This window comes from Sardina pilchardus, chromosome 2 (genome assembly GCF_963854185.1).
Source record: "Sardina pilchardus chromosome 2, fSarPil1.1, whole genome shotgun sequence".
Lineage (NCBI taxonomy): Eukaryota > Metazoa > Chordata > Actinopteri > Clupeiformes > Clupeidae > Sardina > Sardina pilchardus.
Window position 1 is genome coordinate 35,284,174 of NC_084995.1, and position 71,853 is coordinate 35,356,026.

Here is a 71,853-nt window from a genome sequence, read left to right on the forward strand (position 1 = left end):
CTCCAAATGACTCTCTGGTTGTCAGTCATATTGTTTAATATATCAGTGTGGATTCACAAAAACTACTATAACCACATTATCTAATAGATGTCAAGAGTGGTGCTTCTAGTCGAGGAGCTGATACTCTTTCTTATCATGAGAGCAACATTTTAACCAATTCAATACCTCAACAAAACAATCAATTCTTCCAATGAAAAGTAATGATTAAGCTATGCGGAAATTGGTCAGTAACAAGGTAGACAAGGACACCAAAGAGTAGGCTATGCTTGTCACACTAGATTGTCTGTTGTGGGACATACATGACTGTGACTAAACATTGAGTAGATGCCAGTGCATAACTGCCAGAGATGACAAAGATATAAGTAGGCTAGAGTAAGAATTAATAAATGCTGAATGATGGTGTACTGGGAGAACTGTATTTGGCCACAGTTTCAGAAGTTTCAGTGGTACATCCAAAGCTGCCTGGCCACTAAAACGTCTCTTTCAGAACCAGGTCTGCTTGTTGGTTTTTGTGAAACACAAAGGTGTGTGTCTGTGCCCACACTAAAACCTGTATTATCCTTATGAGATCATGAATGTGGTTCATGTAGATTATTTGTTTTCAATGAACACAAGCAGCACCTTTACAAAATCGCTGGTAGGGAGTTCAGGATTAATACAGACAGGGGCGGTTCTAGGGGCGGGGCCACAGGGGCCCTGGCCCCTACTGAAATCTGATTGGCCCCCGAAGTGCCCCTGTTCCATTAATCGCCGATGAAAGAGCAACCGGAGTCTTTTAAACGCACACATTAAAAACGCACACATTTTCTTTGTTACATTGCTCCGCTATTATTAGTCACAGCGAGATGAGACTTATATTGCAGGAAAGAGCAGAACCGGGGCTTTCCAACGATACTAGACACTTGTCTGTACGATCAAGTATGAAAATAAAATAAAATCATGAAGTTAAATCAAAGTATATCATATTTACAGTCTGCTCTGCGTTCACCGGCGCATCCAGAACTCTCGCTTGAATTACTCGCGGACCACGCATCGCACAGACATGACACGCATATCAAATGAAAGAGGAGAAGCAGAGCTTTGCATTGATACCAAATACATCGATAATTTCGTATTATAAAATCAGACGAAGTTACAAACAAATAATAATGTCATATAGCTAAATGGCTACCTTTACTCTCGTTTGATTTCCTCGTGAAACCGCTATCAAAAAGATATGGCACGCATGTCAGATGAAAGAGGAGAGCTAGAGCTATCCACAGATACCAAATACAACCTTCTAGGCCATAAAACAGACGAAGTGACAGCAAAATAATAACTTCATTTAGCTCCACTTACCTCGTGTTTTTGTGTGGCATAATAGCCTATGTTCATAATCCAATGTTATCATGTGTTTCTCTTTGACAAGTCACGTTCATAACACGGTTTTGAGATCCTAGCAAACTCCTGTATGGTATCCAATTCAAGACTCATATTGCATCCAAATTTGTTTGTCAAATAAACACTTTTTGCCTTTACTGTGTTCATTGCAATGCAGTAAAACAAATATTATAGAGAATCATCATCTGTGCACGTCATGTGTGCTATCGCAAACAAGTCATGTCAGATCAGCTAGTGTCACAAATATGGAGAGATCAGCTAGTGTCACAAATATGGAGAGAAAGTCATTTTTTTCATCACTAAATAAAAATTGCCATTTATTTCTGGAAGGCACACACCACATATTTCTGTAAATTGCTCAGCCCCAAAGTATACCTCCATCATGGTTCTTATATTGCCATTTTCAGGACAGTCAGGCCTACACAACCATGCAAGTCATGTTGAGCTGTCAGCTTGCTGTGGTGAGATAGCCTACACGTCAAAATGTAAGAATTTGTATAGTACGCTTTTCAAATTTGTATTATTTAAAAATCTAAATCAAATCAATGCAAGTATTTATACATGATATTGTGGCAGATCTGGACTGTGCTGAAAAAAGCAATATGTAGCATGTGTGAATGGCACTTACAATGACCAGAATAAATGCTTCTAACTAGAGGTAGTGAAAATGCCCTTAAAACAGCTTAGGGCTCATATTAAACGAGTGGCTGCTCTGCTCAGTTGCAGCAAATAAATAAGTAGCCTATAAGGGTAAGAGTAGCCTATGTGTATCAGATCAAGAGAGTGCTGGATAGGATAGAAAAAAGTGACCACACTCCTTGAGTTTGTTGCTTTTCTGGAGTCTTTCAAAGAGATGTTCCATGAGCTTTTCAGGCTTGCTGTAATGTGTGTGTGTGTGTGTGTGGGGGGGGTGTCTATTGTTGTATGCAGTGTACCCTTTATGCATAGTAGCCTATAGATTAGAGTATAAGGGTAAGAGTATGTGTATCAGATCAAGAGAGTGCTGGATAGGATAGAAAAAAGTGACCACGCTCCTTGAGTTTGTTGCTTTTCTGGAGTCTTTCAAAGAGATGTTCCATGAGCTTTTCAGGCTTGGCAGTATTGCTGTAGTAATGTGTGTGTGTGTGTGTGTGTGTGTGTGTGTGTGTGTGTGTGTGTGTGTGTGTGTGTGTGTGTGTGTGTGTGTGTGTGTGTGTGTGTGTGTGTGTGTGTGTGTGTGTGTGGTCTATGCATTGTTGTATGCAGTGTACCCTTTATGCATAGTATAAATAAGAGGGTAAGAGTATGTGCGTGTGGTGTGTTGCATTCAATGAGTTCTATGCATTGTGTCCTTTACGCACAGTATAAATAAATGAGAAAACTTGAACTGAATAAATTATTTTCTGTGCTTGGATGTACCCTGTACTCGGCCCCTGAATGTAACATCTGGCCCCTTAATGGCCCCTGTTACAGAAAAATCCTAGAACCGCCACTGAATACAGATAAGTGTTTTCTCCTTTTAAACTTGGGGCAGAAAGGTTCTCTGCTTCTTAGGCCTATCCTTCAAACATTATCATAATCCTGAGGGACATGCAATACTGTCTTTCACCACAGGAGGGCATCAACAGGTTGTTCATTACAGAGGGTGGCTTTCAAACACTCTCCTCGATCCTTAGTACTCGATCCTCGAGGGGCCTTCCCACTGATCTATCACTAACACTGGATAGACTATCCCATTGTTGCCGCCCCATCATTCATTTATGTAGATCAGTGAGGATCGAGGCCCGAGGAGGAAGGGAGGATGTATAAAAGATCAAATGAGAGGCACCCAGTGCCGAATAGAGAGAGTTTGGCCAACTGGCGCCATATTGGATACCAATATCAGCTGACTACAGTATAATCCTATAGAGCGAATATGCATTGTTGAAATAAATCACTTACTTTTACTGTTATAACAGGCTTCTAAATATTATCATCAACGTTTGTCAATATGTAAAAGGCCTTTAAAGAAATATTGGTCTCCAACATGGCACTCATTTGATTCCTTAGTAGGTCAAACTCTCTCTATGCATGGCTCTAGTTCATTACTCTGGGTTCTATTCAGACTGATAAATGGATCCTCAATCAATTCCTACAGCCTCCGATGTTTTATTTCCATGAGTTAACATTAAAACAAACAAAAATACTTGAAATATTTCACTTCATGTGTAATGAATCTAGAATATATTAAATTCACATTTAAAAAAAAAAAAAAATTATGGCATAATTGTTCAATGGTTTTTAGATGTGCCTGTTGCTCTTTTTCATATAATACATTGACATATCAATGAATTATTTGTAACAGATAAAATACAATAACATTAATGTCACCACCACCCCTGAAATCGTAAAGAAAGGTAAATATATATAATAATAATAATAATAATAATAATAATAATAATAATAATAATAAATGATTGTGGTTCATTTTACTGATGTATGATTATCTATAATTTGTATACATAAATAGATAATCCGTTTTTTATTATTATTATTTCCCAGTATAAGTGATAACTTTCTTTCAACTCTCATCATGTTTCCAGAAAAGTGCAATGTGATTTAAAAAGTATACAGGTGGCGCATATATACAGTACACAAGATATACTGTATAATAGGCTAAGTGGAAACAATAGTGCAAAACTCCAAAATAGTTAACTGACTGACGCTTACAAATATGAAATCATTATGATGAAGACAGCACTGAATCGATGATTTATTGATATTTCAAAACACACACCAAACATATGTTATTAAAATCATTATCATGTTACAACTCTCTGTACTGTACTGTACTGTATATCACACATGTTTCACAGGTGTGTTCTATCTTCTGGAAGACATTCTGAGAAAAAGAAAACAATTCATAGTTAAACGTAACTTTGAGGAATTGAAAATATCAGTTTCTTATGTTACTGCAATTACTAGATCAAAAAAAGAATGCAACCTATGGTCAGTAATTTGTTGTTTTGCACTTTGCCTTTTAAATATTCTATGTTGTGTCTTTTAATAATCTTATTTTGTGTAATGTTTATTTCTAAAGATTTATTTTAAACTATTGCCTTTTGACAAAGAAATTTATATATTTATCATTATTAACTTCACTTGTGTGCGTCAAAGTTATAATCCACACTTTCATATGTGTTCAGAGTTGTTATTCACAGAGTTGTTATTCATAACTTGTTATTCACAGTTTCACTTGGGAGACTCACAGGAAAGTTATGCACCTGGTAAAGATAAGACATTTAGGGAGTTAGGATGGAGCTCTCACTGAAGGTCATTCTCATGTGTTTGAACTGCTTGTTGAATAAAAGCACTGTCTTGTGTCCAAGAGCTCAGAGACTGTTTCGGAGAGGTAAAGCACCTCCTCTCTATGTCTCTCCTCTTGGCGCCAGAGTATACTGAAAATTATACTACTTGTCTGTGGTTCTTGTGTCATAATATTGGGAAGATTTTCCTAACATTCTTTGGTCCTTCGAAGCCGGTTGTCAATATATCCTTTCTGGAACTGATCGTCGGAAGTTGAAGACTGCAGCAGCCCGCGGACTACAACCGTGGAAAAGCCCCGTACGGTGAATTCCGTGCAGGCCAGCCGACGGCGACCAGCTCCTAGACTGGATTGACGACTTCCGAACTACAGAGCAGAACCATAACAGTGTGAGTATAATTTCATAGGCCTAGGGAAAAGTCGCATTAAGTTGCCGTTCCCAAGGGAAAAGTCGCATTAAGTTGCCGTTCTCTTAATACAGCTGTAAAATTAGATAAACTTTCCAGGGGGGTTTCAGTCCCGCCTGATGTAAAGGGGCTATGGATGCCGCTTAAAGGGGCTATGGATGCCGCTTAGTTTATCTGATGTAAAGGGGCTATGGATGCCGCTTAAAGGGGCTATGGATGCCGCTTAGTTTATCAGATGTAAAGGGGCTATGGATGCCGCTTAGTTTATCTTTAAAACAGGGGGCCTGAAGTCCCACCTGAGACAGGGGGCCTGAAGTCCCACCTGAGCTGGGGGGCCTGAAGTCCCACCTAAGCTATCAAATAGGGAGTTATAGAATTCGGCTATGTTGATAAAATTGTGAAAATCAAGAAAAATAAAATAAAATAATAGGCCCTACATACAAATAAAAAGACAAATAAAAAAAAGAGCTTTGAGTCCCGCCTAAGTCGACAGGAGAGGGAAAGAAGGAGTGTGACTGAGAAGTGTGTGTGTGAAGGGATTGTCTGTGAGTTAAAACGAACAACAGAGCCTGTGAGAGATAAAACACCCAGGGGAAGCCGGACTAAGGTCTAGAAGCTCGCTTCCCAGGCTTGTTGTTTGCCCTAAGACAGGGGTCGGCAACCTGCGGCTCTGGAGCCGCATGCGGCTCTTTAGCGCGACCCTGGCGGCTCCCTGAGCGTCTTCAAAAATGTATGAAAATGAATGGGGGGATTTTTGTTTGTTTGTTTTAATATGGTTTCTGTATCAGGACAAACATTCTTAACGTTTTCCAATGTTGTAAAAATGTGCATAATAAATATTACAGTTCAACATTTCTGTCAACGAAGATTTGATAGCTGCGACACACGTTTCAGGGCGGCGCCGTGCCATGCAGGTGGCTGTGGTTGTAAACAAACCGGCGGGTGTCAGCATGGCCATGCCATGGATCCCAAAGGGAAAAAGAGAAAGATAGCCGATGAGATCAGAGAATTTAAGGCAGAATGGACCGAATCATTTGCTTTCATTGCCATTGCGGAAGGATTGCCTGCATGTTTGCTTGCGTAATGAGAAGTTGGCGAACAACAAAAAGAGAGACATTTAGAAAGACATTTTCAGGGAAGGCATGCTTCATTTGCAGCCGACTACCCAGTTGGGACTGAGAGAAAAAGTGCGATTGCAGTAGCCTACTTCTGGAGAAATTTTGTTGCAGCCTGAGAGATATTAAAACGTGGAAAACAACGGTTCACGGATGGTGATTACACGAAGTTGAACTTAAAGCACCAGCGGAGTAGTCACGTGGTGTGTCATTCTCTCCGAGATTCGCTGTAGGGAAAAACATTTAATCATGAAAGCTCATTATGTAGCCTCGTTGTAGCCTACTTAGTCATTTTGATAGTAGGCTAATATAGATATATACACTTACAGCCTGTGTTACCATCATATAAGGCTTACATAAGGCTTTTCATTTTTTGCGGCTCCAGACAGATTTGTTTTTTGTTTTTTTGGTCCAAAATGGCTCTTTGAACATTTTGGGTTGCCGACCCCTGCCCTAAGAGGACGAAACAGAACAATCTCTTATTTGTGCAAAATGGAGAATACTCAAGATAAAGGACAACTTTTGAAAGGCGATGCCAAATTCATAGCTAGAGTCTATCCAGGAACTGAAAATTGGCTATTACGATGGAAAAAATAAATTCGACTTTGCAAACTAAAACCAAAATTATCATCATGCCATGCAGAAGTGCACCTGTATGACGATGATGATGATTACGGTAAAACTCCAAATTGGCCCCCACCGCCGCCTCCGGTGGAGGCATTTCCAATGGTAGAACTGCCCAATCCAACATTTAAGCCAGACGTGGCTGAGGGTCAAAATAATCCACGGTTAATGTATGTCTATAGGACATGGACACAGGACGACGTAAAAAAAAAAGCAGTGGAGGGAATTCCATCTCATAAAGCCCAAATTGAAGAATTTTGCGACGAAATGAAAAACATAATAGCGGTGTAGGCCTACCACCTGAATGGTTTCGAGGTCGAAAGGATGTTCCGCTTTAAAATGGGCTCTGATTGGAGCCGTGTTAAAGATAGCTTTGTAGCCCATCAGGCTGGTACAGCGTATGCGCCTGGTTCTCTGGATTTAAATCAACAAGTCCAAAGCCTAGAGAATAAATGTAAAGACGTGTTTAAAAAACATTGCAAATACACCAAAATACACGCCACCACACAGAAAGATAATGAAGATGTCTGAGAGTTTAGAGACAGATTTGAAAAAGTGTTCAAAGCCTATAGCGGCCTGAAGTCAGAGAGTGCAGAAGATAAGAGAATTTATGGACAGCAATTAAAACAAGCACTACTCCAGAGTTTCAGACCAGAGATAAAAGGCTGGATAGAGAAATATTTTGTTTCTTTCAAAACAGCAGAACTGCCAGATTTTATGGAACATGCTAAACATGCAGAGAAAACAGTGAAGAATAAAAAGAAAGTAAGAGAAAAGAAAGACTCAGAGAAAGTAGTGGAAGCATTTGTGATGGCATTACAAGGCAGAAATGGGTCAGAACAGAGAGATTATGAAAATGAAGGTGATGATAGCAACAACTGGTTCTGGTGTGGGGGTCGCGGGCATTGGTCTCGTGACTGCGCCACCGAAGATGAGAAAGAACAAAGATACGATAGTGATCAGTATGTAAGTGGAGAAGGAGAAGAGCTAGAAATGTGTGAGGAATTTCTAGACTAGAGCTGATGTGTGTTTAAATGACTAAGAAAGTGAAGAAAGAAAGCCTACATATTAAACTAAACATTTAAATTAGATATTTAAATTCTGCTGGAGTTGTGTTTTTTTCACCCATTGACTGTGAAAATCCCAACTGCCGTCTCCCTACTGCTGTTACAAACTAACATGACATTCTTATCTCGTATGACAGTATTGTTATCACAACCACACATTAAATATGGCGTAAACAAAGCAGCTTATGCAGTGACTAACTGCTAAATTAGAAGTTAAACTTTTGTCTGCCACATGCTCTGCACAGGTAGCATGTGAGCTTTTTGCCAAAAAGAAAGTGACAATATACACAGACAGCCAATATGCCTTTGCTGTGTCTTACATTGCTGAAATCAATGTACAAATGGGTAGCAATTTTGAGTCATGGGCAGAGCCATGTCTCAACAGGAGGGATGTGTGAACTAGTAGACAAACACTATAACGTATAGATTTACAAACTACTCACAAAATGTTTGTTATCAGTGCATCATATACTGTATTGATGTAGGAGTAGTGGAACAACTAATTAAAACACTGTGTTCAAAGGAATATGTGGACACGGATACTGCTCCCTCTCTCTCTGTTTTTCCACAGGATCCCAGAGTGAAACCAGAAGATTGGGTGTTCATCAAAGTCATAAAGAAAAAGTGCTGGTCTGACTCGCGTTGGGAAGGACCCCACCGAATCATCCTATCTACACCCACTGCAGTGAAGGTGGAGGGCCGGACTGCTGGACGCATCTCTCTCACTGTAAGGTTCAGTCAACCGCTGAGGAGGGGAAGCCCGACTGCAAAGGGGATTAGAGGTTTAGAATCTAGTCGTCTCAACGTCGGTGAAGATTTTGGATCCTCCTAAGCTTAGTGACGATGCCTTGAGATAACAGACTTTTAGTGTGGAGGATGGTCCTGGGAGCGGCTATCATTCTCACCTTGCTGACAATTTTGTTAAGGACTGAACAAAGACTTTTTTCTTGAAAGACAAAGGAAGCCGGAAAAAAGAGATTGATTTTGTCAGAGTATGTGCATACCTACATCACACATGTGTATCACTTAAATTCATGGTATCGTTATGCTCAAATGCTGGCTGATTTGAATAATGTGTCTGATTGCTATGTGTGTTCTCTGATGCCAATATCTTTTTATCATTCCCGTTTAACAGCCGTACAATTCCTCATGGACAGAGCTTGTGTATAGGTGAAGGGAAGTCTGGCAAAGATGACTTATAATTCATCCCACATGACAATACATAAAAATGGTATTAACATGATCTGTGAACCTTGTGCAGTGACACACCCTTTGAAGTACATAAAGTGTAGTGTAACATTGACCCCTTACTGTATGCCACTGTTAAACCTAGAACAAGATTCCCACTGTGTTTTTTCAGAGATGGTTCTGTGCCGGTGGGGAGTTTGCCTCTCTACAGGTGTTATCAGTGAAGTTTAGAATGTAGCCCTACATTTTGTAGAATTAAGCTTTGATTATTTGAGGACTAGCCCTCATTGCATATAGCCCATCAAAATGTTGATGTGAATTTGCTTGCCTGATTGATGTGATAATATGGGGCTGGGAAAAGCATATGTGTAGTAGAAGGTGAGTTTTTCTCCTTTTGCTTGTGTACACAAGTGCCGCTGCTATAGCAGGGTAATGGAAGAATTTTTCCTTCAACGGTTTTCTCCTCAAAATAAGATCAATCATGACTGAGGTTTTCCGGTAGGGTTTTCGCTTCCATCAAAAGGTTTGAAACTTGCTATTCCAGTTGGTAATAATTACTACACGCTTTGATTTGATTTATGGTTGAATCTACAGTATGTAGCAATGGAACAAATGATTGTGAAGTTTACTAATGATAAACAGGAGGGAAATGACAAAGAAATGTATATATTTATCATTATTAACTTCACTTGTGTGCGTCAAAGTTATAATCCACACTTTCATATGTGTTCAGAGTTGTCATTCACAGAGTTGTTATTCATAACTTGTTATTCACAGTTTCACTTGGGAGACTCACAGGAAAGTTATGCACCTGGTAAAGATAAGACATTTAGGGAGTTAGGATGGAGCTCTCACTGAAGGTCATTCTCATGTGTTTGAACTGCTTGTTGAATAAAAGCACTGTCTTGTGTCCAAGAGCTCAGAGACTGTTTCGGAGAGGTAAAGCACCTCCTCTCTATGTCTCTCCTCTTGGCGCCAGAGTATACTGAAAATTATACTACTTGTCTGTGGTTCTTGTGTCATAATATTGGGAAGATTTTCCTAACACCTTTTAATGTTTTTATGTACTATTACTCATCACTTTTTTATAAAGCACATTGAATTACCCCTGTGTGAATGTGCCATATAAATAAACTTGCCTTACTATGTGTGATATGGGGAGCATAAGCAAATCACACCCAATGTACAAATCACTTGATGTTGTATACCTTTGTATGAGCGTGTTTCACATCAGCGGGGTGTACCTTTTCATAGACGATCTGACTCTGATCTGAGAAAAACATTCAAGTTTGATTTGTTGGTGAATAGGAATGCACTTAACAATATATGTTTAAAGAAGAAGCAGTCATGCATCCATGCCCACCTGTACAGCTTCTATTATTATCTTCTTTTTTCCTCTTCAAATACATTGTTATGGGCAAAAATACAATTGTAACACAAAAGCCGAATGGTACTAAAAGATACCACAGTTTGCGGTCTGAAGGACCTGAAAGACAAAAAAAGATTTCAATATTTTTTTTTTAAGAAAATGCAGACTCACCTGTTTTACAATGTGCTTGTATTAGCCCTTTTCACGTGATGTCAGACGAAGCGTTGCTGGGTGTCCTCCGGCATGTCCAGCCGCCCAATACTACAGAAGAAGAAGAAGGTCTTCATCAGGTCCCTTTCCACAGGTGTATACATCAAGCACCTTGATTATCAATGCACTGCATGGTGCTTGATTGTATACACCTGTGGAAAGGGACCTGATGAAACCCATGAATACTTCTTCTTCTTCTTCTGTAGTATTGGGCGGCTGGACATGCCGGAGGACACCCAGCAACGCTTCGTCTGACATCACCGTGAAAAGGGCTAATTGCCAAACTAACTTGTAACTGCATGTGTCACATTTAAAATGAATTGTAAATGTCCACTTCCAGTAAATGTCCACTTCAGAAATTATCTGAACTTTGTAGTTTAGCAGTACACACAAACAGACAAACTTGCAATTTTTTGCCATGACAAATTCATACAACTCAGTAGTTGACAAACCTTTTTGATTCTTATAAGGACACACTGCAGGGATGTCAAGGTGAGTGGTGTAATTGCTGGCAGGATTAGCAGACACACATCTGTAAGTGACCGTGTCCTCCTGGTCATCTATATCCAGAGGGAGGGACAGGGTGATGCTGGCATCAGGACTGCTTGTTTGGTTGAGAATGTCATTCCCTCTGAACCAGGACAGGGACACCTCTCTGTCATTCTTCACAGAACACAGCACCTGACAGCTGGAGCTGGACTGGGATTCCGGCCTTGACAGAGCGCGGCTCTCAGGCCCAGTGATGGTCCTTGTGTTGGGGTGAGAATCTCCTCTACTGATGATGTTGGGTGCTGAGACAGGAGCTTGTCAGGTAAATACACAAATGCATAGCTTATTTATTCATGAAAATACAAACTTAAAGGAGTCATAGAACGCATTTTTTGACCATTACAAATTGATCTTTGAGCCTAAATAATGTCATATGTAAATTTGTGGGGCTGAAAACGCTCCAGGAGCACTGCTAGATCGCCTAATACAAGGTCATAAATAAGCCTTGCAATGAAACAGTTTGTTTTTCCCGCCCACTCAGCAAGTTAATGAATATTCAAATGAGATGCGCGCTGATTGGTCTATTGGCCGACATGTCCTGAAAGTTGATTGGCTCAATCCACCGGTCTGAAGCTAGAGCAAAGTGAAACTACGTTTACTGCTGGTAAATAAAGCCAAAGTCTTTGATAAAGCTATCAACAATGGATTTAAATAAGGAATACAGCCGTACATGTATAAACCGAGTCAGAAGAAGGTTCTGACGAAGATGAAGTGCAGCAGATTCCCCAACAGAATGAATGTGTTAGATTGGTAAGTTTTATCAGTACATTTCTTAGTATAGTAACTCTCCAAAGTTAGCTGTAATAACGCTAGCATTACAACGTCTCTGCCATAGACCACATATCTAGATACTAGCATCGTAAGAGCAGTTTAACAAGAATTATTAATCGAAGGTATGCAAATGAGAGGGGCCGAGGGGTGTATCTAAAGGGGGATGGGCGCCTATTACGTGTTATCTGAGCTCTGTTCAGATTGGAGCATTTCAACACGGCTGTTTCTATTTCCCAATTTGCATACGAAAGCAGGCGGGGGGCGCGGTAAAGTCTTTGGTGTTGTCCTTTGGACACTGCTCGCAGCCTAAATTCAACAGTAACAAGGTGAATGTGGTTTTGAATTCTATGACTCCTTTAACAATTCAGTGAGGACAATATTAATACATCTTGCTGCTTTTAATGTTATGTATAGTATTACACTAACTCTAAATGTTATTAATAAAAGTCACTCACCATATACAGAACAGTTGAAACCTCCACACGAACAGATCGTCAGTCTTCAGATTAGGGATTTCAGGCTGAAGGACAACTGTCTCTCCAATTTGTGCTGTTAATCTCCTTTTTTCACTCTCTAAAGAAGCAATTAGATCTGTGAATGAAAATGGAGATGACAGGAGCCATTTAAGGTAGCCCACACATATTGGAAATTGAGATGCTTAATTCCAGTTTGCATACTTTGTTTGTGACTGGTTCAACTTATTCCGCAGTCATTGATGCTAGTGTCATGCCAATATTATATTATATTTATGTTTAAATATAAAGACCTAAAAGTTGCTCTTTTGTTTACATAAGCTGGTTGAGCTGTTACAAGGTTTTTGCGTGTCTCTACTTCTAAGTATGCATTCTATGACTTTGTAGGCTTCGCAGTTTATAATAGTTATGATGAGTGCCTTGGAATGCGTCATAGGCTATCTTAATGTAAAGTGAATGAAAGACATTTAGGTCAGCCTACAACTTTTCAATTAAAAATTATAAACCAACCATGCATAAATGAGATATAAGATTGCTTACCATAATACATTAAAATAATGAGCAGTATCACGATGCATGCCATCCCGAAATCATTGCCATGTAATACTGGTATTATACGGTAACTGGCTATCATGTTAACTGGCTGAATGGTTGACTTTGCCTCTGAGGTTAACATAACTGCCCCCCCCCCCCCCCCTTTTGCAGATGTGTTCAGCCTCTGAATTGGTGACAGATTTGTCTGTTTAACTCCTGGTTCAAATAGAAATGCTTGTGATGCTCCTAACACGATTTGTCAGCCTTGGAAGTGTCAGATTGTCTGTAGTAGGCTACATGCACTGGACCATGAAAGTGCCACCAAAATAAGCCTAACTAGCCTATTATTAACTCCACATGGGTATCAAACTCCACTACTGCTTGAATGATAACCAATTATCTACCTGTTTGCGCCACAAACCAGCTGCAGCAAAATTTACTTTACTTACCTGGTATACTCATTTTTTTAGCTTCATTTACCTTAAGTCATGGAGTCATTGGAATCGTTATATGTTTTTTTATCGGGTTGAATGGTGGCTGTCTTGCTTCCCCCTAGTGTCTGTGAACAGAAAAAAAAAACAGTGTTGAACTTTGATTTGTCATGGCAGAGCCAACAAAAAAGAAGCAGAAAGCGAGTAATCTGTTGTCGGAGGAACAGGGAAAGAGAAAACAGCAGACTGACTGAATGAGGTGTGTTGTAAAATCTATAGCTGTAGGTCATGGGCAACTCTCTCCAACTGTCCCCAACTGTGGGCTGTGCGTTTGGCGTCTGCACAAGGTCTCGTCACCAACTGTTTCGTGGTCGACCTCTTTCTTTTCCCTTCCAGGTCCCATGATAGAGACTGTCTGGTGATGTTCGACGCAGGTTTGCGAAGGGTATGCCCTGACCATCTCCAGCGCTGTTGAATAATTTCTTCGTCAACAGGTCGTTTGGTTTGTGCGTTGCCAGAGTTCCTCGTTGCTGATGGCATCAGGCCAACGAATATTGAGATTGCACCATAGACAGGTTTTTATAAAAGTCTGGATCTTCTTGGTGGTGGAAACAGTGGTCCTCCATGTTTTGGTGCCATACAGCAGAATTTACTTCATTGGTGTTGAAGACCATGATCTATGTGGACAGGTCTCTTGCACTCCAGATATTCTTTAGTTGGAGAACTCACTCTCACATCTGTGTCAGCTCCACCCTGCTTGTTGACAATGCTGCCAAGGTAGGTGAAGTTATTCAGCTCGTCTAGCGCCTCACCTTCCAGCAGGATGGGCTTTGTGTTGTTGGTGTTGACCTTGAGGACTTTGCTCTTTCCTTTGTGGATGTTGAGGCCAAGATGAGTGGAGTTGGCTGCGGCGGTGCTGGTCTTTTCCTGCATCCACTGCTGGGAGTGGGAGACAAGGGCCAGGTCATCCGCAAAGTCAAGGTCATCCAGTCCCTAATGTCCACTAGATGCCATTATCTGGGGGTTCAAAGAGGAAATGTATTGTGTGTTTCTGCAGTAATAATTTTTCATTCTTATGAGTAAGATTTTCAATTAAAATGTTTGCATGTTTTAGTATTGACACAATTTGACATGGTATACATTGCACACATCCAGTTTGCTGTCGGGGAAAATCTCTGGGACAGGGTCTCCAGGCTTGTAGATGGGAGGGAGGGATGGAGATGGGGGACAGGTACTACATACTGTAGCTGGCAGAGAAGAAGGAATGTTGAATGCCAGTGTGCAATGCCTGAATCTTGCCTTGTCTGTTCTCATTGTGTTTTAAGGTATGTTTCATTTTAATCTTAATGTTGCCATCTAAGGTTGCTTTGTAGAGATTACTGGTTAATGTATTAAATGTTACTTTACTTTATTCTTAGTCAAGTGAAATGAATGTTAATTCAAGCAAATGTTTGTTGCCACCATTAACCATGTGGTCATTGGCTTTTTAGTGAGGTTACAAATGGATGAATTGGTTGCTGAATGTTGTTTATTCTCATCGCATATACTTATTCTTGTCAAAGATGTTAATGATTTAGTGTGTTATGATATTCAGTGTTGGGTGTGTCTGAACATTGTTGGATATCCTTGAATATCTAAGCATTTCTGCTGAAAGCATTTTTTTAATGAATAAATGGAGTGCCAGTGTGCAACACCTGAACATTGCCTTGTCCGTTCTATTTGTGTTTTAAGATCAAGCAAGGGAACGTGGTTGTGCTGTGCCCCAAGCTCCCCTAGACTTAGAGGCCGGTAATACATTCACCAAAAGAGCTGTTACAACTGGCTCACGGTTGCATAAAGTATGTTATTTTTGCTGTTGGTGCGGTTTATAACCCAACAGCCAGGTGCCTCTCATCTATAGGCAGGTCCAACAACCACATGAGAAACCTTTATAACCTACTGTGTCTATCTATAGAATCAGACAAGCTCCATGGTGAAAGCGGAATGTTCCATTGGGCCTATGTGGTCTAAAACAAGGTATGTGTGAAACAACGGCCGTTGCACCAAAACCTGACCAAAAATGGAGCGCATAAGCTAAATGAAATATGAAACTGAATGATGTTATATACTGTAGAAGGCCTTTCAGATCCGATTTAATTACGTTGCTGAAGATGCCATATTCCATATCCACATTGTTTTATCCATTTGTGACATTGATTTGGGTCAATAATAGTGTTTCCTCAGGCCTACATTAAACCCCAGAGTTTGGGCTCTTTGAATTGTCTTAAGGCAGTGATCATTATCAATGCACACATTTGTATGACTTGACTGTGCACAAATGTGATTGATGGAATGGTTAAGTTGACATCACTTTAACATGACTAAGGTAATGGACAAAAGGAAAATAGGAAAATAATGCACTTATCAAAGTGCCTGCGGCGTCGGGACCTTATTACCACTTTGAACGTGCATTATTTTCCTATAAACGCACGGCGCGTCGTTGATTATCCCTTACTTGTTGTAATGTAACATTGTACTGTAGGAATGTTTAAAAATATATCAAGCTCCCCCTCATACTAATCTCGCTCATGAGAGATTTGTGGCCATGTACCAAACTCTCCTTATTCAACACAGTCAAGGTAAATATGTTTTCCCTGATTTCACCTTTTAGAGTTATGTGAGTTTTTTATACTATAATTATTTTGCTGAACATTTTAGATAACATCATAGTCTATACAGTGTAATTGGATGCAATATATCAATAGACACAAGTTCACACAACTAAATGATCTATTAGTATAAGCAATGCATCCATATCACTAACAGCATTTATTGTGTCAAATATGCTGCTACCATACTTTACATAGGCTACTGTATACAACATACGGGTAAATTAACTGAAATATATGCAGATCAATGACAATCTAGGCATGATAGGCAAAATGTAGGCATGGCAAAACAATTAAATGACTGAAGATACACAAAAGGGAAATGTAGGCAGTAAAGACTTACAACATTCTGTCATATACATTTTTACACTCTGCAAACAAACGTCAACAAATCAAAACTAGCCAGACTCTTCCTGGATGCCAGCCATGTATGTAACCTCTGAGTAAAGAGTGCCTTCATGTCTCACCTACAACAGAAAATGCACATCAGATTTAATATGAGGCTTATACTGATTACAAGGTAAACCAAATATCCAAACAGTGAGGTCCATTTTTCTAAATCAAAATATAAATTTGCAATTGCACACTCAATAACACTTTACCACATTATATCTGACAAAGAAATGTATATATTTATCATTATGAACTTCATTTGTGTGTTCAAAGTTGCTATTCACAGTTTCACACGGGAACCTCACAGGAACGCTATGCACCTGCAGATAAGAAACTGGGCATGAGCGAGAGGAGGATTTTAGGGAGGTTTCGACCAAGGTCATGCTGACTTGTTTTGCTCTCTGCTTTTCTTTAATAAAAGAGCCTCTTTGCGTCCAAGAGCTCAGAGACTGTTTCGGAGAGGTAAAGCACCTCCTCTCTATGTCTCTCCTCTTGGCGCCAGAGTATACTGAAAATTATACTACTTGTCTGTGGTTCTTGTGTCATAATATTGGGAAGATTTTCCTGACAATATCCCTTGAATAATAGGTTTACATGTATTAATTCATTGGGTATCAGATCTGATTAGTTTGTTTAAAATCTGCTATTTACCCATTTGGCCAAATCTCTTTATTCCACCACAAAGCAAAATGTGCATTGCCTCGCCTGTCATATTTTTTGAAGAGCTGGTGTTTTGTTTAAAATATTGATATACATTCTCACACAAATGTGAGAGCAAATCTCAGTCATGTCCTCAAAACTGAAATGCTAATAAACAGTATTTGCATACATGCACCCCTGTAATCCATACAGTGCACTACAAAATACAAAATGTAAGGAACCACATTAGACTTGGACCAAAACAATACCATCTCCGAAGCGGACAAACCCAGTTCAATGTTTTATTTAATCTTTTCATGCAACTGTTGCAAATCACAACAATTATTTGGAGTTTACCCACACTACCTGCACAGGAGTATTCAGCTCTAGAAATAGCTGTGTGTGGAGAACACTGGCGTGAGAAACTATACTGTAGATTGACTGATTGATTGATCAATTGATTGTTTGATACATCTTTCAATTGATTGTTTCATACATCTTTTATTTAATTGTATTCTACTCTATTTATCTTATTTAATATATGCTATGGACCCTCCTGTGAGTCTGAAATAAAGATGGAATTGAATTGAATCATGGGAAATCAGCTCACTCCTTTTAAAAGGGGTTTCCCTTCCGAAGCCAGAGGGGAGTGGAGGGAAGAGGCTGAATAGTATGGTGGTGCACAATGTAGAGGAGGAACAGGGCAAACAAGAACAGCACAGATTAAAGCAACACTAAAGCACTTTTCCTTTGCCACATGCACGCTATTTGTTTATCCACTGGCTTTGCAAATAATGTCCACAATCAAGGTGGAGTAGGTTGCATGATTTTATATTGGGACATCGAAGCAAGTGAAATCTGTAGTTTTTTTTTAATGTCCCATTCCATTGAACTACAGATCTGCTACCCGATCTGGTAAACTTACATACAGTACTAGTCCAGTTATAGCCGATAGAGGGCTGTAAAGTGAATGCAAAAGTGCCGTTCACCCTGTTACGAGTTGATGAACCACTGAAATGATTTTGGAAACATTATTTTAAGGTACAAAAAATGCTTTAGTGTGTTGCTTTAATGATTTTGAATTCTGTTATTTTTTTAAAAAAAAAAAATCTGAAAGGACACATAGGTGGGATTCACAAAAAAAGAAAGATTAATAACTACTAATTACCCAAAGGGATTTGTATTTAGCCATGGCTTATAACTGTGTAAATAATATTGATGTTTGGTAATATCCCATGCTAAAAAAACCAAGAGAGAAGCCACAGACCAGTGTTGTGCACAGCTTATTAGTGAAACTGTTACATGCAGACATGATATCACATATCTGTTGTTGTCCTCATTTTGTGGTTGTACAGCACTTTGGAAACATTGTGTTTGTTTAAATTGTGCTATATAAATAAAGTGGATTGGATTGGATTGGATTGCATGAGTCCAAATGTCAATGGAAGTTGGAACATTCAAATGATCCAAATCTGACAGTCAACCAAGATGGAAAAGAAATAGTGAAACAGCCATATAATAGTCTGAAAATATGCTTACCTTTGCCTGGATTTTTGTTGCATTATAATTTACATCTACGTAGTGGCTCTCTACTTCAGAGGGATCTACACAACATGTGAAAATATGTTTGAATGCACTGTTAGCACTGAATTTAACAAATGTATCTATAAAAAAATGAACATCCTTTGCTGTAAACATCAGAAGGATGTTCACCTGACAATATTCATGAATATTAGGCTACTCACTATTAGCCTTCAGTCTTCTTATAAGGTAGAACAGCAGCACAGCACAGCATGCTGTCAGAATGACCAACAATCCAGTGAAGAATAGCTCCTGTTTGAAGTCAAAGAGTCTGTGAAAGGAGATGAACAAAGAGTTATAGCTTATCTAGTCAGTCAACTACCTGCATAACTGTGTAATAGTTTCTGGAAAACTTATAACACAGGTTTTGAGCACTTTTGAACTCACATGTCACGATTTGTAAATAAATGTGCTCTTAACAGTTCAGAAATTATTATCAGAAGTCCTTATCCAATTATGTCAGCTATTTGAGGCCTTATCTAAATTGCTACTTCCCTTCACTCACGCAGTCCTGCCAACCTTAACCAATTCGGTCATCATCACTACCAACCCCACTTACACTCATACACCTCCCCAACTCCCTCTGTACCCTCTGTCCCACCCAACTCCTGCATCCCTGTCTCCCCTTCCACAGTCACATATCTTGCCCTTACCATTATCAACACCTGCACTTAACACACTTTAACCCTGCTCCTTTTCTTGTGCCAGGCACAACCACCAGACTGGCGAAAAGACCTAAAATTACAAAGACAGTACAGGAGCACTACATCCACCTGCAGAGGCTACAGCAGCAGCATCAGGAATGGATGTCAACCCAGATGGTACAACAGCAGCAGCAGGAGCAGCGTATGATGGAGACTCTGATGGAGTCTAACGCAAGATCTACCGAACGGGCGGTCTCCCTTATGCTGGAAGGTCTTCAGAGGATGATGCCGATGCCGCTTCCTCAAATGTAGCCCCCACTCTTTACCCCACTCTTTCTATTCTCCCCAGAATATCTCCCACCAAAGGCCACCCTCTGCTCTCTACCACGTGAGTGTAATGTTGTTTGGAGCTGTAGAAGAGGTATAATAATAGCGTTTTGTAGAGGTGAAATGACATTCCCTGGTCACTTCCAGGCTAATGAGTTTTGGCTAAAAACGGTGAAATTGAACTTTCTCAAAACACATCCGAATGACATAATTTTGATGTCAACTCAACGTAGGTACTCCCAATCATCTGTAAATTGATCTAAAGTGCATTTTACTCTGGATAATTCCTTTAAGCTACAGAGCTCTAAATTGATAAAAAAAAATAAGACTTTGTGGTCTTAGTTAGTGCTACAAACAAATAGAGTTGCTGACGGAATCAGTCACTGAACATACATGGTCCAAAAGCAACAAGAAACATGATGCTGACTTACAGTACCTAGGGGGGCAGAGCAGGTGGCAGTGATGTTGAGAAAAATGGTCTGGTTGCTAACTGGGTTTGCAGCCACACAGCTGTAGATACTGTTGTCATGGCGTTCAACCTCCAGAGGGACTCTGAGGGTCATGTTGAGATCAGGGCTGCTGGTCTGGTTCAACAGGTCATTTCCTCTGTACCAGGACAGGGTCACCTCTCTCCCATTCTCCACACTGCACTCCACTGAACAGTTTCTATCTAGTTTTGTTTTGCTGTGGTAAACAGTCACCATGGGTACACCTACATCACCTGTTCAGCACAAATACAGGACATAAACAAACAATATACAGTAGGTGTGTCAGTTGTTTTGACTATGGTCAAAGAACAAGAGATAAAATGATTAAGGGAAGCAAAACTACTTATCTCCCTTAAAGAAGGTTGTATGAGGCAACAATGAATCAAGGGTGATTGTATCGAATAACGTCACTGGGTCATATACAGGTTGTAGGTTTAGTCAGAGTTTTTTTTTTCTTACAGATTTTAACCATTGTTCTTTATTTTGATCCGAAAGGAGGGTAGGCCAAACATAAATCTTAGTCAAAAAACGACAGCCCTTTGAAGCTTCAAGTCATTTTAAGCATTGTAGTGAACAATCCTTTTGCAAAACTTGCAACATTGTTGTCTCTTTTGGTATTTCACACACTTTATTTGTAGTGGACCAGCAGCACCACTTTGCACCACATGTGGCGCTCTTTTAAAACGATGCAGTCATTGGAAGAGAGACACATCTAAAACCCATCTTATGGTTCATAGTTGAACTGCTTCAAATAATTTTTGCAACATAAAACATATTGTAACATATACATTTTGTCATATGCATAGACCTGTGATTTGTTTCTCAGATTTTTTCAGAGAGGGTCACTCTCATGCTTAACGTGTCTGGCAATGTAAGGTAGGCTGAAAGGTCTCAATAAGCAGCACATAATGCAGTGATCTAAAGAATCTCAAATCAGGTAAGAAACATTGAAAACTTGGTCTGGAAAAAGCCATTTCAAAGGCACTGGGACTCTGTGAACCATTGTTAGAGCCATTATCACTAAATGGATAAACTGAGAAAATGGTGAATCTTTCTAGTACTGTCGGGCCAAACAAAATTCCTCAAGGAGCATATCGGACTAATCTTTGAGATGACACAGGAACACAGGCAGACATCTTAAGAACATCAGGCATCACCCAGTAAAAGTCAGTCTTAATGACTGCATAGAGAGACTAGCAAAAATCATAATGCAAGCTAAAGAGCACAAAGACACAAATTGTCACATCTGATCTAAATAAGAAGAAAAGTTTGATGGCCCCCAAAGCTTTTAGGAAGATATTTTGTGGACTTTTTAGAAAATCTGGTGCAGACCAACACAACATTCCAAAATCAGAACATCATCCCAATGGTCAAACGCAGCTGTGGTAGTGTGATGGTAAAGTGCTGCTTTTCTGCCTCAGGACCAAGACAACTTTCCATACATTTTAGGACCATGAATTCTGCTCTCCACCAGAAAATCCTGATGGACAATGTCCACCCATCAGTCTGTGACCTAAAACTAAAGTGTGGCGCACAAGCAAGTAGGGAAGACCTAAAATCCTCTAGTGTCACAATCAAATTCTGCAAAGAAAAGTAGGAAAACATTTCTCCACATAAAAGGCTCAACAACACAGGCTCATTTACTTATAGCTGCATGCTGCGAGGGTACAACGCAGTTAATAGGTTTGGGACTTGGGTTTTTTACATGATTAATATTGGTTTAAAATAACTCTTTACCTTCAATAAGTGGAAGGAATATTTAAAGTATCATTTTATTTAGGCCTATGTGGGAGATGTGAGATACATTTTAAAAGAGTCCAATGCGTTTAGGCATTATGAATTTCTTTCAGTCTCTTGATAAAGAACATACATTCCAAAAGGGGGGGGCCGTTTTGTAAGCCTATATTGCCCACAAAACAAGAGATTTTGATTAGGCCTAGTCCAAGCCTACTTGGATACAATGAGTGTGCAGATCACAAACATCACTTTTACAATTTTTATAAATGTCACAACCGCAACTGCACAAGCACAAGCCTTGATGACAAAATTTGAAAAGATGTTTGAACTCTTTTGATATCAACAAAAGAGGAAATAATGAAAATAAATAAGTACGGGATAATGGACGACACGCCGTGCGGTTATTCAAAGTTAATGCACGTTCTAGACGGTGATACGGCCCGACGCGAAGCGGAGGGACGTTCCGTCTAGAAAAGTGCATTAACTTTGAATAACCGCACGGCGTGAAGTCCATTATCCCGCTTATTCCACTGTTGCCACTGCGTTGTGTTCGTTTCCGGTGCTAATTTAAATGTTTTAATCGCTAGAACTGTTTTGTTTGTAGAACTACTTTTCCCAGACACATTTCAACTAATTTCTCACACTGCGGTTACTAGTTCTAATCTAAATGGATGGTTGCTATGGCCAAAAGCCAGTCGTTAGTTCTAATCTCCCGTTGTCAAGCTGGCATATCCCAAGATTCTGATGAACGTTAAAGGGATATTCCGCCATTTGTGGAAATACGCTCATTTTCCACCTTCCCTCGAGCAAAACAATCGATATTTACCTTGTTCCCGTTCATCCAGCCATTCTGTGAGTCTGGCGATGCAACTTTTAGCTTCAGCCTAGCATAGATCATTGAATCGGATTAGACCATTAGCTTCTCGCCAGCTAGCTTCATGTTTAAAAGTGACTAAGATTTCTGGTCATTTTCCCATTTAAAACGTGTCTCCTCTCAAGTTAGAAAGTGCAATAAGACCAACTGAAAATGAAACCTGGCGTTTTTCTAGGCTGATTTGACATGGAACTACACTCTCATCTGGCGTAATAATCAAGGCAACTTGCAGCTACTGGCACTACTACTGCTTGTTGTCTATGGGGACTATTTTCAGATGCTGCGTACGATATCACTGCGCCTATGGTACGTTTGCAAGTTGCCTGGATTATTACGCCAGATGAGAGTGTAGTTCCATGTCAAATCAGCCTAGAAAAACGCCAGGTTTCATTTTCAGTTGGTCTTATTGCACTTTCTAACTTGAGAGGAGACACGTTTTAAATGGGAAAATTACCAGAAATCTTAGTCACTTTTAAACATGAAGCTAGCAGGCAAGAAGCTAATGGTCTAATCCAATTCAATGATCTATGCTAGGCTGAAGCTAAAAGTTGTATCGCCAGACTCACAGAATGGCTGGACGAACGGGAACAAGGTAAATATCGATTGTTTTGCTCGAGGGGAGGTGGAAAATGAGCGTATTTCCAAAAATGGCGGAATATCCCTTTAACTTTGAAAGATTGCTATTTTTCTTAGCCTACTGCCACCTAACTAGCTAAATGACACCTCTGTCATATGCTAAACGTTACTATGATCTGAACGTCTGTATTTTACAGCTTGTATGTAACGTGACAGTGCATTTAAACTTCACAACAAGTTTGGCGAATTAATATTCAAGTGTGATACGGTCAAAAACAATGGAACTACTTCATAGCCGTGCGTATATCTAAAGTTAATGCACACCCTTATAGAACGCAGGACAATGGGGAACTCAACCGAGCAGTGGAATAAGTACGGGATAATGGACGACACGCCGTGCGGTTATTCAAAGTTAATGCACGTTCTAGACGGTGATACGGCCCGACGCGAAGCGGAGGGACGTTCCGTCTAGAAAAGTGCATTAACTTTGAATAACCGCACGGCGTGAAGTCCATTATCCCGCTTATTCCACTGTTGCCACTGCGTTGTGTTCGTTTCCGGTGCTAATTTAAATGTTTTAATCGCTAGAACTGTTTTGTTTGTAGAACTACTTTTCCCAGACACATTTCAACTAATTTCTCAAACTGCGGTTACTAGTTCTAAATGGATGGTTGCTATGGCCAAAAGCCAGTCGTTAGTTCTAATCTCCCGTTGTCAAGCTGGCATATCCCAAGATTCTGATGAACGTTGACTTTGAAAGATTGCTATTTTTCTTAGCCTACTGCCACCTAACTAGCTAAATGACACCTCTGTCATATGCTAAACGTTACTATGATCTGAACGTCTGTATTTTACAGCTTGTATGTAACGTGACAGTGCATTTAAACTTCACTACGAGTTTGGCGAATTAATATTCAAGTGTGATACGGTCAAAAACATTGGAACTACTTCATAGCCGTGCGTATATCTAAAGTTAATGCACCCCCTTCTAGAACGCAGGACAATGGGGAACTCAACCGAGCAGTGGAATAAACTGCAATACATTTTAACCTCAGTTGAACTAAGTGATTTTTTTTCAGTGTGTCTCCAAATTATGATAAGCTATAGCAAATATATGACATTATAGGCTACACATGCTTCAAGAAGCAAATCAATCGACATCTAAATTAACGTTCATATAATTATAGGCTACCACAAGCTTACCATATACGATCACATCGAATTCCTTGTATGAGTTCTGTGTTCCTCCTCGAATATTAAGTTTATAAAGACCAGAATCCATGAAGCCAATATCCGTGACTGTAAGAGACCCAGTATGTCTGTCCAAATGCAGTCTGTTTCTAAACTGATCAGTGGGCATTATTTCAGCGTTGTCCTTGTACAGCTGGGCTATATGTAAATCGTTATCAGTAGTAGGCCTAATGAAACTCCATAGTATTATCATGCTCGAACGTCTGACGGTACCAGTTTGGAGGGTGCAATCATCTCCTCTCTTCATATTGATGTGTTCCTGTGTGTCCTTATCTGCTGGGAATTTAAAATGAGACAGTTTACAAGTTTAAAAAGTAAGCAAGACTTTAAACACAAGGTTGCGAAATTTAAAAATCAGCTATGGTTGATCGGGAAGTATAGCCTAGCACATACTGTAGGCCTAATAATGACGTTCGTTAATCACAAGTTATTGTAAAGTTATAGGTTATAGGCTACCTACCACTAAAGACCCGAGCGAATAAACAAAAACACAGTCCAGCGAGGAAATTCAGAACTAGCAAAAATGGGCCCATCGGTCAAGGAATTAACACACATGCACAAATTCGCAATTAGATTAGGCTACTGCATTACGCGCCCTGTACAGAGAATATTCAGCATCAAGCATGCTATGCTTCCTGACTGTAAAAAAACACTGACGTAATTTAACACCACATACGTATAGTAGCAGGAGCTGGAAGGAAACGAGATGGAGATGGAGACAAGAAGTTAAGCCTACATTAATATGGTTTTGGTATTTAATTGCCAAACTGGTAAGAAAACAGTAGCCTATTATTGGCCTATAAGTAAAGAAAGAAAGAAAACGGTCTCCAATGGGGAGAGGACAAGGATTTTCAGTGTGTTGTGGGAATGGCAGATGCAATAGTTTTTTATTAGGAAGATCCTGGATCCGTGGTTCTCGAAGTGTGGGACGGGTCCCACTAGTGGGGAATAGAGAGATGACAGGTGGGCCGCGGGCGAGCAGGAGGGAATTTGTGCATTTTGTGCTGCTTTATAACTAATGTCTTCCTTTTTTGACAGTGAAGAGCATACATTGAAAACAAAACAGCCACACACAAACATAGATAAACAGGCCTACATATGAATTGAAAACAATAATAGATCTAGGGCATCGTGACGGGAAACGGAACCACAATATGATAATAATATTTTAAGGAGACTATACTGTTTTTCTGTGGTGGAATCAGGTGGAGTGGTGGAAATTCATTTGCCTGTTTTTGTTGTTGTTGTTTTTAAGTGACTGTCCTGGGAAATTAATCTTTTCTGTTGCAATTAAATATTCTTCTTGGTTATCAATCCTGCATCTGTAAATGGATGAAAAGGCGTGTTTTTGTTTGATTGGTAGCTATATTACCTAGTAACTACCACCACCTCCACGACCCTAGATCCCACTGGCCTACCTGAGAAAGAGACAAATATTCGGTCAGAGGGAAATTCGGTCTGTCCATTTATCCCAATCCGTGAATTAGGTTATAGATAAATGATCAATAGGCCTACATCTGCCGGGCGGGCCACCTGCAGAGCACTTATCAAGACATCTATAACTATACAAAACTCTATTCTTATGTTGACCTCTTGTAAAGGACCTCTTCTATGTAGTCTCCCTCGTGAAGTATAAATCTACATGTCTCTCTCTCTCTCTCTCTCTCTCTCTCTCTCTCTCTCTCTCTCTCTCTCTCTCTCTCTCTCTCTCTCTCTCTCTCTCTCTCAGTCTTGGCTGTTGAATTTCTAACATCCATTATTGCATTTATGTATTTGACATAAATCATGGCATTAACATTAAACAGTCTTCAGTTCAATTCATTTGTTATCAGTAGGCCTATTACTCATTCAAAATCATTCATCTGTGCTGTTCTTGCTTGCCCTGTTCCTCCTCTACATTGTGCACCACCATGCTATTTTTATGAAGCTCTCCATTGCTCAATCTTTATGAACTCGAAGGTCAAGCGCATAACCCAATCACCAAGCGGTGTCACTGTGTACTATCAAGACTCACGCCAGCCCTCCTCTCTGTCCCATGTCACTGCTGATTATGCCCTTGTCACTGCAACAGCTAAAGCCACTCTGTTCATTGAGTTTGAGCCGCGGTTGTCGGACATTAAGATGGAGGCGCTGCGCTCCGTACACTACACTCCAGCTCCACCGAGGTAGTACTTCGCCTCAACAACAAATTCTGGCAATCTCTCTAAATCTGAGGGGAAATAAGACCTACCACTAGATGGTATCTTGCAGTAACTGATGGGTCCTATATATTTGAGCAATACATTTGATTTGATTGTCTTTTTAATGACACCTCATTATCCTATCACCAGGAATGAATGATTTGAAAGAGTGTGAGATGGTGAAAGTTGGTTGTTGATGATTCAGCATGATTGAAGACTAGGGTTAGCCTGGTCATACCAAACCCTCATACTAATATCGTACAGAGGTCTGGACCTACTCCAATCAGAATCGATTTCAGGCAGGAGGCATGAACTCTGTTGAAGTTTGAAACGATTGGGCCTGATTTTACCCAATCGCTAACGTTTGGTTGTGACAGAGACTACAATGCACATATACTCAACGTCATCGTTAACAAACTAGGCTACAGTTTGATCTGGAGGTGTCTGGCTTCTCTGTCTCACCATGTGACCATCTGGCCCCATTGTGGTTTGGTCTGCTGCTGCACTCTCTCCATTATCGCGTATGACACGCTACCCAGGGTGACCACTGTGGTGGCAACAGTGCACCTTCTCATGCTTGCCACAGTCAACATATCACATACAGGCTTAGTTGGGCATCAAAGGGAGTGTGCATCTCTGCACTTTGCACCAAGTTTCTATGTGAGTGTGACGTTATTGTGGTTTTATCTGCTGCAGCCCACCTTCTCTCCTGTTTGCAGGCTCCAACCAGAGGACATATGACATGATATCCTACACTGCATCACCACCAAATGTCTTTCTCTCCGCCATCTGAAATGCATTTGATATATATCGGTGTAGATTCACAAAAACTACCACTCTAACCACATGTAGATGTCAGGAGGGGTGCTACTAGTCTGGGATCAGATATCTGGTTTCACAAAATATATTTGTCGAAGCCCTCATTTAATGTCTTAATCATGATAGCAAACCCTTTGAGAAAATTAATTCAATACATCAGACAATACATTCATACATTCCAATGAAAATGAATTAACAGCTCAGTGGAAATAGTTCAGCGACAAACCAGACAAGGACACCAAGGAGTATAGTTTTCACACTAAATTGTCTGCTGTGGGACATGCATGACTGTGACTTTGAGTACATGCCTGTGCATAACTGTATAGGGCTTCGCTGCCTAATTCAGGATTAATACAAAGGTGTTTGGTCCTCCTGAACTTGGGGTAGAATTCTGTAGAATGCTTCTAAATAGGTGGTTCTTAAAGCACAACCTCACGCTAATGCTGAAGGACATGCAATACTGCTTTTTACCACACGAGAGCATTAGAGGCTTGTTTATTTCAGAGCCGCATATCTAATCTCAAAGCTCTGTTTGCAAACGGCTTCTCTCCTCAGTCCTCCAGGTCGTGCCCTGGAAATCATTCAAAGCTTGATGTCATCGAGGAGATCTCATTTATCTAATTGCAACCAGAAGAGGCAAGACCGAGGAGGGAGGTGGAATGCCCGATACACGAGAAAACACAACAGTATCCTACACAGAAGTGTTTTCAGTCAGAATTGTGCTATAATTGGTCCAAGCTTGACAAGAAGTTCCCTCCCACATCTGTCAACTTTCAGTTTCAAATAAGTTCGCAGAGATGTCTTTGTGACAATAAAGTAGTAGATAGACCAAGAAAAGTCCTCTATGTGTTGGAATTATCATGAACTACATGTATGCAAACATTTTTAAAATTAAGTTCATGTATTGTTCATGGATTGTAGGCCTATATTCATTCATATCTTTAGATGTGCAGTATCACAGTACCTCATTATGTGTGAGTGAGCAGGACGTTTAATTTCTCATATACTGGTATCTCTCCTTAATTCCTCAGTCCTCCTGTCATTCCTCCACAACATTAATTAAAGGAGCTAGGACAGGAGGAAGGAAGGAAGGGAGGGAGGATAGACAAATGATATGAACCCAAATATTTGTCTAACTTATATCCTTAGGTGCCATACTGATGACCTTTAAAATTCAATCCTGAATTTACATGAATTGTACATTTCTCTCATGCAATTAAACATTTGAGCCGCATTTAACTCTCAACATCTCTCCTTGATCCTCGATGCTCGGTCCTCAAGGCTCATTCCCACTGATATATAACTAACACTGGATAGACTTTCCCATTGTTGCCGCCCCATCATTCTTTATCTAGATCAGTGAGGACGAGGATCGAGGAAGGAAGGGAGGGTGTATAAAAGACCAAATGAGAGGCACCCAGTGTCTCACCGGTATTAAATCCTATCCAACACAACCCCTTTAAAGTGAGTGTATGTGATTTGCATTGCACATTTGCTATAAAGAGGTGTTTTTTAAAACATTCAGAAATTACCTAGAAATACCAGCAGAATGAAGAAACAACAGTTTTGATGTCAAAAATGCCAATGCTCTGTGTTGTCCACTGGAATTAGCATGCAAGCCAGCTAGTGCAGGCTGGTCCTCTAGTGATAGAACTTGAACATAGAATCATTGATGATTCAAGGTTTAAGAAACAATTGGGTTTTTACCCTTAATTCTAATCTAATTATGTCTTAATGAGCTGTGATGTATATCACCATGTGTATCAAATGATAGTCCGTTTATGTGGTGATCTTTCCAGTCTCATGTAAACATACTGACAAGTGAAAATAGGTGGCAACTTACCTTCTTTCAACTCTCACCATGTTTCCGTCTGACCCCATTATGTCTCAGCTTGCAGCAGCCCACCCTTCAGAATTGGCTACCTCAATCAGCAAAGTACAGTCCTCAGGTGGGTCAAACTGAAAAGAGATTTAACTTTTATACTGTATTTAAATAAATGATAGGTCTTATGCACCAATGGACATTTGACATTTTGTTACAAGATATCACACTAGTTCAAATGCATAGTCATAATGCTTGACATCCTGCTACCCAGATCATATATTATAGCATATGCTGGTGTTGATATTTACAGTCTAAAATAATAAGAGAAAGATATTTTTGGGATTGTCCTGAATCCTAAAATCTGATGAGAACAACTGTCAGTCAATCCACCACATTTGACCTCAAGGTCATACAAATGCATCAGTTGGTAAAATGTCACACCAAGTAACATCCTGTAGAAGATGGCTCAAGCACTTGTCTGTTATACGTTTTACTAAATAAAACTAATTCAATCACAAATGTTTGTGTTTATGGCATCTGGCAGACACTTTCATCTAATGCGATTTATATACAGAATACAGTATGTACAGTATATTTACATTAATTTCATAAATAAAGAATTTATTATACAGAAAAGGGTCAGACATTTAGCTCTGAAAAAAACATTTGCTGGCATCCTTGCTGTATAACCAGATTCTCTGTGTGCCTGTGACAGATTGTTGTTTAATCTGCCGCATGCCACCCTCTCGTCTTTTTGTCTGTATGCCCAACCACAGCTGAGCAGAAAACACTCATGAAACTCAGCCAGCTTCTCTTTTTATTTTTATTTTTTATTTTTTTAGACTAACACATAGGTTCCCTCAAACAATAACCCCACATTGCTAAAATGAAAGGTTAGACTAAAGGTTCCCTAAAGTTGAGAGCAGACCTTAGCAATAGCTGGATGACTGACAATGCAAGTGTAGAATGTACAGTACATAGTTGTCAATCTATTGATATCAATCTTTATGGTATTCGTGCAACTTTTTTGAGATGACAATTCTCTGTAGAGACAAACATGGTGGACTTCTCACTGTCTGATATTTCTTTCTTCCACATGCATCTCTTGATAAACATGGTTATGCAAACACAGTAAATGTTTCCTGCACCCTTCCTTCCTATTAGATAGATCTTATTTGAGCATGTGATATGTGTCTGATCAAGAGGGTGAATAAAATAGATGCATTCACCAAAAGAGCTGTTGCATTGTTACAAAAGGCTCACGGTTGCTAAGTATGACACTCTCTCTGCTTTGCAATGTTGCTGGTGTGGTTTTTAACCCAACACCCATGCGCTTCTCATCTATAGGCAGGTCCAACAACCACATGGGGAACCTTTATAACCTACTGTGTCTGTATCTGTACTGTATCTAACTATAGAACCAGAAAAGCGCCATGGTGAAAGCGGAATGTTCCATTGGGCCTGTGTGGTCTGAAATGTATGCATGAAAAAATGTCTATTTCAATGAATAATTAAAAAAAAATACAGTTTTAGATAACTACAGGTTTTTCAGAACTGAATATCTGCTGAAAATAGTGTAAAAACTGGCATAAGTAATCTATTAATGATAGACCTATTTAATGAAAAATAAATAGATGAAGACATGATGAAATCAGATTAAATATCGTTTGCATTTATTTATTCATGCAATTGTAATTGCTTTATACTGGACATTTAATTTTTAATTTAATAACTTTTATTTTCTGTTTTGTGCGGCCCCTTGAGCTAAGCTTGTTCATCTGTAGTTATGAAATGATAGTGATACCAACCTACCAACATGGTTTCAAGTTCAAACATGAAGTTCCTTGCTTGTCCAAACATGTTGTAACATTCAATATTTCATCCAAACAGGAGAGGCATGCAATGCTGTTGTTGTTAAATTTGGTTAAAGGTGCAGTCAGCAATCGCACAAGAAGTCACATTTTTTTTATGTAGGTTTTTACATTCAGTATTATTAGCAGGCACTTTTGTCCGCAACAACATACATTATATTTAACCAAGGATAAAACGAAACACACCAGGGACGTAACTCACCCCTACTCCCAGCATTTTCAGAGAAACAGAGAAAACACACAAGCCCCTTTCACATTCAGAAACGATACATTAGCGTTTAAGAAATAGCGGGTTCAGGGGATTTCGCAATGTGAAAGGTAGACGTGTTCTGGTCCCGGGGTTGTCTGAAGCTGGTTTCAGAGGCGAGTTATGGGAGGCGTTGCCTAGCAGCACGTCACACGCAATTTGGGAGTGAACAATGACGTTAAGCATGCCTTGGACCTCGGAGATAAACTGATAAACACAACTGTCATGCTAGTTCTACGTGGTTTAGCTTCGAAATGATGGCGGGCCACTTGTTATGTTATTTGAATGCCAAATGAGGTCCTTTTGTCTGTCGAAGTCATATTTCAGTGTGCTGAGTCCTGAACAACTTCTGCTCTGACAGTTAGCTCGTTGGCTAGTTAGCTATCATTAGGCAAACTTTCTAAACAGAGGTGCTGCTGGCAGCAGACGGTTTTGGTAACCTAGCAACAATAAACACTTGACCGAAGTGCTGAGAAAAGGAGGTTCAGAGCACTCTCAGCATAAAAAACGTGATTGTTGGACACACATATATGGACACAGCAGCTAAAGTTATCCTAGTCTCTTGTGTGTTTCCTGTATTTTAACCTCCTGCCTGGCTAAATACGTCATCAGTCACACACCCCTAATAGCGGGTTGACCTCTGTTCCTTTCATATTCAACACGGCTCGGCTCTGATACTACCCCCCGAGACGGGTTGGATTGCCGAGGCGGGTTGACTCCCCACCCCGTGTCGTCAATGTGAAAGGAACAGCCTTAACGTTAAATTCGGCTGATTTAGCGTTAAATTCGGTGAATGTGAAAGGGGCTACAGGGTCTCATTTTTGTTTAGGGGACAGTCACAGGCTGGCACAGGCAATGGCCTTCAGATGACTGTAACATGCTGTATAAATACAATATGGGTGTAATGTAAATATATTCCAACATCAAGTCTTAACTAGAAATGCAATTCCAAGGAATTACCAGCGCATGAAAATGCAAATATATAGAAAACAGATCATGTAGATATGGTTACGTTAAGTGGTTAAGTGTTGTTAGGGTAGACATGGTGGTTCCATAGCTTAATGAAAGTTGATAGTATGGTAGACAGTTTAAAAGTTGAATATGGATAGTTTAAACGTTGTTGATAGAAAGACAATTTAATGAATGTTGATAGACAGATAGTTTAATTAGAAGTTGCCAACTTTGTTGGTTGTAATACAATTTCCCATTGCCAACCAACTAAGTTGTTGACAGGTTAGCAGCTATGGTTTTGGGAAACACATCCCAGGTTGCTTAACTAATGTTTGCTAGCAGTTATAATAACTATGCTAACACTGCTAGCTTTCCTAGCAGTTGTGCTAACTATGGTAACTATACTAACAATGTTAACCATGCTAACCAGGTTGGTTAACTGAATTAGCCATTTTCACGTGATGTCAGCAGCTGGGTATCAGTTTGTCCAGTAGCAGTAATATGCAGTCACAACGTTGTTTAACTTATCAAGGCAGCTACGAGAGCAATGATTGCAAACGATAACTGAACATAACGTTAGTCCTAACGTTAGGAGACCCCTACTATACACAGCAGCAACTTCAACTTTAAGCAGTTGAAGCTGAATTAGCTGGGTTAGAAGAAGAATAAGAAGATTTGGAAGAACAGTACTGCATTGTCATACACGGCAATAAACATCGCCTGTTCCCTGTGGGACACAATTGTCTCTGATTAGTGAGTTTCATTGGGGTTTTGCCACATGCTCAGAAATCTATGTTTGGTACTATTATAGTGTTCAAGTGCCATCTCTCAGCTGTTAGCAGGTTGATATGGTTTTATGAAGCTATATCCTATCTATACCAACAATGTCGTTTTTGCATATCAACTTCCATCAGTGGAATATGAAAAGTAGACAGCAAAAACTGGTCTGACTTGTTTCAACTGGCAGTTGCTGCCTTTTATTTATTTGACCATCCACACATATTTTGTTTTAATAACTGAAGAAATGACTACAGTGGAGAGGCAATGGAGGAGGAGATAACATGGAGGAGAATTATACTTGCCTTCTTTCCAGTCTCCACCAGTCTCTCTATGACATTATGATATTTTGTAAAACAAATATATTTTACACCTGCTTCTAAACATATTTTCTGCTTTGTTATGAGTTATGGTACAATCATAAAAAAAAGATGCTTATGAAAATAAGGGTGTAATCCGGATCAAGTTGTCAGTTGAGACTGTGTTTACAGTATAAAACATTAGATTACAGCACAGTCTTAATCAGATAGAAGGCACTGCTAAAAGTAAATTTGACACCTTTTGAGATATGATCTATTATAAACAGAAGTAATGCATTCACATGACCAATACGCTTATATCACAGGTTTTTCAGGGTTTCGTAGTGGTGGTCAGCATTTATTGTAATCTGTCATCCATATCACTAACAGCATTTTCTGTAATCTGTCAAATTGTATGCTGCTAATTTACTGTATACAACATAAACGTAAAATGCACACAGGACAACAATGACAAACAATTTAATAAAATATAAGCATGGAAAAATAATTAAATACCTAAACGAAATCTCAGGCAATAATATTTCATACAATGTAAACACACACACACACACAAATAAAAACTAGCAAGATTCTTCCTGGTTGCCAGCCTGGTGGGTTTTAACCTCCGAGTACAGAGTGTCTTCGCACTTCAGCTCCTACAACAGACAAAGATTTAATATTGAGACTTTGTGTTTATTATCCAGTGATCTAATGCAAAATCTGAATGCATTTCTTCAAGCAGTGAGATTATTTTGTCTGGCAAATGTACATATTAGCACATTCCCTTGAATCATAGGATTGCATTGATCAACTAGAGGAATTACCAGTGCATGAAAATACAACAAATGCGATGTAAAATATCATGTATAGCTAAAACAGATAATTCACTGTTGTTGCTATGGTAGGTATGGTGTTTGCTTTGGTAAATAGAGTGGTTGTTGAATAAAGTGGTTGTTATGCTGGTTGCTAGGGTTATTATGTTTGTTGCTATGCTGGTTGCTAGATGGACATTATGGTAGTGGTCGCTAGGTTGTTGCTAGGGTAACTGAGATGGTTGCTATGGTGTTTCCAGGGTAGATATAGAGGTGGCTATTCAAAATGAAGTAGTTGCTATGCTGGTTGCTAGGTTGGCATTATAGTGTAGGTTGTTGCTATGGTAAATTAGATGGTTATTAGAGTGGCTATAGTGGTTGCTATGCAAAATCAAGTGGTTGCTATAATGGTTGCAACAGTATAACCAATATTGGTTGACAATATTAAATTGATTGCTAGGTTGTTGCTAGGGTAGATATGCTGATTGCTATGTTAATTAAAGTGGTTGCTATGCTGGTTGCTAGGGTAATCATGCTGATTGGTTTGATAGTTGCTAGGTTGCCATTACTATGGCTGGTTGTGACGTTGCTAGAGTAATTCAGATGGTTGCTAGGTTGTTGCTAGGGTATATATGTTGGCTGCCATGTTAAATATAGCCGTTGCTATGCTGGTTGCTAGGGTAATCACATTGGTTGCTCTGATGGTTGCTAAGTTGACAATTTGGTGGTGGTTGCTAGGTTGTTGCTAGGGTAATTGAAATGGCTGCTAGGGTAGAGTTGGTGGTTGCTATGCTAAATAAATTGATTGCTATGCTATAGCGATTGTTAAGGTGACATTACTGTAGTGGTTACTGAGTTGTTGCCTGAATATTTGATATGGTAGCTAGGGTGTTGCTAGACTGGTCGTGTTGGTTGCTATGGAGGTTGCTAGGTAGTTATTGAAGTGGATATGGATGCTGGAGAATGTTGATAGACAGCAAGTTTAATGGATGATGATCGACAGATAATTTTCTGGATGGATGAATCGTTTTAAGTAAATGGATGGCGATAAATATGGGTGGAAGGTGCCTTGTATCATTATTATAGCTGAATGGAAAGAAATGCAGAGAGAAAGGGGGCATAGAAGTTGAGTTGTTGACAGCTGGAACAGGTGTAACTCAGTTTAATTGGTCCTTTCTGATGTTATAATGCTCAATGCAAAGTCTATGGAAATAAGCTTGTTTTTTTTTGTTAATATCTCAAAAAGTATACAATTTACAAAAATGAATAATACTTAGCTGCCATGTCCTTTGGAAAACCTACAGTATGTACAGTATTGGGGGTCGGATCTGATTCTGACTAGCTTGTTTAAAGCGCCACTGTGGTGTTTTAGGGTATAGGGTAAATTAGGTTTGTAAAATTGGTTTTAAATGTTTTAACCTGCAGCCTAGGCTACTTACAGATTGTGGCATTGTGCTAGTGTGTTTAACCAACCAATAAAGTTGTGTGAACTGTTTTCACATTACGCGTTAAACTGTAGGCACAGACTACGCTACTGATGGGCCCTGTAACTCAAAAAAACATACATTTACATTACGCATGGCTTACGAAATTGTAAATCATAACGATCCGGATGTAATTGACACTAGTCGCAAGTCACACACGGAACTTAACCCTCTAGAGTCTAAATCCCCCCCTGGGGATTTGAAAAATCTCAATCTCAATCTCTGCTAGTTTTTGTCCTAGAAACATGTAAGTGACACCATTAGAAACCTTTAATCAACTAGTTTCCAAATAAATGTTTTAAAAGAGAATGTATCAATGGCACTTTGTAAAAACAATAAAAGAAAATCCTAGGATTTCAGTCCTCTCACCTGCAGCAAGCCCATTCAAAAAGCCCATTCAATTTAATTTGCATTTGAAAGAGACATTCACTAAGTGACACATTTAGTCTGACTTTTTTCCAATTTGTAGTAAAACTACATAACATTTTTTTTAATGTTCTTTTTACTTATATTGAGCCAACACCGTTGTTTTCAAGGTTTAAATTTCAAAAGTCACCCATTTTGGATTCAAACGCCGAATTTCGCAGAAAGGTGAGGAGTTCGCATGCCTGTCCATCTTTAGAATATGTTAGCCAAGGAGGGACATACCTGCAATTCTAGCTCTGCCTTTCGCATTTGTCGGTCAGTTACCGAACAAGAGAGTTGTGCTTGCGGCTGCGGGAAACCCCTAACATTGAATCACCTGATGATCTCTGACTCTTCGTATGAAGATAGAAGACCATGCTAGTTTTATCTTACTGTAATAACAAATAACATTACCACTGATAAGTTGCTTGCTGAATAGGCTATAAGACAAAATATCAGATTCACCACGACATTATTCATCTTGCATGAAGTATAGAGCTATAGTTTCACAGACTAAATTACTAAATGCAATTTACATTTACTTTTCTAAAATAACCTCATTACGAGAATGAATACTTGAAAAGGTTGTGTTCGTGTATGTTATTGTGTCGTGTCAGTGGACATTAATGAGCCAGCAGCTTCCATATCTGGTAAATCCTGCTCGGAGCTGGAGTCTGTTGCAATATACCATTTCATAATTAACCCAAGAAATCCACAGTGTAAGAAACTATATATTTGACTTGCTTCGATTTTGCAATACATCATATTTTCATAAAATGATGCAACATACTGTACTTTGTCTGTGGACATCGTTGTTTGCAAAGTCGGTGTTGGATAAACAAATAGCATGCATGCGACAGAGGAAAAGTGCTTTAAAATCTGCTATTTAGCCTTGTTCAAATCTGTGAAAAAGAACTTGCACATTCAATACCTTTTTTATAATAAAATGGCATAATGCCCTATAACATGCAAAGAGTGTCATAAAAATTTAATTGAATAATACATTAAAGAGAAACTATGCAGGATTGGCGATTTCATCTCCGGTTTCGGTTTCGCTTTTCGTTTTCGCTCATTTTATGCTTGCATATTTCTCTTGAGAGCTTCCCCTACAGCTTTAGCGTGTATATTTATACATATATAGGCTATGTATATATTTATAAATGGCAAGCGTGGTTCTTCTTGTCCCTTACGCGTCTCAGACTTCCAGATGTAAACAAGGAGCGATCGTCTCCTGCAGAAACGGCAAGGTTGCAATAGCGGATAGGGACACTGGGGGCGGTAGGCAATATTACTGTTTTCGATGAAACTGGTCAGTCAAGCAAAACAACAATTTCTAAGCGATGTTATGACTATGAAAAAGTTGCATAGGGTCTCTTTAATAATAGAAACAATAGAAATAGAAAAAGAGTTTTATTTAGATACTTCACTCGGTATGGCTTATAACAGTGAAAATCACATTGATGTTAGGTATCTATAGCTAAAATGTTAAACAAGAGAGAAGTTTGTATACAGAGCTTATCTGTGCTGCTGTTACATGCAGACATGATATCACAGGAGTCAAAAAGTAAATGGTGCATTAGAGTTGATAAATTATCCAAATCTGACAGTCAATGATGATGATGATGATGAAAGCAAATCAATCATAGTCTGAGAGTATTCTTACCTTTGCCTGGTTCTTCTTTGCTTTATAATTGACATCCGTATACTGGGGCTCCACTTCAGTAGGATCTGAAATGTTCAAATATTTTAGAATGCACTTTTACTGTAACACTGTGAATTTGAAAAGTATATCCATGATAACATCCATTGAACATCCATTGCTGCAGACACACTAGATCTTCACTTGACACTGATAAATAATACTCACTCTCTTCAGTTTTCTTGATCTTTTTGAAGAAGAAGAACAGCGTACATGATGCTATCAGAACCAACAATCCAACGAACAGAAAATAATAGCTCCTATTTGAAGTGTCTGAGTCTGTAAAAGGAGATATAAAAGATGAGATATACAGTGCATACAAAAGTACACTCCACTCCACACACAAAGTATAATGGTGGGGGAGGCAACTCTGAAGGAGTTAAAAACTTCAGCAGCTGAGATGGGAGAGACTTTGCATATGTACACCTATTGCCCAGGTTCTTCACCAGTCAAAGCTCTATGGGCGAGTAGCAAAAGTCAAATCTCAACTAAAGACATGTGAGAGACTCCAAGGTCAAATGGAAGAAGGTTCTTTGGTCTGATGAGACCAAAATTGAACTTTTTGGCCATCAGACTATGTTAAGTTTGGCAGACGCCAAATACTGCACATCACCACAGACACACCAACCCTACTTTGAAGCATGATGGTGGCAGCAGCATGCTGTGGGGATGATTCTCAGCTTGCATAACTGTAACAACTTCTCATAAATGTACAGCTTTTGAGCAGTTTGACCTCACGTCACAGTTTTCAAATAAAGCTGCTCTAGTTTCCTTATTTAAAATCTTTCTCTAATCATGTCAGCTATTCAATGCCTAATTGAATTTAATTATATTCATAACATGTACAGCAATACAACAATCCTCACTTTTATATAAAATATTCATAGTTTCTTTAAATTTAACGTAAAAATCAAATATCCATGTATTCCATGGCGAATAAAATGTAATAGTTCAGAATGTTACTGATTGCTGGTTAGCTACATGTTACAGTTCAGTTTCTACGAGTTCTTCTTTTCCCCATCACTTTAATTAGATTTAGTAGTTAGTGCTACCTACAAATAGTTGCTGATGGAATCAGTCACAGGCTGAACATGCATGGTCTAAAAAGCAACAAGAAACATGATGCTGACTTACAGTACCTGGGGGGCCAGAGCAGGTGGCAGTTATGTTGAGAAAAATGGTCTGGTTGCTCACTGGGTTTGCAGCCACACAGCTGTAGATACTGTTGTCATGGCGTTCAACCTCCAGAGGGACTCTGAGGGTCATGTTGAGATCAGGACTGCTGGTCTGGTTCAACAGGTCATTTCCTCTGTACCAGGACAGGGTCACCTCTCTCCCATTCTCCACACTGCACTCCACTGAACAGTTTCTATCTAGTTTTGTTTTGCTGTGGTAAACAGTCACCATGGGTTCACCTACATCACCTGTTCAGCACAAATACAGGACATAAACAAACAATATACAGTAGGTGTGTCCGTTGTTTAGACTATGGTCAAAGAACAACAGATAAAATGATTAAGGGAAGCAAAACTACTTACTCTCTTAAAGAAGGTTGTATGAGGCAACAATGAATCAAGGGTGATTGTATCGAATAACGACACTGGGTCATATACAGGTTGTAGGTTTAGTCAGAGTTTTTTTTAGCCCCACAAGGATGACACAAAACCATTGCTCTTCATTTTGATCCGAAAGGAGGGTAGGCCAAACCAACGCATAAATCTTGAATAGTTAAAAAAACGACAGCCCTTTGAAGTTTCAAGTCATTTTAAGCATTGTGGTGAACACACCTTATTTGTAGTGGACCAGCAGCACCATTTGCACCACATGTGGCACTCTTTTAAAACGATGCAGTCAGTGGAAGAGAGACACATCTAAAACCCATCTTATGGTTCATAGTTGAACTGCTCCAAATATGTTTTGCAACATAAAACATATTGTAACATATACATATTGTCATATGCATAGACCTGTGATTTGTTTCTCAGATTTTTTCAGAGAGGGTCACCTCGCCAAATTTGGCTGAAATTCACACGGAATGACCATTAAGTAAAATGTTTTTAAAAAACTATTCAACCCCTCTGTCAGTATATGTGAAAAGTAACCAATTGGACATACTGAATCCAGGCATTATCTAAACAGAACACAAACACGTAATTTATAATCAAATAAAAATCAATAATCAAAGCAGGCAAATACAACCCCCTAATAATAATCATAAATATTAACTCTTATAGAACATGAAGAGGTGCCCCCCATCTCTCATGCTTAACGTGTCTGGCAATGTGAGGTAGGCTGAAAGGTCTCAATAAGCAGCACATGATGCAGCGATCTAAAGAATCTCAAATCAGGTAAGAAACATTGAAAACTATTGGTCTGGAAAAAGCCATTTCAAAGGCACTGGGACTCTGTGAACCATTGTTAGAGCCATTATCACTAAATGGATAAACTGAGAAAATGGTGAATCTTTCTACTACTGTCGGGCCAAACAAAATTCCTCAAGGAGCTCCTCTAATCTTTGAGATGACACAGGAACATCAGGCATCACCCAGTAAAAGTCAGTCTTAATGACTGCAGTAATAGAGAGACTAAAAATCTTAACGCAAGCTAAAGAGCACAAAGACACAAATTGTCACATCTCAATAAGAAGAAAAAAGTTTGATGGCCCCCAAAGCTTTTAGGAAGATATTTTGTGGACTTTTTAGAAAATCTGGTGCAAACCAACACAACATTCCAAAATCAGAGCATCATTCCAATGGTCAAACGCAGCTGTGGTAGTGTGATGGTAAAGTGCTGCTTTTCTGCCTCAGGACCAAGACAACTTTCCGTAATTTTTGGGAGCATGAATTCTGCTCTCCACCAGAGAGTCTTGAAGGACAATGTCCACCCATCAGTCTGTGACCTAAAACTAAAGTGTGGCGCACAAGCAAGTAGGGAAGACCTAAAATCCTCTAGTGTCACAATCAAATTCTGCAAAGAAAAGTAGGAAAACATTTCTCCACATAAAAGGCTCAACAACACAGGCTCATTTACTTATAGCTGCATGCTGCGAGGGTTAATAGGTTTGGGACTTGGGTTTTTTACATGATTAATATTGGTTTAAAATAACTCTTTACCTTCAATAAGTGGAAGGAATATTTAAATTATCATTTTATTTAGGCCTATGTGGGAGATGTGAGATAAATTAGAAAAGAGTCCAATGCTTTTAGGCATTATGAATTTCAGTCTCTTGATAAAGAACATACAAAGATGTTTGAACTCTTTTGATATCAACAAAAGAGGAAATAATGAAAATAAATAAACTGCAATACATTTTAACCTCAGTTGAACTAAGTGATTTTTTGAAGTGTGATTTTTTTTCAGTGTTTCTCCAAATTATGATAGGCTACAGCAATATAACATTATAAGCTACACATGCTTCAAGAAGCAAATCAATCGACATCTAAATTAACGTTCATATAGTTATAGCCTACCACAAACTTACCATATACGATCACATCGAATTCCTTGTATGAGTTCTGTGTTTCTCGAATATTAAGTTTATAAAGACCAGAATCCATGAAGGCAATATCCGTGACTGTAAGAGACCCAGTATGTCTGTCCAAATGCAGTCTGTTTCTGAACTGATCAGTGGGCATTATTTTAGCGTCGTCGTTGTAAAGCTGGGCTATATGTAAATCGTTATCAGTAGTTATGAAACTCCATAGTATTATCATGCTCGAACGTCTGACGGTACCAGTTTGGAGGGTGCAATCATCTCCTCTCTTCATATTGATGTGTTCCTGGGTGTCCGTATCTGCTGGGAATTTAAAATGAGACAGTTTACAAGTTTAAAAAGTAAGCAAAACTTTAAACACAATGTTGCGAAATTTAAAAATCGGCTATGGTTTATCGGGAAGTATAGCCTTAGCACATACTGTAGGCCTAATAATGACGTTCGTTAATCACAAGTTATTGTAAAGTTATAGGTTATAGGCTACCTACCACTAAAGACCCGAGCGAATAAACAAAAACACAGTCCAGCGAGGAAATTCAGAACTAGCAAAAATGGGCCCATCGGTCAAGGAATTAAGACACATGCACAAATTCGCAATTTGATTAGGCTACTGCATTAAGCACCCTGTACAGAGAATATTCAGCATCAAGCATGCATAATATACAGTAGGCCTACTATACTTCCTGACTGTAAAAAAACACTGACGTAATTTAGCACCACATACGTAGCAGGAGCTGGAAGGAAACTAGATGGAGATGGAGACAAGAAGTTAAGGAAAAATAGCCTACATTAATATGGTTGTGGTATTTAATTGCCAAACTGGTAAGAAATAGCCTAATTGGCCAATAAGTAAAGAAAGAAAGAAAGAAAGAAAGAAAGCGGTCTCCAATGGGAAGAGAGGGCAAGGATTTTCAGTGTGTTGTGGGAATGGCAGATTCAACCGTTTGTTTATTAGGAAGATCCTGGATCCGTGGTTCTCGAAGTGTGTGACGGGTCCCACTAGTGGGGAATAGAGAGATGACAGGTGGGCCGCGGGCGAGCAGGAGGGAATTTGTGCATTTTGTGCCTGCTTTATTAATGCCTTCCTTTTTTGACAGTAAAGAGCAAACTTTGAAAACAAAACAGCCACACACAAACATAGGAGTGATAAACAGGCTTACACATGAATTGAAAACAATAATAGATCTAGGGAACCGTGACGGGAATATAATATGACCACAATATGATATTAATATTTTAAGTAACGAGAGCATACTGTTTTGCTGTGGAATCAGGTGGAGTGGTGGAAATTCATTTGCCTGTTTTTTATTTGTTGTTGTTGTTGTTGTTGTTGTTGTTGTTGTTGTTGTTTTTAAGTGACTGTCCTGGGAAATTAATCTTTCCATCCATATGGATCTTCTTAGTTTTCAGTAAAAATGCACTTCTATTCTATGTCTTTGTCAAATCAAGCCTATTTTTTTTTCTTCTGTTGCAATTAAATATTCTTCTTGGTTATCAATCCTGCATCTGTAAATGGATGAAAAGGCGTGTTTTTGTTTGATTGGTAGCTATATTACCTAACTACCACCACCTCCACGACCCTAGATCCCACTGTATTCGTAATTCATAATTCCATCTAATCATGTTTTTAAATGCTAAAGGGTGCAGGCCTTTAGCAAAGAAGCCACTGAGGGTATACTGTTTGAAAAGGTGGTCATGGTCTGCAACAATTGCTTAGGTAGGTGGTATGTGTCAAAGAAACATCCACATGAATGGCAGTACTCAAGATTTCTCAAAACACCTAATTCCTCATTGCCCAAAGCACCATACTGCCTCCACTAACTTGCCTTCTTCCCAGAGTGGATCCTGGTGCGTTGTGTTCCCCAGGTAACCAACGCACATGCTCTCAGCCATCCACATGATTTTGAAGAAAACGTGATTCATCAGACCAGGCCACCTTCTTGTATTGCTCCGTGGTCCAGTTCTGATGCTAATGTGCCCAATGTTGGCACTTTCAGCAGTGGACAGGGGTCACATGGGCACCCTCACTACTATGGCTACGCAGCCTCTTGCGCAACAAACTGTCACTGATGCACTGTGTGTTCTGACACCTTTCTAGAAGAACAAGTATTAACTTTTTCAGCAATTTGTGCTACAGTAGCTCGTTTGCTCGATCGGACCACATGGGCCAGCCTACATCAAAGAGACTTGGCCTTGTCATGAGTTCTTTGGACCACTTTTAATAATGATCAGTACAGATCAGGAACACCACAGAGCTGCAGTTTTGGAGATGCTGTGACCCAGTCATCTAGCCATCACACTTGGGCCCTTGTTAAAGTTGCTCAAATCATTATGCTTGCCAATTTGTCCTACTCTCCTACTTTTCCTACTATACTTACACCACTTCTAACACATCCACTTTGAGGACAACTTGTTCATTCCCTGCCAAATCTATCTCATCCACTGACATGTGCCGTAATAATGAGATAATCAAGGGTTATTCACTTTACCTATCAATGTCATAAGACTGATCAGTGTATTATACTAGACTATAATAAGATAGTGCAGGCCAGTAGCCTAGAAATCTAGACGCCCCTAGCGGCAGCAAATGTAATTTGGCTGGCGGGGCAGTCTAGGCACGATCCATTGAGCCAGGAAGCTGAGAACCCCCAGCACCAGCGGCCCAATCACAGGGCTTAACATAATGGTGACTGACATGCGACCAGAAGTTGCGACAGTAATGCATCCTGTTATTTGAAAACAAGAAGATGATTCGTTTAGCATTATCCTATTGCGTGGAGAGGGAAGGTTACGCATCCTGCTACTTGAAAACAAGAAGATGATTCGTTTAGCGTTATCCTATTGCGTGGAGAGGGAAGGTTACGCATCCTGCTACTTGAAAACAAGAAGATGATTCGTTTAGAGTTATCCTATTGCGGGAATTTGAAAGACAACTGTTTATCCCACCCCTCCGATTGAGCCCTGTCTACGGTGAGTGTCCAGACCCTACAGTACATCTTGATGTGGGTCTGGCTCGTCAGGCTAGCAGGCCAGTTCTCTTTCAAACATTCGTTTCGGTATCTCAAAATGGGAATGCGCCTCACTGTTCCTGTCAGATCTCTTCGCATCGCGAGAAAACGCGCACTGTCCACTGTTCTTTTCCCTCACAGACAACAGTGCACTGTTGGGTGTGGAGGCGTTAGTGCACCAGTGGCCAAACGTACTGCTTTATGCGTTTCCACCAATAAGCCTGATAATTCCAGCACCCTCTGATAAGCCGTTTCATGAAGGGTGTGCGGCGCTTAAGGCCAGTGTCGCGCCCCATGATCCCGTCATGGGATCTGGCCATGGTGCTGGAAGTATTGGCCCAGAGGCCTTTTGAACCCTTGGAGGAGGCGGACATGAAACATTTATTGTATAAAGTGGCTTTGTTGCTCGCTCTAGTGTCAGCTAAACGAGTGAGTGAAATACAGGCATTTTCTGTCAACCCGGCTTGTATGCAGTTCTCTCCAGACTACAACAAAGTCGTTCTCAGACCTAACCTGGCGTTCGTGCCTAAAATGTTGGACTTTGCTTACAGCTGTCCCTCACTAGAATTGGTCTCCTTTCATCCTCCCCCCTTTGCTAACGCGGAGGAGGAGAGGCTTCATCTGCTGTGTCCCTTACGCGCACTTCATGTGTATTTAAGCAAGACTAAGACATTCAGATGCAGTGATCAGCTGTTTGTGTCTTGGGCTCCCCCTCATAAGGGAAGACCGTTGTCACGACAACGCCTGTCACATTGGATAGTGGAGACTATGTGTTACTCAGCTAGGGGCTTACAGCCTCCAACAGGTCTGAGAGCGCATTCAACCAGAGGTATGTCTACATCCTGGGCCTTTTTCAAGGGCATCTCAATGAAGGACTTGTGTTCAGCAGCCTGCTGGACCACTCCATTAACGTTCACACGTTTTTACCGCTTGGATGTTACTGTGCCTTCAGTAGTTCTAAGTGTGACCTCTGAGCCTAAGTGTGACCTCTGAGCCTGAGGACCCACACCGGTAGGTTTATATCGGTGGGTTCGCTGAGGGCAGTTTTGCATTCGGGAGTTGTGTACATCACTTTCCCATTGTGAGATACCGAAACGAATGTTTGAAAGAGAACTTTAGGTTACTTAACGTAACCCCGGTTCTCTGATAACATGAGTGAGGTATCTCACTGACCTCCCCTCATTCGCGCACAGGAAAAGAGAACTGTCCGAATGCTGGATATGAGTCGGGTACGGGATTATTTAGGGTGGGCGGTTACCCAGACTCGGTCTGCTATTGGCAGACGTGATGCTATTGTGGCTTCCGTTGAATGGCACGCAAGGAAGCGTTCCCATTGTGAGATACCTCACTCATGTTATCAGAGAACAGGGGTTACATGTAACCTAAAGTTTCCCATACATGGTTTAAAAGACTTTTAAAAGAGCTTTACCTCCTTTGCTAGCATGCCAGCCTCCCAATCAGAGGTGCTGAAAGTTGTGGGTTTGAGTCTGGGCAAATGTGCCAGCATCCTGCCTGAACAAACTGCCTTTGTGCTAGCCTCTTCTTCGCAGAGATTCTGGCCTAGCTCCATTGGAAAACGTTATTTCCTGGTTTGTGGACGCTTGTCTGAAGTTCGAATTCATTGGAGTTCAATCGCTAACGTTTGGTAATGGCGTATGATAACCATGGGGGACACAACAATAACGATAGGCTTGAAACTTAAATGTTATCGCTCTTGGGAACGCCCTCTAGTAGTAACAGATTGTTGGAGAGAAAGTTGCTGGCCGTGACCCTGATTGAGAGGAGAGCCTCTCCTCCAAGTTTTGGCTTGTGGCACTTCCAGGAGCAATCAGATTGGTCTCAGACGGCTGACCTTAGGAGGAGACTATAGTCCCTCCTGAGTCCACTCTCCTACCCTGGGGCCTGGGCTAATGTGGGTCTTGCTGACCATTGTACCGCCAGCTTGCAGCCAGACCTTCTCCCTGACCAAGCTAGCCTGCGGTCCTCCAACTGAGCCAACCTTCGAGGTGGTCAAACTGGGCCTGCTTCATCTGTGAGCAGCCTTCCAGTGTGTCGGTTCATTACTTGTTTCTCCCCAGCCAACCATCCTAACCACTAGAAGCCAGCCTACCTGTCCAGTTACCCGATGTGCTTCCTGCAGCCCAGCCAACTTATCAGCCTAACCCTGCCCAGCCATTGGGGGCATCAGCCTCATCATAATCTGCTTTGCCGGAATTTACCCTGCCCAAGTCTGCCATGTCTGTTCCTGTTCCGCCTGAACTTTTGCCATGCTTGTTAGCTGTCCCTGTCTGTCAGACTCAGACCAGTCCCTCCCACTGTGCCGAGTCAAAGTGCTATTCCGCCACACATTATGGTCATCCTTCTTACCCGCTTAGAAAAGCGCCACGTTTTAGACCTACAGTGTAATTACGTTTAAGATAATTGTAAGTCAATATGACAATCGTGTAAAATGTGAGTCAAAATAAAAAATAAATATGAAATAGTCAACTTATGTATTTTAGCTAATTACTCAGATCATAAATAATGTAAATTTAAAGGAACACTCCACCGTTTTTCATATTAAATTACATTATTCCCTAACTAAAACGAGTTGATACATATCTCTCGCGTTTCAATGTGTGCACTCGATGGCTCTGAGAAAATTAAGATAAAATTAAGCCATTCCCGAAGTTATCCAGTGTTTAAATTGCAGCACATTTCTACTTGGTCTCCAACTTCAGTCATGGTATTTGGCTAGTCTGATCTATACTTCACATCAGCTCCACAGTCTGTGTAGACTATGGGTGAATTTCTTTACAACGCCGAGGAACTTCGACAGCACGCCTCCTCCATTGCCACCTCCTCCGTCGATGAAGATGTGCTCCACTTTTGCAGAGGAAGCGCTACAAGCACAGATGGTCACGCCGCTCCTTTAGGCTACGGACGGACTCAATGTTGCGTTCATGTTAGGCAAAGCGCTAACATTGCCTTTTGGACTTATTGAGTGTTTTGTTGTCTATGTTCCGTTTGTTCATCTGTATGTCAAATGTTTGTGTACGGGTACGCTGGCGAATACGCCACTCCGTCCAGCATTTTGTTTTTGTTTGTCTGTAGCGCTTTGGGTGTGCACTTTGTGTATACAAAAATGCGCTTTATAAATAAATGTGACTTGACTTGACTTGACTTGAAATAGAAAGGCATAGGCCTAATGCATAGGAATATGTGGAAGCAATGCTTTTAATGTAATTCTATGTAGTTTAAAAAATGTTCAAAAACAAACAAGTAGAAGAACACAATATTCAAGCAGTAGTTATTGTGGGGTGCTATTACAGTACATACAGACTGAAGTTGGAGACCAAGTAGAAATGTGCTGCAATTTAAACACTGGATAACTCGGGAATGGCTTAATTTTATCTTAATTTTTTCACGAACCATTTATAACAGCAACTAGTATTTAATACCATCGGAAAGCTAAGATTGTGCTCTGTCAGAGGATATGCATGTGATATCAGTGTGATTAGAACTTCGTTAGCAATCTACAGTATATGTCTGCCCCTTCGCTGTGCGGCGGTCATAATTATTCATATACCAGACAAGCATGAGGGGGTGCTTGTGAAATAGCATCTGAGCAAGTTGCATCTCTTCTGTTAACATCATACAACTGTAATCATACAAGTTCTGTCTGTGTCTGATGTGTCTATGTCTGTGGATTAGACTGTGTTCCATTACCTCTTTAATGGTGGGTTCAGTCTTTGAGGACAGGCTCACCAACAGACATGCCCTCACCTGCCCTCACCAACTATTATCAGGCATTATCAGATGGGTAGATTCTCCCGTCGTGCATTCTGTTGGCACCCTTCTATGTCAGACTCCCCCAGAGAATGTGATCGGAGATAACACAGCCTTTGCTACGTCAAAGTAGACATTAACTAGGCTCAAAAAATCATTACACATCCGTCTATGTTATTATGGTGTTTTTTTTAAGGGTTCTTAATATTCCAGTCGCTGCCATTTAGCATGGAGAAAGTCTGTACAAGTACCGAATGCGGCACAAGCTGCTCCTGGATGCAAAAGGAGGAGAATATATCGAATGTGTGTAAGTGTAGCCAGGTGTGTTCCAACATCTAAACATCCTGTAGTATCCATCATACTCATGTATGTGAGACAGGGAATGTGATGTTCAGAGGGCACACATGACATGCTGCAAAGTACTTGTTAGTTCCACCCTTTCTGGTTTATGAGAAATACTCAGGAGACAGTGCAGTAGCAACCCAGAAGAGGGCACCGGAGACATATGAATGGCAGTGTACAAGGAACTTATATGATTTCAGGTTTCTTTTTTGGCCAGAGCGCCAAACATATTATAGGCTACCAGGCCCCTCTGTAACTTCTCTTTAGTGGTTGGCATTGCTGTTTCCTCAAGATGAGCAATGTAAGGGTTTTCAACTGTTGTGGTTGTGCTTGTCAGAACATGTACCCTGGGACTGGTATATCCAGTCTTTAAACAAACTAAAATGGTGTTTACGCATCCATGGATGGGTAAAGCTTTGCCAGGTATGAGAGAATTGGGATCTACATTAATACACACATTAACTTCAACTTAGGCGCTTAAAATGTATTGATAAAGCATACTGGCAAGAACCAAGGCTAATATGTGGACAGGGTGGTGATCAGAGAGATGATTTGCGCTAGAGTCTATGACTTTATATTTGCATCGAAGTCTTAGATTTGCCTGTTTTATTGTATTGTGGTCATTTCAAAGTCTGAGATTTGCATATGGAGAAGGAGACAACCGTGTTTCCTGTTCTTGGTATGTTGCCATGGACCAAATTCCCCTTATTCGCCCAGCCATGGTTATAACAGTTTTCCATTCTCTCATTTTCAGTTTCTGTTTCGGTTTTGTTATCTTAGGGCATTAGGGCCTCATGTGTTCATCTATTCTTACACCATCACAATTTAATGACCATACAAAAAATAGTCATCCTCAGATACATAACACAAAAGTGGTTGAAACCTGTTACAGCGAGACTTTCCACAACACAAGCTACTACGACAAGCTGGATCATGTTGGGTAAGTGGTATGTTGAGAGTGAGTAGGACCATTTTAAAAATACCTATGAAGTACCTTCAATGCTAACATACAGCAGTGCTCACAGTGAAGAAATGCTAAACTAAAAAGCATGTAATATAGATATAGAGAGAGTGAAGGGACGTAGGTAAAAATGACCTGCTGCTTCACAGTGATCCGTTTTGGCACCAAAATGAAGAGCCTCAAATGCCACATAATGAATGACCACACCACCAATTTGCCACATTGGTGTGATTTCGATCAGTCTGAAACCAAACTTTTAAACACCAAAAAACTGACTGAGGCTTGCAAATACAGTATAAGATGATTATATTCAAAACACAGATAATTAATAATTTATTGATATTTCAAAGATAACAAAACACATGTACAATACATGAATCTCATGTCACAACACCTGCATATATTGTTTCACATTTCTGTTCTGTCTCCTGTTTCCTGACATCCTATAACAGAAAAATGTCCAAAATTCACAACTAGATTCTGAAGTTACTGCCATAATGAAATATGTCAAGCAAATATATATACAGAGACACATCTATAAAACAAATCATATGCAATATGGTAAACATCAAGAAAACAAACCTCAATGTAAAAGTAATTTGTACGTACCTTTGTACGTCCACGGTGTTTCAAATCAGCATAGTGTGGATCTTCAGGTGTCTGATCTGAAAAATATTTCAGTTTGATTTGTTGGTGAATAGTCATGCACTCCACAAAATGTATGTACAGTATAAAGAAGAGGCAGTCATTCCTCACATGCCCACCTGGACTATTATTATCTTCTTTTTTCCTCTTCAAATATATTGTTAAGGCCACAATTGCACTTGTAACACAAAGGCTGAATGGTACTAAAAGATACCACAGTTTGCGGTTTGAAGGACCTGAAAGACAAAAAATGAACATCATTGCACAATGTGGTTGTGTTGCCAAGCTGTGTGTTACATTAATATGAACTCTAACTGCGCACTCCCGGTCTATTGTTTTTCATAAATTATCTGAACTTTTCAGTTTAGCAGTACATACAAATGAGTCACAGCACCAATTCACACAAAATTGCTATTTTTACATTTGCATGATAAATTTAGACAAGCATCAGATTCTTTTGACATACCTTTTTGATTCTTATAAGGACACACTGTAGGGATGTCGAGGTGAGTGGTGTAATTGCTGACAGGATTAGCAGACACACATCTGTAAGTGACCGTGTCCTCCTGGTCATCTATATCCAGAGGGAGGGACAGGGTGATGCTGGCATCAGGACTGCTTGTTTTGTTGAGAATGTCATTCCCTCTGAACCAGGACAGGGACACCTCTCTGTCATTCTTCATAGAACACAGCACCTGACAGCTGGAGCTGGACTGGGATTCCGGCCCTGACAGAGCGTGTCTAACGGCCCCAGTGATGGTCCTTGTGTTGGGGTGAGAATCTCCTCTACTGATGATGGGTGCTGAGACAGGAGCTTGTCAGGTAAATACACAAACACACAATTATCCACGAAAATACAAAAACACTACATTTCAGTACGGACAATATTAATTAAAAAATAGGCTGCTTCTAATGTTATGTACAGTATTACACTGTAAATGTTAATAAAAGTGACTCACCATACACAGAACAGTTAACATACCAATCTGAGACACTTTCATCACCCATTATTTGAAGGTGGTATACTCCAGATTGGCTGGTGGTGATGTTTCTGATAGTGAGAGAGCCAGTGTTTCTGTCCAGCATGAGGTTGCCTTTGAATCTCCCTTTATATTCTGTATGAACTTCATCTTTTAACACCTGGCTCTGAACGATAATTGACTTTTCAGGTCTGCTGTTTGAATGAAACCTCCACAGAAACTGATCATCAGTCTGCAGATTAGGGATTTCAGGTTGAAAAACAACAGTCTCTCCAATGTGTGCTGTTAATCTCCTTTTTTCACTATCCAAGGAAGCTATTGGACCTGCGGAAAGAGATTGAAATATTGGAAGTCACTCTTAGGTACAGTACATGCTGCAACATGCTGAACGTTTTCAAAACTTGTTTGTGACTGGTTCAACTTCATTTCCTCAGTGCCCGTGTTTGCCTGCTTTTGCCTATGAACACACTTAACATTCGCTCTGATGCTTGCTAGATTATAGCCTCTACTCATTTTAATGTATGTTATTCATCTCGTTATTTCGAAGGCTAGGCTATAGGCTAATTAGGGCCCGAGCACCGAGGTGCGGCCGCTGTAGCAGCGGCTGCACCGTAGGTGCAAGGCCCTATTGTTTTTGCTCAGATTATTCTTATTATTCTCTTTTCCTCTTATCCCGTGCGGCCGTTTCACCAACTTGGCATGCTCCAAAACTCTTGTAATTTGGCAGGCATATGTAGAATTGCATTTCATGCTCAGAGACAGAGCCCTGGCCTAGGGTGTGGCTCAGGGGATCTATAGCGCCACCTACCGTGCTGTCTGTTGTGGTTGACACGTGCATGCACGAAAATGAACCAAATTTGGTATGCAGATGTGTTGTATGAATCTGAACAACTTTTACATTTACACTACATATTGAATCTTAAACACATTTGAGTTATGATTATGATTATGATTTTTGCACATCATGTATTTTGAAACACTTCTCCTAGACGGTTTATCGAAATCATGTCATATGAGCAGTAAAAGGATCTTGAGGGGTTGCCCGAGAGGAATTGCGAACAGATTTTTGAATTTTCGAAGCATATCGAAATGGCGAAGGTTTGAATTATGGCGACTTATTACGAAACAGGAAGTTGGTGTTATAGGCAGAAAAAAGGTTATAAATAGGACGTCATTTGCCAGCTACATGTGGAATTGCTTCTGCTAGTTAGGGACAGAGCTCTGGCCTAAGGTGTGGCTTCGGGACTCTATAGCGCCACCTAGTAGCACATTTTCTGTTGTGGTTGACACATACATTCAAGAAAATGAACCAAATTTGGTGGACATATGTTTTATTGCTATCGCTAGTCAGAGACAGAGCTTTGGCCTAGGGTGTGGCTTAGGGACTCTATAGCGCCACCTAGTGCGTTGTCTGTTGTGGTTAAAACATACATTCACGAAAATGAACCAAATTTGGTGGGCAGATGTGTTACTGCCATCGCTATTCAGAGACAGAGCTTTGGCTAAGGGTGTGGCTTAAGGACTCTATAGCGCCACCTAGTGTGTTACCTGTTTTGGGTTGACATTTACATTCACGAAAATCAATCAAATTTGGTGGGCTTGTGTGTTATTGCTATTGCTAGTCAGAGACAGAGCTCTGGCATAGGGTGTGGCTTAGGGACTCTGTAGCGCCACCTAGCAGATTGTGTGTTGTGGTTGACACGTACATTCATGAAAATGAACCAAATTTGGTGGTTTTGTGTGTTATTGCTGCCGCTACTGAAAGATAGAGCTCTGGCCTAGGGTGTGGTTTAAGGTCTCTACAGCGCCACCTAGTGTGTTGTCTGTTGTGGTTGACGTGTACATTCACGAAAATGAACCAAATTTAGTGGACTTCTTTCGTATTGCTATCGCTAGACAGAGAAGGAGCTCAGGCCTAGGGTGTGGCTTAGTGACTCTATAGCGCCACCTAGCATGTTGTCTGTTGTGGTTGACACATATATTCACGAAAATTAACCACATTTGGTGGGCATGTGTGTTATTGCTATTGCTAGTCAGGAACAGAGCTCTGGCCTAGGGTGTGGCTTAGGGGCCCTATAGCGCCACCTAGCGCATTGTGTATTGTGGTTGACTCATATATTCATGAAAATGAACCAAATTCAGTGGGATTGTGTGTTATTGCTACCACTAGTCAGAGACAGAGCTATGGCCTAGAGTGTGGCTTAGGGACTCTAGCGCCACCTAGTGCATTGTCTGTTGTGGTTGACACATACATTCACCAAAATGAACCAAATTTGGTGGGCATGTGTGTTATTGCTATAGTTATTCAAGGACAGAGCTCTGGCCTCGGGTGTGGTTTAGGGACTCCATAACGCCACCTAGCACATTGTCTGTTGTGGTTGACACATACATTCACGAAAATGAAACAAATTTGGTGGGCTTGTATGTTAATGCTACCGCTAGTCAGAGACAGAGCTCTGGCCTAGAGTGTGGCTTAGGGACTCTAGCGCCACCTATTGCATTGTCTGTTGTGGTTGACACATACATTCACCAAAATGAACCAAATTTGGTGGGCATGTGTGTTATTGCTATAGTTATTCAAGGACAGAGCTCTGGCCACGGGTGTGGCTTAGGGACTCTATAGCACCACCTAGCGTGTTTTCTGTTGTGGTTGACACATACATTCAAGAAAATTGACAAAATTTGGTGGGCATGTGTGTTCCTCATGCACATGCCCACCAACACGCACACGTTGCTTTGTTAGATTCCGAAATGTCACAGGTCTCCGCACCGCAGGTGCTCGGGCCCGCCATCGCCGCTTGCGGCTATATTGGTTATTGTAATGGTGTATGCCACCATTGAGGATAAGCTCATTTCAACGATAGGCTACCATAAAGTAAACGTCGTTTCATTTAGGCCTCTTAAAATCGTTTCACACATCGTAGGCTATGTGCCTCTAATTTTAACGTCCGTAAAGTGAACGACATACGCTAAACACAAAATCAAACAAACATAAATAGAGGATGTAAGATTGCTTACCATAATATATTAAAATAATGAGTAGGCCTAGTCTCAATGCGTACATCATTGCGAAGTCATTGTCTAGCTATTGATGCTCATCATTTACCACGAACATGCGAGACGCTGAGCCAAGGTCACATTACTTTCCTCCGCCTTCTATCTCTCCGCCTCCGATTTGAGCCGAGAAGCCTGAGGGCACACACACACACACACACACACACACACACACACACACACACACACACACACACAAACTAAATAAAATGAAATTGTCTTAACGAAGAATGCAATGGATTTAAAAAGAACACAGATTTTAGAGTATTGTGGATAGCAGAAACAAGCCTATGAAAATGTATTTTTATGCAATAGACTTCTAAGAATGTTTCAACTTGTTAGGTTAGTCTACTGAATGCAAATGGAAGACGTGATGTTTGTTCATTTCATATAGCTTGATATATTTCGATTTGCTCAATTAAACATATCTTCATTTCATTAACACTGATTCCAACAATTAACACTTTAAACACTTTATTAAACCAAATATTTGTGAAACGTCTTCTTTCATATCCCTCTTTTTCTCTTTGGAGGGTTGGGCATTTTGGTGGTTTCCAACTTCTGAGTCATGTCTGTGTCAGCACTCTTTGAAGCATTCTCCAAAATATCTCATTTCCTAACCACATGCTCTGGCAAGATTCCATCAAGCTTTAGCCCAGAGAATATAGTTTTTAAGTAAATACATTCATTTAATCGTTCAAGTAGACATAGTTTGTGCCTAGTTAAAGAAAAAGGCGACAAACCATTTTAGATGGGAGGGGAACTCCCTTGGAGGCTGTTCAGAGAATTCTGAAAAAAAAAAAGAATCAGCCTAAGTTACCCCTCCCCCAAACTCACATCTCCCCAAACACAGTGAAAAACACATTCCTGACGTATGATGCATTTGCATATGCTTCAGTTGTGGGCTCTGATTTCTTATCTGTAAACAGGCTTTCTTAAACAACAAGTCATAAGCAGACTAACTTTCAACCTCTTGCATGCATGCAGATTGTTGCCCTATATGTGCATAGCATCGAAGCATCCTGGCCTAGTTTAGCCAGGCACCAATATATGCCACCAAATGTTGTTGTTGTGCTGACTGTTTCTAGGCTTCTGGGCATAAATCAGTGTCATACCACAAAATCCATCAAAAGGGTGTGAATAAGATTAAAATTAATTACTTTGTTGTTACCCAACTGCAATGCATGCTTCTGTTGTTTCATCAGGAGAACATCCTGTTTACAAAATCTCTCTTAGGATGTGATGTTTCTTGGTCTGTGTGTGTGTGTGTGTGTGTGTGTGTGTGTGTGTGTGTAATATGCTGCAAGATCAACCAGTGGGTTTTGAATCACTGTGCCATTGTGACTATTCATGTGACTATTCGTGAGACATTTATTTTTCATGCAAATACATTACACAGACACACAGCAAGAAACAGAGAGAGGGGATCTGGAGAGGTTACAGACAAACTGGAAGAATATCTTATGATGAACAGATGGGGGAGCAGTTCAATGTTTTTTGTGTAAAGTGTTCTGATGTGTTCCGTGTCAATGGCCTGCATGTAATGCCTTCATCAAATTATCCACCCATGCAGTTTACTAAAACCCTATTTGAAGGTGTTGCAAGCTTGTGTCCATATATTATATCACTCAGAGAAAAAAACTCAATAAGTTAGTGTATTTGAAGTACGCCTTGGTTTCAAAAGAAGGTACTTTTATGTTAGGCTAATTGGAACTGAGTCATGTGCTCCAAATTTGCCACACTGCTCTCACATCCACTTTGCTGGCTGTGCATAAACTGTTTCAGAAAAAGCATTGGATGTTTTTTTGACTTGACTTGTTTCCTTGACTTGACTGACTTGATTCTGTGATTAGTGAATACCTAGAAATGACAAACCACTTTAAAGATGGATTTAAATGTGTGTGAAGACATGGTTTTCACACCATTTTCTGATTTGTAACACTGTGGTTTACCAGCCACTTATATCTAACTTCAGTTTTCTGCAAACTCACCACACACTGTTTCCGGGGCACTGTCTGCCATGCTGAAACCACTGTCATGTAGTACACAGTATGATGTCCATATGCAAGCATGCAGCACGATGTCCACAGGAAACAGATGGATAGCAGTCACTAATAGGGTTAGCTCTGCTAAATGTTGATTTGGGGGAAAAATTGCACTACATGTACATAAAGACAATGAATAGCCTACAAAAACTGAATTCATTTCATTCAAATCCACTTTGTTGCATTATAATGTGGGACATATAAATACCAAAATACAGAATGCTTGAAAGCTGTTTTAGCTGGCTGCATTCATCTCAGCTATCTAGACCAGAGATTCCCAAACCTTTCCATGGCAAGGTCCCCCAAATACCACTAGGTTCTGGTCATGCCCCTTTGTGCAAGATGTCTTATTGAACCCTTGGCAACACTATGGATAATGTAAAAAAACGTTCTTTCTGCCTGATGAAAACTGTCACTCCACCGTTATTCCCAATCATAGCCTCGGCACACTCCCGTATAATAACTAGGGCCATTGGACTTTACCAGGACTATAGACAGTTTATGTGGGGTGTTGGAAATAAACTAATCAGAAAGATTTAATATTCAAGAATATAATGTATGACAACATTTTGATACTGGTATTTTATAAGGCATACTAAAAGCTATCTATTTTATTTATTTATTTATTTATTTTTCTCTTCCAACTTGCTCAGGCCCCCACTGAAAACCACTAGTCTAGTCCACATCCTGTGCCATTTCCCTTTAGTGAAGCACCGGACCAAACCAGGCAGCTGAGACACATTAAGAACAGGAAATGGAGTAGCCTACACAATACACAGAGATGACCAAGGATCTTCTCTCCTGTTTGTTGAAATGAGCTGCTTTCTGTACAGAAGTGTGTATTTGAGAGTATAGAGAAAAAACATCTGTATATTTACTGTAACTCTTTGGAAGAGAGGGATACTTTGACCATTGCGCACCCTCTGGTTAAATGAAGTGACAGCATATCTTTACCCACAAATATGCAGTCACTGCCACTTACAGTCACTGAAACACTTTTTCCACATTGACAATTGGTCAGTGCCTGCTCTCTATGTTTGCACACGTGTTGCTCATGTGATTATGATCGGTGAACAACCATTGAGTGTACCAGGGTACTACTTTATTTATTCACGAAGAACAGTTGTTGTACACTGTTCTATTTCTTTTGTTGAAAATACTGTCTATTTATATCTCGACATCTTGCCTAGGTGTGAGCATGCACCTCATATGGGAACTTACTTAAATAGGCTTGAAGTGAGTAAGAGCACACATTGTTACTCTGCAGCTGGGGTTATTGTTAGGATTAATATACAGCAAATACCTATTACAGTGAGGACCGTGGGAATGGACACCTCCACTTGTCTGTTTGAACTGCCCAGAGCTTTATTAGAGCACAGATACTGTAGCCTACAGTATAACTGTCTCATGCTCCATTGAAGTGATACTGAAACTGATATGTGATACCAGTGTAATTACATGTTGGGAACAAACCAGTTGGCCATCTAGGATCAGCTGGGGTAAAGGTCACAGGTATACAGGGATATGTTTGTTTTTCTTTAAAATTAAACGTAAGATTGTACAAAGGTGATGTTGAAAGTCATATTTCATGAAAATGCAGAAGCTATAAGCATTTCAGAAGTACAGTACTTCAAAATTTCAACAAGAATTATGTACCCATCAATCCTTTTTTTGTTCGGACCTGTCTTATACTTTGTTTCTTTCTCTCTTTTTTTTACATTTTCCCACGTGCATGCTCATTCTTACCAGTGCACTTTGTTTCCATCAGTGCTTTATACGTGCAATGTCACTAAGCCCGGAAGTATAGCTGGTGGTGACATTTCTTGATGTGGTTGATGTACATCTGAGCAAATGCACTTGCACGTGTGTAGGCAGTGCATGTGACCTCCTGCCTGTAACTGTGAGTGTTCTTCTCCAAACCTCTGAAGTGGTTCCTAAAGTGTGGGTCAGGTGCCACAGCAGGGGTATCGGGTTTCAGCAAATGGGACATGGGTTGATGTCAAAATGATTGAATTATAGTCTAATAAATCTAATTAGAATTATTTTATAATCTTGTTTGAGTGTTTATGTTTATAGTTCTTAGCAGACAATTTTGTCCAAAGGGACAATGACATCAATAAACATGAAAACACATCAAAACACATTAACATTAAAATGAACAATTTAAAGTAGATTCATATAGCCTAGCATACAATTAAAAAAATACCTGTATTGATGGACTAAATAGAATTAAACATAATAATAATAAACATATACAAACTCTACAGTACAACACTCTTAAGTCCCTTTCCCACATGAGCGAGACATCCGGATGTCAAACGGATATCAAACGGGTGGCTGTATGTGGGAACGCAAAACTCGGGTATTTTCTTACCCGGAACTCACCCTACTAGCCCCCTAGTACTACTTCTAGATGTTACCCGGGTGCGCTTAGGTGGGAACGCAGCCGGCACAGTTCTGGGTAGTGGGTGGGTAGTCGATATTGTTTGCATTACGGCCGTCTGTTTAATTGCGCTGAGACTGGCCTTGGTCTTGTGAGTTTTTCGCGGGGGTGGTATTTTTAAGTGTAGCTGGACGAAGTAGACTCGTGACCTTGCTTTACTAATCTCTGCTCGTGGTTTTTCTGGAGCTGCGTCTGCACTACGTACTGTAAGTTTATATCTGAGTAGTTGCATGAGAGCTTCGTGTTGTTAAGGGAATTGTTTATGTAGTTGTCATAGTTACAAGTTGATCCTAAGTAGTGGGTGGGTAGTCGATATTGTTTGCATTACGGCCGTCTGTTTAATTGCGCTGAGACTGGCCTTGGTCTTGTGAGTTTTTCGCGGGGGTGGTATTTTTAAGTGTAGCTGGACGAAGTAGACTCGTGACCTTGCTTTACTAATCTCTGCTCGTGGTTTTTCTGGAGCTGCGTCTGCACTACGTACTGTAAGTTTATATCTGAGTAGTTGCATGAGAGCTTCGTGTTGTTAAGGGAATTGTTTATGTAGTTGTCATAGTTACAAGTTGATCCTAAGTAGTGGGTGGGTAGTCGATATTGTTTGCATTACGGCCGTCTGTTTAATTGCGCTGAGACTGGCCTTGGTCTTGTGAGTTTTTCGCGGGGGTGGTCTTCAGCTAATTCAAGTAGGAGTATTTAAAGTGGCTTTTGTGCTGGAGCGTCAGCGGAAGCGTCAGCTCTCGTGTGAATCCGTCCTCGTGTGAAGACTTACTCGTGTCAAGACGAATTGAGTCTACCTGCGACGAGTCCACTGAGCAAGGACACAAGCAAGGCACCTCTCAGATAAGTTCACTCTTGTCTCACCTTGTCTTGTTATCTGCCATCCTACTGGTAATAATGTGCATTCAACATAAACAAGTTTATATGCGCTCTAATGCCGTAAGGCAACAAGCTTCATATCCTACTTTTTCTATGGGGCTGTGGAATTGCCAATCTGCAGTGAACAAAGCTAATTTCATTCCTGCTCTGGCCTCACAGCTATCACTTCAGTTGGTTGCGCTTACAGAGACATGGATTAGGCCAGAAAATACTGCTACACCTGCAGCGTTGTCGACCAATTATGCTTTTTCGCATACCTGTCGCTCCTCTGGTAGAGGAGGCGGGGCAGGCTTTCTGATCTCTGATGACTGGAGGTTTACTCAGTTGCTACCGACTCAAAACCACAGCTCATTTGAATATCATGCCATCATGATAACTGAACCATACAAATTATACTTGGTGGTTATTTATCGCCCTCCAGGACAGCTTGGCAACTTTGTGAATGAGTTGGACATTCTACTGTCTGCTATTCCAATGGATACGTGCCCTCTGTTGATCCTTGGTGATTTTAACATTCATCTGGACAACTCCTCTTCAGTTGACTTCCTGTCCTTACTCTCCTCCTTTAGTATAACACGTGTTCACAGTCCTCCTACTCACAAGGCTGGTAAGGATCTTGATATGATTCTGCTACGTAACTGTACTGCAGACAACGTTTGGGTTAATCCTCTACATGTATCAGATCATTACTTCATTAGATTCTCTGTGCGTCTCCTTGATAACCCTACAGTTCCTGCTCCGACGATGTCATTCCGACGGAACCTCAGAAGCCTCTCAAGTGAACATTTTGCAACATTAGTAACTTCTGCTCTACCTATTCCAAGCTCATTCTCATCACTTGAGGTTAATGATGCTACAGACACTCTTTGCTCTACACTGGCATCCTGTCTGAATGCAGCATGTCCTCTTTCCACAAGACCCACTCGTTCTAAACCTCGCCATCCATGGCTGACAAACAGTATACGCTCAGTACGCAAGGAACTCAGAGCTGCTGAAAGGAAATGGCGTAAATCTGGAGATAGAAATGATCTTAGTAAATACCAGTCTATGCTATCATCTTTTTCATCCACTGTCACACTTGCAAAAAGAACATATTATCAGAGTAAGATTGAGAACGCCACTGACAGCAGAAAACTTTTTGCTATGTTCAAGTCTCTTCTCAATCCTCCACCACCGCCATCAGCTACTTCACTGTCAGCAGATGACTTTGCAACATTTTTCACTGAGAAAGTTGCTAAGATAAGTGCTCAGTTTGATGACCCTATAAGAAGGACTCTGCCTGGTGTTAGCATGATGCCATCATTGGACTTTTTCTCTCCTCTTGATGAGGAAGCGGTCTCTCAACTGCTTCTGCGAAGCCGTCCAACAACATGCCCTTTGGATCCTGTCCCGTCTACTCTCCTGCAGTCTATAGCACCCGCTATTATACCGGCAGTCACACATGTATTTAATACTTCACTCAGTTCTGGAATAGTTCCTTCTTCTTTTAAACAGGCAAGAATTACGCCTTTGCTGAAGAAAAGTACACTTAATTCAACTGATGTGAAGAACTACAGACCTGTCTCCCTTCTTCCTTTCTTGTCAAAGGTTTTGGAGAAAGTGGTCTTCAAGCAAATGTGTGACTTCCTCTATCAGAATAACCTACTAGACCCTATGCAGTCTGGTTTCAAGAGTGGTCATTCTACTGAAACTGCTCTTCTATCTGTGACTGAAGCATTGAGAGTAGCTAAGTCCTCTGCTCAGTCATCAGTGTTAATTCTGTTAGATTTATCTGCAGCCTTTGATACGGTTAACCATGACATTCTCCTTTCTACACTATATGAACTGGGAATTTCTGGGAAAGCTCTTGACTGGTTCAAGTCTTACCTTAAAGGGCGTTCTTTTAGCGTGTCTTGGCAGGGACAGATATCAAAGTCTCATGACCTCACTACAGGAGTCCCCCAAGGATCAGTATTAGGGCCCCTCCTTTTCTCTATTTACACCACTTCTTTAGGTGGGATTATTCGCTCTCATGGATTTGAATATCATTGCTATGCGGACGACACTCAACTTTTCCTATCCTTCCCACCTGAGGACTCTAGTGTTTCCCATCGGATCTCTGCATGCCTGAAGGACATTTCAATCTGGATGAAGGATCAGCACCTTCAGCTTAATCTTTCCAAAACTGAGCTCTTGGTGTTTCCAGCAAAAACAGCTATTCCCCAACAGATCAATATCCAGCTTGATTCATCCTCACTGACTCCAACCAGATCGGCACGTAACTTGGGTGTCATAATTGATGACCAACTTACTTTCTCTGAGCATGTTGCCTCAATTGCAAAGTCATGTCGGTATACCCTGTACAACATTAGGAAGATCAGACCTTATCTGACACAAGATTCCACTCAGCTTCTTGTACAGGCAATGGTTATCTCCAAGCTGGACTACTGTAATTCTCTGTTAGCTGGCCTACCTGCTTGTGTTTTAAGACCACTACAGTTGATTCAGAATGCTGCAGCACGACTGGTCTTCAATCAGCCAAAGAGGACACATGTAACCCCTCTCCTAGTTACTCTCCACTGGCTCCCTATAGTAGCCAGAATTAAATTTAAATCTCTCACTCTGGCCTATAGGACACTGACTGGATCTGCTCCCAGCTACTTCAGTTCTTTAATCACGATGTACATTCCCAACCGCCCATTGCGATCTTCTGAGGAGCGTCTGTTATGTCGACCAACCATACATGCTAGGTCAAATTGTAGATCCTATTCTTCAGTGGTTCCGTGTTGGTGGAATGAGTTGCCCAGTGCTCTCCGTTCCAGCAACAGCTTTGGATCTTTTAAGAGGGGTCTTAAGGCATATTTATTTAATATGCACTTAGTCCTTTGAGTTTGTGATGTGTTATGGTTTGTATAATAGTATTGTTTTGTTATAATTTGTCTATTGATAGAATTTGAAATTTATTTTGCTATTGTCCTTAAATTTAGCCATACCATGCTTTAGTTATTATTATTATTATATATAATTAACTGAGTGACTTATTTGATTGCTATTCTCATTTCACTGTTTTATTTCTCATTAGGTTAGTGCTTAAAATTATTGTTTTACTGATAATATTACTATTCTCCCTAGTTTGTAATTGTTCACTGTTAATTTAATTTGTATTGTTATTTATTTGTATGTCGCTTTGGACAAAGGCGTCTGCTAAATAACCATAGCCATAGCCATAGCCATAGCCATAGCCATAGCCATAGATGGGGGGCGTACCGATGACGTATAGAAATGCGCCCTTGCAGCCTGCTTGCAGCGCGAGGCAGAAAGTACAAATTGCCATGGTAACGATAAACATTGCCCTACGAGTATGAACGTAGGTTACGAATGTAACTATGGATCTGTGAGACCGAGGGATGACCGTCACTACGGTCTAAAAAGGAATGATCACCTTCGTTCTGCCTATCACCGAGACCATATGTCAAAATAGTCATGTCCATGACCTCCGGAAGCAGAACGACTTGCGTTAATAAATAGCAGAGAATGCTCCCGGGTCAGTCTCCTATCCCTGAACGCCTCAGAATGGTCCGAGCGACAAGGATAGTGACGGTCATCCCTCGGTCTCACAGATCCATAGTTACATTCGTAACCTACGATCTGTTTCGACCTCACTCTGACCGTCACTACGGTCTAAAAAGGGATGACACATACCAAAAGGGTCGCGAGGAACCCAGAATCAATTATTAAAACCTCGCTCGGTCACGGACATGAGGGCGGCATCGCCGACTGGAGGCGGGCGAGTGACATCCACCCTGTAAAAACGGGTAAAAGTGCATGGCGTCGATCATGAGGCCGCTGCACAGATATCGTCTGCTGCTACACCTCTAAGGGCAGCCCAAGACGTAGCCATACTCCTGGTAGAGTGAGCCCTCGTACCAGAAGGAATCAGTATTCCCTGCGCCGTGTAAGCATGGGAAATAACCTCCACCAGCCAATGCGAGAGTCTCTGCTTGGAGAGTGGAAGCCCCTGCCTTGCTGCACCGTAAGAGATGAAAGCTGAGAGTGCGCCTTCCGCAAGGACTGCGTACGGGCCAAAAATGGCCCTCAAGGCCCTGTCTGGGCACAGGGTCAGCAACTTGTAGTGCTGTGCCTGTGAGGCGGAAGAAGGCTGGAATTGAGTCACCTCCAGGACCTGGTTAAAGGACTGCGGATTAAGAACCTTTGGCAGGAAAGCTGGATTCGGCCAAAGTGACACGCTAGCACCTCCTGCCTGCCACCTAAGGCAGTCGTCACTAACGGAGAGAGCACACAGCTCACTGACACGTTTCGCAGAACAGAGCGCCAAGAGAAAGGCAGTCTTAAGCGACAAGGAACGCAAATCTGCGTCTCAAATAGGCTCATACGGGCCTACAGTAAGTGACGTTAAAACCGTGGGCAGATCCCAGCCCGGTGCCCGCAAAGTGCGACCTGGACGCAACCGGCGGGCTCCCTTCAAGAACTGGCAAACCAAGGGATGCCTCCCAAGGGGACCATTGTCCACACCCTGGTGAAAGGCCGAAATGGCCGAAGCATAGACTGTCACGGCACTGGCCGCCTTGCCTTGATCCAATTCGGACTGCAAGAAACGCAAAACTCGTGGCACGGGGCAAGCCGCTGGCTCGAGGCCCATGCCAGCACACCAATCTGAAAAGATCCCCCACCTGAGTGCGTAGCAAGCTCTAGTGGATGGAGTCCTGGCGTTATTCAGCGTGCCCTGAACAGACACATCTAGCTGCTCAACGATTGAGTTGATTGGAGGCACCTCTGGGACCTTGTTCCCCCTTGGTGATGAACATAGTACACTGCCACAGTACTGTTTATCCTCACGAGAACGTGTTGGTGTTGCAACACCGGCAGGAATCTCTGCAAGACAAGATGGATGGCCTTCAGGTCGAGGACGTTGATGTGCTCCAACGTCCATGGGGGCTGCCACATGCCCCTCGCCGTCCGTCCTTCCCAGACAGCTCCCCAGCCTGTCAGGGACGCATCTGTCAAAATGACCGGTCTCCTGTGGGGAAGGCCCCCCAGTGGGACACCCCGGAGCAAGAACTCCCGGTCCCTCAAAGGGTGCAGGGCTCGAATGCAAGCCCGGGACACATGCAGCATCACCTGCCTGTCGCCCTTCGGGTGAAGACAGAAGGCATTGAACCAGCACTGCAGGGGGCGTGCCCTCAGCAGGCCAAGAGGAACTACCGCTGCAGCTGCCGACATCAAACCCAGCAGCTTCTGGACCCTGTGGGCGGTCACGAGACCGACCAAGCTGAAATGACCCAGCATGCCGAGCAAGCGGTCTGCTCTCCGTGGAGTGAGACGCTGCCATGCCGACTGAGTCGAGAAGGACACCAAGGAACTTCGCCTGTTGGCGGGGTTGCAGGTCAGCCTTCATGTGGTTGACTGAAGCCCAAGAATTAAATGTGGGCCATCTTGAAGGGCAGCACCTTGAGATAACGATTCAAGGGCCTGAGGTTGAGAACGGGCCGATAACCGCCGTCCCTCTCGGGAAGAATAAAAGAACCCAGAAGAAACACTTGAACCTCTTTGGCAAATACTGACATTAAAAAAGGGTCTTGCAGGACGTTACCTTGACCCCTGAAAACACAGGGGGGCGCCGTTGAAATTGCAATCGGCAACCACGAGCCACCATGGCTACGACCCAAGGGTCTGGGACAATCCCCTCCCAAGAGGTCCGTGACAACTGGGAAGGACAATCGACGGGCACCCATGGAATGCTATGCGGGAATGCTATGCGGGACCGCCACCGCGGCCCGCACCCCTACCTGTGCCTCGCCGTTGACCCCCTCCACCCCTGGAATGGGAATATGGGGCCGATCTCTGGTCATGTGGATGGAATTGCCAGTCACCAGAGGCCTGTGGGATATAACCCCTCGGCGAAGGCCAGGCCGGCAGCCGCGGCCTATAACCGCCTACAGACGGTTGGCCAACGCTGACCGTTGAGGCAGGCCTACGGCACACATGCTGGACAGCTTCCCTCGACGCTGCAGCACGTTCAGCGCGGTCGAGCACCTCCTGGGATCCTGGGTGGAAAACATGCCCAGGGACAACTGGGAGATTCAGCAGCTCCTGCTTGATAGGCTCTGGCAGGGAGGTCTGTGCCAGCCAAACCTGCCTGCGGCACAACACCGCGGAACCCATAGCATCTCCCACATCACGTGTCAGCTGGGCGTGGGATGACAGAGCTGCATCCAGCAGGGCCCTGGCGTCCTGGTCGTCCCGACTCAGCGTCTTGCGAAGCGACGCCAGCGCAATGGCCAGAGCGTTACCCATCCGGGCCGCTCGTGCTGCTGCATTAAAAGTACGAGTGGCCAGGCGGTCCGTCTTCACGCATTCCTTACGAGGGCAGCGTGGATCGGGTGACACACCAGTGAGGCCCAGAGATGTCAACGCGGCCATTGACTGCTCGACCGGTGGCATGTCCCCGAGTCCAGTCTCCACGGGGTACGTGGCTGTTGCTAGCTGGCGGCAGCCTGCATCGAACTGCGGGCGCTGCTTCAACTTACCCCATGACGACCACAGCATTGCCGTGTAGTCAGGCGGCACCGGCACAGGGGGTGGTGGGGTAGCACAAGGGATGCCCTCCCAGACACCTACCATGGGAGCCGGAGCAGGTGTGGGCGCCTCAAGGCCCATGATGTTCGCAGCGCTCAGCACCAGTGACATCAGGGAGCTGACGGGGACCTCTTCCGCCCCCACGGAGCTGTCACCCAGCTCTGTAGAGCCTGTCTGCAGATCTCCCATGAGGTCATCACCTGTGTGGGGAGCGCAGAGAGATAGCACATCCGCATCGTCCCGTTCCTCCTCTTCACCATGGCTCCCAGGCCTGGATGAGAGGGCGCCCTCCTGGCCAGGGGGCAGGGTGTCTTGAGAAGAGGCCTGGCGATCTACCAGCCGGTCCATCTTCTGTGCCAGAGCCTGGAGAGCAGAGAGGATCTGGAGCGACTCCGCGCTACCACCCTTGGTCGCTGCAGCCGTCGCCAGACGCTCAGCAGGACGCTCAGCCGGACGCTCGGCCAGACGCTTAGCCGGAATGGGTGCAGCTCTCTGGGACGGCCTGTGGGGGGACTCACGTTGCCGGCCCCGCTTGCGACTGTGCTTACGGCCATGCCCACTGAAGGGGAATGGCCGGCCAGAGGAACGTCGCCTCTCTCGTCGGCCCTCATGCACGTGGCCGGATATCAGGGCCGCCCGTCGTTGTCTCTCACCCCTGGAGAGGTCGCAGGCAGCGCTGCAGGGGTGGTCAACGTCCTCCAGGACGTGTGTAGCCCCAAGACACATGGGGCACTCCCTGTGCCCATCACTGGCACTCATGGAGGCGCTGCAGATCCAGCAGTAGTGGGAAGCCATCGCAGGCCCAAGAAGCCTAGGCGGCGTTGATGCCTGGAGCCCTCCTCGACCAGTCCACCAAGGTAAGACGGTGGCCCGCACCAGCGCACGAATGCACCTAGCAGGCGCACACTAGCCTCACCAGCTGCGAACAACAGTCTAGGGTGCCACAGAACCAGAGAGGTGGCCCGCACCAGCGCACGAATGCACCTAGCAGGCGCACACTAGCCTCACCAGCTGCGAACAGCAGTCTAGGGTGCCACAGAACCAGAGAGGTGGCCCGCACCAGCGCACGAATGCACCTAGCAGGCGCACACTAGCCCAACCGACTGCGAACAGTAGTCTAGGGTGCCACAGAACCAGAGAGGTGGCCCGCACCAGCGCACGAATGCACCTAGCAGGCGCACACTAGCCCAACCGACTGCGAACAGCAGTCTAGGGTGCCACAGAACCAGAGAGGTGGCCCGCACCAGCGCACGAATGCACCTAGCAGGCGCACACTAGCCTCACCAGCTGCGAACAGCAGTCTAGGGTGCCACAGAACCAGAGAGGTGGCCCGCACCAGCGCACGAATGCACCTAGCAGGCGCACACTAGCCCAACCGACTGCGAACAGTAGTCTAGGGTGCCACAGAACCAGAGAGGTGGCCCGCACCAGCGCACGAATGCACCTAGCAGGCGCACACTAGCCCAACCGACTGCGAACAGCAGTCTAGGGTGCCACAGAACCAGGGAGGTGGCCCGCACCAGCGCACGAATGCACCTAGCAGGCGCACACTAGCCCAACCGACTGCGAACAGCAGTCTAGGGTGCCACAGAATCAGAGAGGTGGCCCGCACCAGCGCACGAATGCACCTAGCAGGCGCACACTGGCCCCACCAGCTGAGGACAGGGGTATAGGGCGTGGCGGGGAGGCGACAGAGAGGAGCACTTCAGCGGTCCACAGCGTATGAACACACCTGGGCAAATAAAAGCACACAGTATTATGAAGGCCCACGCCCGCGGATGACAACACACAATGGGCGCAGGCTAGTCCCACCACTGCGAACAGTGGCCCAGGGCAAAGCACAGAAACAGAAAGTATAAAGCCAAAAACAGGCTATACAATAAACAGAGAACACCTCAGAAATAAATCCAGGCAACACTCAAAAATAAACCTCTCACAGCACAAGCAGGCTAGAGGAATACAAAATAGCACAGCAACGTAATCACTTACCGTGCAACAACAACAAACCCCTCCCTGCACAAGCAGGCTAGAGGAACACAAAATATGACAGCAACGGAATTACCTACCGTGCAACAATATTAAACCCCTCACTGCACAAGCAGGCTAGAGGAACACGAAATAGTACAGCAACGGAATTACTTACCGTGCAACAAACAATTAACCTCTCACTGCACAAGCAGGCTAGAGCAACATAAAATATGACAGCAACGGAATTACCTACCGTGCAACAACATTAAACCTCTCACTGCACACGCAGGCTAGAGGAACACAAAATAGTACAGCAACGGAATTACTTACCGTGCAACAATATAAACAAACCTCTCACTGCACAAGCAGGCTAGAGTAACCCAACATATGACAGCAACGGAATTACTTACCGTGCAACAATATAAACAAACCTCTCACGGCACAAGCAGGCCAGAGTGACACAATATTACAACAACGTATACTTACCGTGTAATGATATAAGCAACCAATAAATTACAGCGCTAGGTGGCCCGCAGCAAAACTGACAGGCTAACACAATATCCGGCAGCACAATGCAGTAAAACACAAGAGATAACAGGCAGACTTACGAAAAACTTCGGCTGCAACGACAACAAAGCACAGAAGACCGCACGGCGGCCCACACCAGTGCGCGAACGCACCTATAGTGGGCTCGCACAAAGCCCACGGCTGCGAACAGGCGTATAGGCACAGTATAAACAACACAAAATACCGGAACTAGCGCTCAACAAACAGCAATCTAAGCTAGACAACAGCTAGCTCAGCTGAAAAAAGAAACACACCACTCCAATTCTCGGGGGCAAAAATATGCACCCGTACCACGCAGGTAGCGAATTACGTAAAGTGATGTCTTACCTTTCGGAGTCTCTTCAATACTCACAAGGTCTCTGAGGCGAGAAGGAAAAAGAGACTGACCCGGGAGCATTCTCTGCTATTTATTAACGCAAGTCGTTCTGCTTCCGGAGGTCATGGACATGACTATTTTGACATATGGTCTCGGTGATAGGCAGAACGAAGGTGATCATTCCTTTTTAGACCGTAGTGACGGTCAGAGTGAGGTCGAAACAGATCACAGACGAGAACACCGGAGTACAGAAAACAGTGACATTTTGTTGTGTACGTACAATAAAAATTTAAACTGCAATCACATTGTTGTGTTTGTTGCGAGACAGGCAGGATTATCCTTCAAACGTGAATAGCTTGAAGTGTTGTCAATTAGCTTGCTAGCTGTTTATTACAGAGGTTAGCAATTAACAGCTAACAGTTAACGTCCCTGTTATTTAGCATTGTTGCTTTTTGTAGGAGTTGGGAAGGAGCCTCAGACCTCTGTGTGCTGTTTATATATTTTCCAGGTGTGTCATTATTTTCTATTCATTTGTTGTGTTGGATGTTTATACCAGAGAGTGTTGAAGTAGAGCTTTGTTTACTGTGGTCCTGGCGTTAGCTATTTTTTCCTCTATGCTAGCTCCCGCTGACTAGCGAGCTAACTACTTCTGTTGTTTCATGATGTTTTGGATCTGATGTAAGTTCGCATCATCCAGGCAACACAGCACAACAACGCATTTATTTAGCGTCATCTCCCTCCCCCTGCAAGTGCTGACATTGCCCCACCCCTCGCGGCTCCTACTCGGGTCTAGTGTGAACACAATTGCCTAGCTGCACGATTAGAACGTTCACAATTTCCGCTTTAGTTCCGGTAAGCTAACCCATTTCCGGCAAAGAGTATGTTCCAGTTGGATCCTGAAGATGTCGCTTTTCTACAGTCGATGTTTGCAAGATTTGCCAAAGATCACGGTGAACGATGTCCACCGAATTATTCAGGCGGCATCATCCACTCCACGGAGTAAACGGGAGAAAGGATTCAAGATGTATATATCTAGTTACATCGACAATTTTGAAGGTAAGTCCAATATTAAATGACTTTCACACTGAGCGACATTAGCGTTAACTTAGCAGCTAACTAACGTTAACAACCAAACACATCTCTGAGGTAACGTTGGTGTACACTTTGATCTTGACGGTGTTTGCCTATGTTTTGAGTAACGTTAATATGATGTTCTGTTTTGTTAATGACAACATGATGTTATTTCCATATTAGTGTCAAGCAAAGAGCCAGTGACAGGGAGAGTGAGCGTCCGAGCTACCTGCTATAGGTCACTGAGGAAAAACGAGAAGCCTCACGACCTCAGAGTAGGATCAAAATAGTTCAGCTGTTCCTTATTTCCAAGCCATTTCTGCAACATGTTCTGGGGATTTCATGTGTCTAGTTTGAAACTGATTAACATCCCAAAGAAGGCAAAATTAAACTGTTTAACCGATGTAACACTTAAAGTAGAGTTGAGATCTAGCCGTCATGAAAACTCCAGAAACCGGTTGTGACAGTTGTTGTTATTGTCAGATATTCTGTTCACTAACAAAAACTTTATGGTTAATCTTACTAACATTACTATGGACTAAATATATGAACACATAAACTTCCTTTACTTATTTATTTAAATGAAATCATGATGTTGTTATTTTTACTTCATGAATAGTAAAATTATTATTATTATTATTTTTTTTTAAAGATCCTCCTTGATGGCTCCTCTCCAGTACAGCTGTGTGAGGCTGTCTGTTCCTGTGTGGCTGGCCAGGTACTTTGCAATCACAATGTTGCCCTGCTCTACCAGACTGCACATTATTCACAGCTCCAACTTAGTGCTGTACCACCCGTCCGGAGCTGCACTGAGACAGAGCAACGCTGGCACAAGCCACGGACCATGGTAATTCTAAAAGCATTATATCACCACCAGCATTAAACCACATAGTACAAGGTATTTTGTCAGTATTGAATTTGTATGCATGCAAAGATCTTACCTTAAACCATTACTACATTTCTACAGGGTGTTAAGCCAGGCCGAGTTAGGGATATGGTTGTGATGGCGGCTAAACCAAAACAGAGGACTGTAGGAAGTGGTGTAAGGTAATGTAATGTTGTATCTTAAGAATGATACAATAAATGGGGTAACATATGGCTAAAAAATAGTCTCAAGCTTCATGTTGCTATTTTCATACAGAAGCACACTGTATAAAGCAGTGCAGGGGGAGCTGCCTGATCCAGACATGCTGAAGGTGGCAGAGGTCTACGCTGACTTCCCTGCTACATTGGCGCCACTCATCACCACCATGGCAATCAGCTCAGATATCCCTCTGGTCCAGTCAGCGCTTGGACAAGTCCAGGAGGGAAGTCTTATTGCAATGCAGCACCCGGTAACCCTCAGTAGAAATATCCAGTATTATCCAGATGCTCCTCCACCACCACCTTTACCGTTGACTGATTACAGAATGGAACCCACGGCCTGCCAGTTTGTTTGCAGCTTCCAACAACAGCTGCATCTGGTCTCTCTGCAAACAAGTTTGGAAACTGCCAGACAGGTGGAGGCTTCTACTCGGGACCAAAGCCTGTCTGTGGAGTGGTATCGAGTTAGGAGCCTACGTGTGACATCGTCCCACTTCAGAGAGGTCTGCCATGTGCGAGGTAACAGTACAGCACAGCAGCTTGCAGAGAGGATGAGAAAGGGTGTGGTTCAGACCGCTGCTATGAAGAGGGGCCTGGCACTGGAGCCGGTTGCTGTTGAGGAGTACTGCAGGGTCAAGAACCTCAACTATTGGCCCTGTGGATTTGTAATCCATCCTGATGCCCCCTGGTTAGGCTGTTCCCCTGACGGCATTGTGTTTGATCCCTTAGAAA

At 41.8% G+C, this 71,853-nt stretch overlaps 4 protein-coding genes and 1 long non-coding RNA gene across 7 annotated transcripts in view; 1 reads left to right on the forward strand and 4 right to left on the reverse strand.

Moving 5' to 3' along the window:
• Positions 1 to 10,927: 10,927 nt before the first annotated feature.
• LOC134099491 (uncharacterized) lies at positions 10,928 to 25,111 on the reverse strand. Its single transcript, XM_062552380.1, has 8 exons — positions 25,020 to 25,111; positions 24,512 to 24,832; positions 20,070 to 20,354; positions 14,542 to 14,648; positions 14,131 to 14,394; positions 13,763 to 13,931; positions 11,096 to 11,434; positions 10,928 to 10,938 (listed from the first exon to the last, which is right to left on the reverse strand). Exons 1-8 carry the CDS (start codon positions 25,090 to 25,092, stop codon positions 10,928 to 10,930), a joined length of 1,569 nt encoding a protein of 522 aa, XP_062408364.1. The 5' UTR covers positions 25,093 to 25,111.
• Positions 16,319 to 18,978, reverse strand: LOC134071982 (uncharacterized). Its single transcript, XR_009937134.1, has 3 exons — positions 18,827 to 18,978; positions 18,621 to 18,685; positions 16,319 to 16,516 (listed from the first exon to the last, which is right to left on the reverse strand). It is a non-coding gene; the product is annotated as an uncharacterized LOC134071982 (long non-coding RNA).
• Positions 25,112 to 33,450: 8,339 nt separating the features above from the next.
• LOC134071956 (signaling lymphocytic activation molecule-like) lies at positions 33,451 to 42,081 on the reverse strand. Of its 2 annotated transcripts, none has more exons than XM_062528647.1 (6): positions 41,910 to 42,081; positions 41,410 to 41,721; positions 39,068 to 39,352; positions 38,097 to 38,207; positions 37,893 to 37,957; positions 33,451 to 34,184 (listed from the first exon to the last, which is right to left on the reverse strand). In XM_062528647.1, exons 1-6 carry the CDS (start codon positions 41,980 to 41,982, stop codon positions 34,110 to 34,112), a joined length of 921 nt encoding a protein of 306 aa, XP_062384631.1. In that variant the 5' UTR covers positions 41,983 to 42,081; the 3' UTR covers positions 33,451 to 34,109. The 2 variants fall into 2 exon arrangements, with proteins under 2 accessions (XP_062384631.1, XP_062384630.1); XM_062528646.1 differs by having other exon boundaries at positions 41,410 to 41,724; positions 41,910 to 42,076.
• Positions 42,082 to 49,816: 7,735 nt separating this feature from the next.
• LOC134071930 (signaling lymphocytic activation molecule-like) lies at positions 49,817 to 54,272 on the reverse strand. 2 transcript variants are annotated; one of them, XM_062528645.1, is made up of 6 exons: positions 54,144 to 54,272; positions 51,105 to 51,449; positions 50,612 to 50,959; positions 50,265 to 50,381; positions 50,110 to 50,160; positions 49,817 to 49,943 (listed from the first exon to the last, which is right to left on the reverse strand). In XM_062528645.1, the coding sequence occupies exons 1-5, from the start codon at positions 54,190 to 54,192 to the stop codon at positions 50,153 to 50,155; spliced, it is 867 nt and encodes a 288-aa protein (XP_062384629.1). In that variant the 5' UTR covers positions 54,193 to 54,272; the 3' UTR covers positions 49,817 to 49,943; positions 50,110 to 50,152. The 2 variants fall into 2 exon arrangements, with proteins under 2 accessions (XP_062384629.1, XP_062384628.1); XM_062528644.1 differs by having other exon boundaries at positions 50,110 to 50,165; positions 54,144 to 54,271.
• A 14,852-nt stretch (positions 54,273 to 69,124) lies between these two features.
• LOC134072008 (uncharacterized) overlaps positions 69,125 to 71,853 on the forward strand; it is a 4,233-nt gene continuing 1,504 nt past the window's right edge. The window contains exons 1-4 of the mRNA XM_062528648.1: positions 69,125 to 70,023; positions 70,691 to 70,885; positions 71,006 to 71,085; positions 71,180 to 71,853. The exon at positions 71,180 to 71,853 is cut by the window's right edge and continues 1,504 nt beyond it. Of these exons, the coding sequence (XP_062384632.1) occupies positions 69,925 to 70,023; positions 70,691 to 70,885; positions 71,006 to 71,085; positions 71,180 to 71,853 (1,048 nt within the window). The 5' untranslated portion in view covers positions 69,125 to 69,924. The remainder of the gene's footprint in view (positions 70,024 to 70,690; positions 70,886 to 71,005; positions 71,086 to 71,179) is intronic.

Coding starts and splice junctions, on each gene's coding strand:
- LOC134071930 (XM_062528644.1), bottom strand. CDS start 54,192: ATGATGTACGCATTGAGACTAGGCCTACTCATTATTTTAATATATTAT. Junction 51,450..54,143: donor CATTATTTTAATATATTATG/GTAAGCAATCTT, acceptor CTCTTTCCGCAG/GTCCAATAGCTTCCTTGGAT. Junction 50,166..50,264: donor AGAAGATAATAATAGTCCAG/GTGGGCATGTGA, acceptor AATATTTTTCAG/ATCAGACACCTGAAGATCCA.
- LOC134099491 (XM_062552380.1), bottom strand. CDS start 25,092: ATGGGCCCATTTTTGCTAGTTCTGAATTTCCTCGCTGGACTGTGTTTT. Junction 20,355..24,511: donor ATTCGATGTGATCGTATATG/GTAAGCTTGTGG, acceptor TGTGCTGAACAG/GTGATGTAGGTGTACCCATG. Junction 14,395..14,541: donor GCAAACTGGATGTGTGCAAT/GTATACCATGTC, acceptor AGTGGACATTAG/GGACTGGATGACCTTGACTT.
- LOC134071956 (XM_062528646.1), bottom strand. CDS start 41,982: ATGGGCCCATTTTTGCTAGTTCTGAATTTCCTCGCTGGACTGTGTTTT. Junction 41,725..41,909: donor ATTCGCTCGGGTCTTTAGTG/GTAGGTAGCCTA, acceptor TTAAATTCCCAG/CAGATACGGACACCCAGGAA. Junction 38,208..39,067: donor CACCTGCTCTGGCCCCCCAG/GTACTGTAAGTC, acceptor CTCCTTTTACAG/ACTCAGACACTTCAAATAGG.